This window comes from Setaria italica, chromosome IX (assembly GCF_000263155.2).
Source record: "Setaria italica strain Yugu1 chromosome IX, Setaria_italica_v2.0, whole genome shotgun sequence".
In the NCBI taxonomy this organism is placed as follows: Eukaryota; Viridiplantae; Streptophyta; class Magnoliopsida; order Poales; family Poaceae; genus Setaria; species Setaria italica.
In genome coordinates this window covers 46,510,977-46,581,119 of record NC_028458.1, presented here as the reverse complement: position 1 = coordinate 46,581,119, position 70,143 = coordinate 46,510,977, and the positions used below count along the sequence as shown (strand labels likewise).

General features: G+C 44.7%; 8 protein-coding genes across 8 annotated transcripts; 4 read left to right on the top strand and 4 right to left on the bottom strand.

The window, feature by feature from the left end:
- The first annotated feature begins 12,747 nt into the window (after positions 1-12,747).
- Positions 12,748-13,513, top strand: LOC101768929 (22 kDa alpha-zein 16). The gene has a single exon (XM_004984346.1). The coding sequence runs from the start codon at positions 12,792-12,794 to the stop codon at positions 13,428-13,430; it is 639 nt and encodes a 212-aa protein (XP_004984403.1). The 5' UTR covers positions 12,748-12,791; the 3' UTR covers positions 13,431-13,513.
- A 9,741-nt stretch (positions 13,514-23,254) lies between these two features.
- Positions 23,255-28,609, top strand: LOC101768530 (metal tolerance protein 2). The gene is made up of 12 exons (XM_004984345.3): positions 23,255-23,657; positions 23,740-23,809; positions 24,483-24,580; positions 25,052-25,200; positions 25,639-25,754; positions 26,110-26,206; positions 26,736-26,820; positions 26,919-26,981; positions 27,110-27,215; positions 27,517-27,656; positions 27,980-28,071; positions 28,147-28,609. The coding sequence occupies exons 1-12, from the start codon at positions 23,337-23,339 to the stop codon at positions 28,307-28,309; spliced, it is 1,500 nt and encodes a 499-aa protein (XP_004984402.1). The 5' UTR covers positions 23,255-23,336; the 3' UTR covers positions 28,310-28,609.
- Positions 28,610-28,923: 314 nt separating this feature from the next.
- On the bottom strand, positions 28,924-34,684 carry LOC101768126. Its single transcript, XM_004984344.3, has 3 exons — positions 34,373-34,684; positions 32,155-33,027; positions 28,924-31,387 (listed from the first exon to the last, which is right to left on the bottom strand). Exons 1-3 carry the CDS (start codon positions 34,382-34,384, stop codon positions 29,648-29,650), a joined length of 2,625 nt encoding a protein of 874 aa, XP_004984401.1. The 5' UTR covers positions 34,385-34,684; the 3' UTR covers positions 28,924-29,647.
- Positions 34,685-37,163: 2,479 nt separating this feature from the next.
- Positions 37,164-50,819, top strand: LOC101767718 (nuclear cap-binding protein subunit 1). The gene is given in 20 exon segments (XM_004984343.4): positions 37,164-37,342; positions 38,503-38,562; positions 39,489-39,545; positions 40,460-40,531; positions 40,723-40,785; positions 42,169-42,345; positions 43,109-43,234; positions 43,330-43,396; positions 43,789-43,985; positions 44,757-44,827; positions 45,838-45,922; positions 46,687-46,755; positions 47,413-47,531; positions 47,817-47,955; positions 48,119-48,619; positions 48,898-49,197; positions 49,350-49,531; positions 49,881-49,992; positions 50,226-50,300; positions 50,302-50,819. Coding segments are annotated over 20 exon segments (2,610 nt in total). The 5' UTR covers positions 37,164-37,255; the 3' UTR covers positions 50,353-50,819.
- On the top strand, positions 50,728-53,099 carry LOC106804538 (wiskott-Aldrich syndrome protein family member 2). Its single transcript, XM_014805834.2, has 6 exons — positions 50,728-50,749; positions 50,867-50,938; positions 51,043-51,265; positions 51,366-51,439; positions 52,196-52,260; positions 52,833-53,099. The coding sequence occupies exons 1-6, from the start codon at positions 50,728-50,730 to the stop codon at positions 52,836-52,838; spliced, it is 462 nt and encodes a 153-aa protein (XP_014661320.1). The 3' UTR covers positions 52,839-53,099.
- A 1,245-nt stretch (positions 53,100-54,344) lies between these two features.
- LOC101767045 lies at positions 54,345-56,370 on the bottom strand. The gene is made up of 3 exons (XM_004984342.3): positions 56,211-56,370; positions 54,820-54,918; positions 54,345-54,726 (listed from the first exon to the last, which is right to left on the bottom strand). Exons 2-3 carry the CDS (start codon positions 54,911-54,913, stop codon positions 54,584-54,586), a joined length of 237 nt encoding a protein of 78 aa, XP_004984399.1. The 5' UTR covers positions 54,914-54,918; positions 56,211-56,370; the 3' UTR covers positions 54,345-54,583.
- Positions 56,371-57,720: 1,350 nt separating this feature from the next.
- LOC101784597 (protein STRICTOSIDINE SYNTHASE-LIKE 10) lies at positions 57,721-58,837 on the bottom strand. The gene has a single exon (XM_004986934.2). The coding sequence runs from the start codon at positions 58,835-58,837 to the stop codon at positions 57,797-57,799; it is 1,041 nt and encodes a 346-aa protein (XP_004986991.1). The 3' UTR covers positions 57,721-57,796.
- Positions 58,838-64,798: 5,961 nt separating this feature from the next.
- LOC101766631 (bidirectional sugar transporter SWEET12) lies at positions 64,799-67,381 on the bottom strand. Its single transcript, XM_004984341.4, has 6 exons — positions 67,194-67,381; positions 67,011-67,047; positions 66,663-66,870; positions 66,272-66,433; positions 66,034-66,153; positions 64,799-65,455 (listed from the first exon to the last, which is right to left on the bottom strand). The coding sequence occupies exons 1-6, from the start codon at positions 67,237-67,239 to the stop codon at positions 65,117-65,119; spliced, it is 912 nt and encodes a 303-aa protein (XP_004984398.1). The 5' UTR covers positions 67,240-67,381; the 3' UTR covers positions 64,799-65,116.
- Between the last annotated feature and the right edge of the window lie 2,762 nt (positions 67,382-70,143).

Here is a 70,143-nt window from a genome sequence, read left to right as displayed (position 1 = left end):
AAAGGAAACCACTGTGAACTCAAACAATCCGTACCGAGTGGTGAAGGTGGTCTTGGATATGTCACTTTCTCGAATTTTTATTTGGTGGTATCCTGACCTCAATTCAATCTTGGAGAAGTACTTAGCTTTTTTGAGTCGGTCAAGCAGATCGTCAATCCGTGGCAACGGGTACTTGTTCTTGATGGTCATGGAATTGAGTGTTTGGTAATCCACACACATTCTCATCGAGCCATGCTTCTTTCTCATGAACAGAATGGGAGAACCCTAGGGCGAAGCAGTCGGTCAAATGAATCCTTGTTCTAGCAACTTCTTCAACTGCTTCTGTCCATCCAGCTCATCGACTGACATCCGGTACGGCCTCTATGCTATCGGTCCTGCAACGAGTATAAGCTCAATCGCAAACTCAAGACCCCGGTCTAGGGGTAGTTCTGTCATCTCTTTTGGAAACACGTACGAGAACCCACACGTCACGAGTACCTCTTCGATGGTCTTGGGGTTCAAGTTGCATAGCATAGGGGCGTTGTTGGGGTATAACGACTCAAACTGTACTTGAACTCTGCTTGGATGTTCCAACCTAACAAAACGGGGGTTACATGAGACCAGTCCTTTGTGCTTGGCCAACCAATCCATTCCCAAAATCACATCAATGCCTGAGGACTTCAATACTCTTAGATCTGCTAGGAACTGTTGCTTTTCAAGCACCAACGGAACTGCCTTGCACTCTAGGGTGCTCCTTACTTCTCCTAGGAGAGAACTGGTTATAATAAGCCTTGGTCGAGGCATAGTGGGGAGATACCGTTTTTCCACAAACTTGGTTGAAACATAAGGCACCAATATTGAACAAAACTATAGCTTTGACTGAATCAACAAGGAACTCACCGAGAGCAATATCTGGGGTTGTTGCAGCATCCTCGGCCGTTAGGTGGTTCAGTCATCCTCGGGTAGGTGGTGGTGCGGTCCTTGCCGGGATCCTCTGCTGGGGTCCTCCTAGTGCTGGTGTCTTGGCTGGTGTCTGGTACTGGTTGGTGCGGTTCTGTCCTCCTGCCTGAGCCTTCTGCGGACACTCGAACGACTTAGGCCCTGGCTGACGGCACGTGTAGCAGACAATCGTCTTAGCATCCTCCGGAGCGGTAGGCTACTGGGGCCTCAGCTTCCAAGTACCAGAACTTCCACTTCCTCCACTGATGTTTCTATGTTGCTGTAGCTGTGAGGGGTAGCTGCGAGGTTTCTGCTGCTGGAACTGTGGGGGTCCTGTCCTCGGCCTCTTAGACAGCCCTGAGCATCCAAACTGATCCTGATGCTTCCTCTTGTGCCCTCACATCTCCTCGTACTCCAGTCTCAACTTCTCCACTGGGAGTGCCGTGCCCACTAGAGCGTGCATAGTAGGTCAGTCGTGAGCAGACAAGTGCATCTCCATGCCCCGGTGAAGCCCTTTGCGAAACTAGTACATCTTCTTCTTCTCTATATTGGAGTTGTCCGGTGCATACCTCATTAATTCCTGAAACTTGTTGGCGTACTCCTGGACTTTCATGTTGCCCATCTTCAAGTTTTGAAACTCGTCTGCCTTCCGATCCAGGACTGCCTCAGGAATGTGTTGGTCGTGAAATGCTGCAGTGAACTTATCCCATGTGATGTGCGCTGGGTCAACGTGAGAGTCACAGAAGCTGTCCCACTAGGCACGTGCTCTCCCAGTCAGCTGGTGGGTGGCCAGCGCCACGCACTCTTCATCCGTACAATCTGTCAAGTCCAGCTTCTTCGCGATCTCCCTCATCCAGTCGTTTGCGTCTAGAGGGTTGTCTGAGTTGTCAAATGTGGATGGACGGAGCTTGGTGAATCCTTCAACCTTCCTCTATAACGACTCAACCGGAGGCTTCCTGCGGTGTCCTCCTTGCTGGTTGTACTGGAGCAAAGCGTTAGCCATGGTTTACATCAATTGTGTCCGGACTGCCATCACCTCCACTAGGTTAGGTGGTGGCGGTGCCTGCTGGTTTCCTGCACCTCCAGTGTTCATGTTTTGTTCCTGCTCCCCCTGACCCACCCGGTGGACTTCTCCTTCAGCGCCAGCTGGGTCTCCCTGTACCTCGATCTCTAGGACACAGCAGCCACGTCCTTCGCGACGACCTCCACAATGTCCGCCTTGGGGAGCGCAACCTCCGCGGTGACCACGACCTTTGCCGGGGTTAGGCCCATCTTCGTTGGCTGCCTCCTCGAAACGGTGTAGCAACCGTCCCGACCTCCTCAAACCTGACATCTGTTCCAAATGAGATCGTGATCAGTGGTTACTTCTTAAGAAATTATATAGGGGGTTACTGAATTATTAAAGAAATATAAAGCTAAAACACACAAACAATTTCACTCAAACAATAAAAAGCATAAGAACCATAAAATCCATGAAACTCTATATCACTCATGCAAAGGCACCATACAAAAGAGGTGTATATCTCGAGGTCTACAACAAAAACCTTCAAGATTACATGAGGATCATCATACTACTACATCGACAATAATGGGGTGGTAATCTCTAATGCTATTACATCATGGCGAGTCTAACTCGAACCTAACACTAGATCAGATCAAAAGCAATCCACTCAGTTGGAGTACTGGAAGTCGTCATTGTCCATGTCCCCAGGGTGGTACTCAGGAGTAGGGCCTCTCCACGGACCCGACTCATCGTCTGAGTACACTGGCAGCTCAAGCGAGTCTCCTCCGTATAGCTGGGAGAGCGTAGACAGAGCTCTGGTCATCTCCTCGGTAGCAACCCTGGCTGGTGGGTGCATCACTTGTGTGTATAGTCTGGACAGTGGTAACTCGAAGCTCTCCACACGGGCTTCCCTCCTATACTCGATCGGAACCCATGAGCTCAACTCCTCCGACTCCATCATCCTTCTGCAGTCTGAGCGCTCCCACGCAAGTTGTAGTCTCTGTGCCAAGTCCCTATCATGGTAGCAACGTGAACCAAGGTGGACCAAGTTGTAGTAGTTCCTATGTAGATGGTGGTGGAGCTGCTCAATGACTCTGTTCTTGGCAACCAGTGTGGCATCCAAGGTGTCAACCAGCTCTTCCTTCTCCTTGAGCAAGGTGTTCTTCTCATCTATCACCCTATCCCTGGCCTTCTGTGCCTCCTCCATCCGAACAACTCTCACCTCCAGCGTGGCAATCCTCAGCGAGTCCCTCTCGTCATAGGTGTTCGGTGCAGTGCCCACCTCATGCTGCAAACGACGATTCATTCAGTCCAGGTCAGTCAAGTAGCGCTCAAGTCCCAATATCTTGCCCTCAAGCATGGTGTTGGCACCAATGCAGTCGTCCCAACCCTTGCGAAGTACCTCCACTTCTCTGTCATTCCAGAACAGTACCAAGTCCTGGGCGTGGATGCAGCGGGAAGCCACGCGAAACTTCTCGTCGGCTTAGTGTAGGCGTCCTCGTAGTACTGATGGGCTGAACTCTTGAAGTCCCTCGGACCGTGAACGAGCGCCACTCTTCAGTTATCATCTGTAACATGTAGTTAAGGATGTTAGTAAGGCATATAAGTCAGAGAAAGCAAGATAATAATAATTGTTCAAGGAGTTGTATAACAATCAAGGAGTATATACTAATTTCAAAGATAGTTTAAGCTTCCTAAACTATCGTCCATTGCTAGGGATCGTCCTACGGTCAAGTATGGCTCTAATACCAGCTGAAACAGACTCGAATTCCTATTTCGAAGAATTCAAGCCTACGCGCCTCAGTGATAGTCCCAGGAAGGTTATCATGTGTGAATCCCTATCTCAAATGATACAAATCCATGCCAACACAGAAATGTAGAGTGACAAAAGAGTACAAATATCATAAGTAACGACTACATCTCTTCGGCACATGCAGGTACAAGTCCATCAAGACTGAATCAGGAAAGGTAAAATATCTACGCAGCGGAAACATAAGCTATGGTGAACTCCATCTCCAGAGGTGACTCAAGCGAAGAACCATCCCTAGACTTCCCATCCATCATTGTCGAAGTCGTAGTCGGGCTCCAACCCTAAAAAGTCACCATCTACCCGAGAAGCGGGTAGGCCATGTCAACTCCCAAAAGCAACAAGCCAAGGAAATGGAGGAATAATACTACATGCATGAGTAAAACCTATACATGGTTGTAGTGGTTTATGCAGCAATAGCAGCAACAATCAAGGAAGCAACAAAGCAACACCATCTCCGAGGTCATCACCTCATCAAGGAAGTCAACGCAAATCACCGGATCCTTCACCCAAGGGTCCAGGACCCAACACACTAGGCGATGTGAGAGCTCCCTCTCCTCACATCTCAACAGCAAATGCCGGCCTATCTCAAAAAGGGGAGGTAGAAGGTTAAGCAAAGTCTAGTGAGAAGTAGCGGTAGTCAACAGCCTCTGGAGGAGCATCTTTGCTCCACCACAGGCTCGGGGGCTACTGTTGGGGGGAAATATTAACGACCTCCTAATGCCGCTTAAAGCAACAGTCATGAAGGCCCAGGCCCATCTAAGGTAGCAAAATTGCCGTCAGCCCAACATTAAAGGGAGAGGCCACGTTCCGCCTCGCCTGACCCGGAGTCCCGGGGTCGGACGCTCCCGACCCCTTGAAGACTAAACTCCGCCTCGCCCAACCCGGAGTCCCGGGGTTGGACGCTCCCGACCCCTTGAAGAATAAACTCCGCCTTGCCCGACCCGGAGTCCCGGGGTCGGACGCTCCCGACCCCTTGAAGACTAAACTCCGCCTCGCCCGACCCAGGGGACCGGGGTCGGGAGCGCCCGACCCCCACCACAGAAACTCTGCCTCGCCCGACCCTGGGCGCGGGGGTCGGACTCGCTCGGGTCCACAAGATGAATATTCGCCTCGGGCGTGGACTGGAGGATTAGGATGGCGATCTCGTGGGTCCCCTATCGACCTCGCCATAAATGCGCCGCGGCCCTGTCAAGCCAAAAGAGAGCGGTGTCCCCAACGTAACCGGTCCCGAATACCGGTGCGCGGCCGTGTGGCGCAAGCTGCAGTGGCTGTGGCTCCTTCTGATTCACCACAGAGTACTCATGAGCTGCGCCGAACGACACAGGAGGGCGCATCGCTTGCTCTCGCGCCCCGTGCGCCCAATGATGGTTTCAGGGATGCGACGTCCGGGTCTTACGGTAATCGGCGGGGCAACAGAATCGGACCTCCTCCCTGGCGGGCACGGATGCCGAGGCTGAGGCTCATCATCACGCTCGACGGCGACGGCGACCAGGGAGATCATCGACAAGATCTGGGAGGAATTGCCCTCCCTCGCCGGACGCGCTGACAGGGACCGGAGGCCGGAGCAAGAGCGGCAGCCTTGGGACCTTCCCCTTGTATTATTTTTCTACTTAGCTTATCCTTTCTACCTCTCCTCCTGACGCCTGTCTCAACTGTAACCCCGACCTCCTTCTTGCGCTATAAAAGAAGGACCGGGGGTCCCGAGACAGGGGGACTCGGACTCTCTCTCTCAAGCAAACAGCACACACTCACACTCCCTTAGAGCACTAGCATACTCAAGAGACCTGGGATCAGTTCCCTCTCTCGCCCATTTGTAACCCCTACTACAGAACCCCACGTGGGCAACACGAGCTGCCTCGATACTGGATGTAGGGCCTCCTTTGCCTGAACCAGTCTAACCCCGTGTCTCCCACGCTACCATCCGAAGCCTTACGCGCATAAAAGAAATTTACTAGTCTAGAGTCTTGATCCGCAAATCTTGACAATGACAGGCTCCAACCCTAAAAAGTCACCATCTACTCGAGAAGTGGGTAGGCCATGTCAACTCCCAAAAGCAACAAGCCAAGGAAATGGAGGAATAATACTACATGCATGAGTAAAACCTATACATGGTTGTAGTGGTTTATGCAGCAATAGCAGCAACAATCAAGAAAGCAACACCATGTCCGAGGTCATCACCTCATCAAGGAAGTCAACGCAAATCACCGGATCCTTCACCCAAGGGTCCAAGACCCAACACACTAGGTGATGTGAGAGCTCCCTTCCCTCACATCTCAACGGCAAATGCCGGCCTATCTCAAAAAGGGGAGGTCGAAGGTTAAGCAAAGTCTAGTTAGAAGTAGCGGTAGTCAACAGCACTATCCATAACCAGTGGACACAGACTATAGCTATAGTTTTATACACTCTACAGAGGTTATACAACTGTACCTGCACAAATAGAACCGGAACAGTAGCGATCCGTATAACCCTACCTAACTGCCGGAGCCCTAGTAGATGGATAGCTCTCTCTAGTTTCCTCGAGTCTGGAACCATCCTCAGCAGCAGGGCACACCGTCACTAGTGAGGATCTCGAAGCTGTGAAACCTACCCTCGTCGGGGTGCAGTCTGGTCAGAAAAGGCCATCACCTCAAACTCCTTACACAATCCCCCAATCTGCGTACAGGCTGAGCACTATCCACCACTAGCCTGGAACTGAACCCCGCCCATAACGTAAGCGAGCGGTATGTACGAAAATAGCTACTGTTACTGGTGGTAAACTGACTCAATCTTTAAACGGCTAAGAGCGAGCACTCTACTCTACACGTATGTGCCGAAGCACCTGCAACTTACAAGTACGCCACCTGCTCCTCAGTAACAAACAAGGTACCCATCGTAGGTACGGGATATAGAGTGAGTCTAGAATGCTCTCTCCCGGCAAGGCACTCCTCAGTAACAACCATGCTTGCTCACGCCAAAACATCTCAAGGAGTCACACTCACCAAAAACACACGCGAGAGTGTTCAAGGAGTCTCAAAACCAAAACCATGGCATATGCCCATCCATAACTCAAAAGCATGTATATGGATATAAGTGCGGTGGACTAACTAGGGGTCTGTAGCTAGTCCACAAAAACAGGTAAACAAGCAAAATATGATAAACAATTATCAAGGCATGACTAAAAATATTGGCTATGCAATCCATCATCATCAAGCATCATAAATAAAGTGCTAGAAACTAAGCATGCATAGGATCTATATGATTGGGAGTGACATGACACCTTGTCCGTAGTCGTTTGGATCTTCCACAAGATACAACGTAAAGTAAATTAAACGGCATTACATCTAGAAAAAAAAACTCCAAGAAAGATAAGTTTAGAAGATCCAAATAACACCAAACTAGCTACAAATAGCATGGGCTCGATTTTACGAATTTAATGCAACTGGTTTCATATTTTTCGGAGATAAAATCAATTAGTTATGAATTTTGAAATATTAAAGAATTTATTTAATTATTTAAATAATTTTGGAAAACATTTATTAAAGGTGACATGTGTCAGTCCCTAGTTGTGCCACATGGCAGCACGAGAGTGCGCCACGTGTCTGCTGACCAAAACATTGACCGGTCAATGGTCGACTCGGTACCTCCGATCAGCGGTGGGCCCCACGGGTCAGTGGGCCCCGCTAGTGGGCCCACGCCTTGGACACGTTAGCGCCGCGTGGCTACCACCACGTGGCAGCATGAGAGAGCGCCGCGATCTACCCTACGTGGCCCCACCACGTGGCGCCTACGTGGCAACCACATGGCTCATGACGTCGCGGCTCGGCTTAGTGTGTGGCGATAGCGGGCGTAGGCGAGCACGGCGCGGCGAGAGTGCGCAGGCGCGGGCGACGCTGAAGTGGCGCGTGTGCCTGCACGCGGCGATCGGGCCAGCGCTCAACCCCGGCCTCGCGCCCGAAGGTGCGTGGAGTGGTGCAACGTGGCAGCTGTGCGTGCACGTGGGCACCAGTCCCCAACCATGGCACGGCCACGGCGGAGCATTGGGTCCCGGTGTCCCGGGCCCGTGGCGAGGGCGAGCGGCAGTGGCTCGAAGGCCGGACAAGGGCGCCAAAAAGGACAAGAGAGGGAGACGGTTGAGCTCACGGAGGACAAAGGCGAAGAAGAACGGTGTCGGCGGCGGACGGTGGCTCCGGCTTCCCTCAGGTGGCCTTCTGTTTCGTCCTTTCTCCACTTTCCCCATTCTCCTCCTCCTCCTCCTTTCTCCACTTTCCCCATTCTCCTCCCTCCCCCATTTTTCCTTCCTTCCTTTCCCTCTCCTCTCTCGGGTAGTGGTGATGGTGGCTAGGATGGCAAGGAAGGGCTCTGGGTGCAACTATTTATAGCGGCGAGGCGCGGGTTAGTGTTTTGGTGGGGTGCGGCAGCGTGCTACAGTTTGCGGGGTGGCACCGGCGGCGTGGACGGCCAGCATGCAGTGGTACGCGGCGCGAGTGGCATGGCGCGCATCCGAAGCCACCAGCGCAAAAGCTAAAGGCGCAGGCGAGGTCACGGGTGCGCGCGGGGGTGCGGGAGTGAGTGGCAGCACGAACAGCGAGGCACGCGGCCGTCCCATCGAGTGCGCACGTGCGGCGCGCATGAGGGGTACGACCGGAAGAAGAAGAAATAGGAACAGGAGTTCCTGACAAGCGGGTCCGGTGCGGCAGCAAGAGAGAAAGAGAGGAGGAGTGGGGCGCGAGCGGCGTGCGGGCTGGGCCGGTGACCCAGCTTGTTGGGCTAGCTTGTCAGGTCACTGGGCTGCACGGGTGAGGTGGTGAAGCAGGCCGGGCTGGCTGGGTGGCTGGGCCAGGGCGAGAGCGGGTGAGGGCAAAGCAGGTCAGGCTGGTGGGCTGCAGCTGGCCTGGTAGTTAGATAGGTTAGGTAGGTTTTATTTTTTTATTTAGATTTAGGTTTAGATTTATATTTAGTTTGAATTTTGGAGAAGTCCTTATGTGAAAAATGGAGCTGAGAAAACATTTGGGATAGGTAGCCATTAAAAGTTTACGACAACTAGTAGAAAGAGCATGTGTCCGGTGACTACTAGGCTTGCTGCTACCCCTTCTTTTCCCATGTGTCTTCAAACAAATCAGAAAGTTTCATGCCACTCTCGACTAGATACGGTAGCTATCTTTTCCTATGGCTAGATAAATCCATCCTTGACTTTGCAGCCGCTCTTTATCCCCATGTCTACCGCCACTCACTGCTAGCTAGGTTGATCTTTGCCCAATGTGCAGGGGGAGCTGTTTATTTTGCTCTCTTCTTCCCTTCTACTGTCCTCATAAGAAAAATGTTGGTTAGGATCCCTTACATGTAAACCTGAAGACGTAGCCTTTTACTAGGTGACTAAGTCTCCAAAACATAATGAGCATCCACATGGCAGACTCAACCTCTCCCTACTCTGCTACTCATGATTCCATCTATAAATGGAGTTAATTGGCTCTAATTATAGCAGTTGAATCAATAAAAAAACTAAACAAAGAAAATAACATCTACTAACATGAGATTTTTCTAGCACGCCACCCAAGTGCAACACTTCAGACATCCCGTAGGCCAATACAGCAGCGCAACCCCTAGTGTACCTACAGTCATGACACTCCCGTTGTACCATACCACTGTACCAGCCTATGACGTCAGCTTCGCCGCACAGCTTTAAATGTACCAGCAAAAATTATTACTACCACCCCAACCATTGCAACCTCTCCCAATGGGTCGAGGTCACATCATATCAAAGAAGATGCCTGACGCATCCACCTCCACATCCACACCATCTGTGGTGGTACAACTCTTGATCACGTGGTAACAATGCTTCATAGCGGGGGCTGGGGCCTTGACCAAGCGTGGCTACGATGCCTGAGCCACTGCATGGGTCAAAAGGCGGTGTGATATCCTTCACCATTTTTTATGCCTACAGGATCAATACTCCACATACCGATGCCTTAGTGATAACCGCTTTGGTTGCGACAACTCACATTAGCCTCTCTTGTTTGATAGAGGAAGCTCGACAAACATCGTCTTCGTGGGGGCATTATTCCTCCAACTAGGCATACCTGGAGAGTAGCTCTCCCCCTACCCAAGGGCCACTATATATTGGGCTTCAACCAGCAGCCTCAGCATGGGTAGCCTCTCTAGTCATTCTCTTGCATGTAGACTTTGGGGATTTGGACAATGCAATTAGGCAAGAAAAATATAATTCATGTGTACACACTTCATAGAGTCATAGTTGGTCGTAATAGACAAGCTTACTTGAGCTTCTCGATCTTGAGCTCGAAAAGCTCACGAGTTTATGATCAAGCTTAAGCTTGGCTCATTTAGAATTCCAGCGGTCCACAGAACAAGACAAAGATGAGCTGAACATGAGTAGCACATGAGTCTCAAGTTTTTCCCGCCGACCTCTTCACAGCAATGGTGTTATTAACTTTCATAAAAAAGGAACTCTATCGTACTAGCAAACTCTACGACCTCTAGGATGAAATAGAATATGTTAAATTTTTGTAAGAAAAGAGAGAAGCTAGACTCTAGATTAGCAGTTAGTATCAATTGTTGTGGACTGCCTAAATATACATTTGGATTTGCCACATGCACACCAGAGTCTTCAAGCAAACAAAAAGAACAAGGGTATGAAACGTCCGAGTGTTGTGACGTGTGGAACACAAGCTAAGTATGGACAAATCTGGTGAACAAAATTTTAGATCCACATCAACAAATTGTTGACTAAAAATCTGGGCTTCAGGCTTCTGTGTTGAACAACACGGAGGACCTTGAAGATCTGCTTAACTCCAGTGCAGGCTCCAAATCGGCTCGCGAAGGTGCAAGGCGTGACAACCAATTTGACCTGTAATTGTTAAGGGACTCATGAAATTCTTGAGTCAATAGGTAGCTAAGCCTTCGAGCTCATGGACAGGCGTTACTTTGAATAAACACCATTAAGATATGTTCAATGTAATCATGCGGTGTAAATAAACAGAAGCGTTAATGGCATGTGCCATCGGCTATATGAGCTGACGTGCTAAGATAAATACAACATCCATAAAAGGAGCCCTTGCTCACCATGCACAAGTCAAATGAACTAACAGATCTTAATTAATGTCATGATACGTGTATTGAACTTAGCAACACGGCTAAGAGGGCATTAACCTTAATCTGTTAATCTAAAAGATTAGAGCACTGCAGCAAAGACCTCTTGCCCACCACTTATGAGCCGATTACGTTAACAGATCTAACTAATGTCATGAGACGTGTATTGAACTTAGACAAGGCAACACGATTGAGAGGGCATTAACTTCGACCAACTAACTTAACATACTAATTCACGGCAGCAAGGCCTCGCACGCTTGGCTATCGGCTCAATGACATCATCCCACTACCAAGAGACATGGATAAGACCAAATCAAAGCATTGTCTCTCATAGATAATGTTGTGACGTTAAGGATCCGACAGCTAGCAATGCGAGGAGTAGAAGTAAAAGATCTATCGGACCTAACATATGTAAAGCAAGAAAAGCATGCGAGATCAAGCCAGCCGATACAATCAGATAACTGGTGAACGCTTAAATAGGATAAGGAGCCGATAGAGATGACCTGATCAGATCTAAGTTGTTCGATAACTGTGAGCACTTGATAAAACCAAGAGATTGACACGATACAACTTAATAAAACCAAATAACTCGATAACTGTTAGCAACATCGAAGACAAATAGAATATTGGATAAAGCCTAGAAAGTTCTAATTGCAATCTAAGTTAACTCGATAACTGGCCACACAATAAAAGATCAGAATATTAGACGATGGCTCGAAAGTTATGATACAGATAGCATAATGACCGGGTGATGGTACTTACAAGCTTGCCTAAGATCAAAGCCGATGCAGCCCTGTGCGCAAGAAGAAACTCGCCAATTTCTACTCTACTCATACTCCTAGGATTTTGGTTGCGTGGCGCTGAAAGGTTGTATTGATTGATTGATGATTATTCATTACAAGGTTCATGGGTTTATATTGCTACCAAACGTGTTCAACCAACTAGCTTTGGTGAGTTCTATCACCCACTTACAGCAGCAACAACTTGTGTCTAGTGTGTTCAACCAAGTGGTTTGGCGAACCCCTACTTGCAGCAGCCCTTCATCGGTGGTGCCATCTTCTAAATGATGTGTGAGGTTGTACTCAAAAAATAAAGTTTGACATGCCAATTTTCATGAATTATCCTAAATAATATCAAAGATGATTTATTGGCATCCTATTCTATGTTTATGGTGTCTTGTAATTTCTCTTTTTTATTTCTCCTTGCACAAGTTTTAGATGCAACCCAAAATTTTGCATCATGCTACATTTTCTCTATCTATCCACATTTTTGTTGCAATTTTTCATACGTCTTTGGTGCTGCATTTCAAAGTGGGAGTACGGGAGTACCTGAAGAGGTAAGGTGTACAAGAAATTTTCTCCATAAAAGAAGATAAAAGTTAGACTAAGAATTAAGAGGGATTTAATAGTTAGTACACTTTGGGCTATCAGCCATTGTTAATGACCTAAATATACATTTGATTTGCCGCATATACACTAGACCCTTCAAGAAAACAAAATGAAAAAAGGTATGAAACAATGAGTGTGTGACGTGTGGAACACATGACAAGTGGTGGACAAATCTAGTTGAGAAAATTATAAATCCATATCACCAGATCACAACATTACAAACTCAGTTCCACAAAGCATAAACAAATTTGACGTGCCATATTTAAAGTTAAAGTAAGTATACCTCCACTTTTCATTTATCAAGAAAAGACAACAAAAGAGACATGCCAATCAAGTATATATCGCTATCTTGCCAATACATACTAAATATACTTCCAAAAAAATGAGTCATGAAATGTTGTAATCGACTCGATGACATGTCATCTATGCTTACCTGGACTCCCAACACTTTGTTTACAAAATGCCAAAACCTTGCTTGATGTTCTTGATCTCCACATTCTATAAATAGGCCCCAAATCATATGTTAGCTCATCACCCATAGCAAGAGCAAACATAGACACTAAAAAAGCATAGCAAACTCTCAGCAAAGATGGCAGCCAAGATATTTGCCTTCTTTGCTCTCCTTGCTCTCTCAGCAAGCGCTGCTTCCGCGTACATTTCGCCAGTGAGTGCTCTTGCCGCAACCTCTATAGCAGTCACACACCCGTGCGTGCAGCTGCAAGCGCTGGCATCCGGTATCTTGGCCCCATCAGCCGTGCTCATTCAACAACCGCTTGCCATTCTTCAGCAGCAATGCCAAGCACATCTTGCAGTACAGAGCATTATGACTCTGCAGCAGCAACAACAACTTTTGGTGAACCCCATTGCTACCATGCTGCCAAATGTGTTCAACCAACTGGCTCTAGCAAACCCCATCACCGCTGCCTACTGGCAACAACAACAATTCCTGCCAAATGTGTTCAACCAACTAGCTCTGACGAGTCCTTTCGCCCAGTTGCAGCAACAACAACTAGTGTCTAGCGTGCTCAACCAAGTTGCTTTGGCGAACCCCATCACTGCTGCCTACTTGCAGCAACAACAATTGCTACCAAACGTGTTCAACCAACTAGCTCTGGTGAGTCCTGTCGCCCAATTGCAGCAACAACAGCTTGTGTCTAGCGTGTTCAACCAAGTGGCTTTGGCAAACCCCTACTTGCAGCAGCCCTTCATCGGTGGTGCCATCTTCTAAATGATGTATGAGGTTGTACTCCAATAATAAAGTTTGACATGCCAATTATCATGAATTATCATAAATAATAATCCTATTCTACATTTATGCGTGTCTCGTAATTGTCTTTGCCAAAGTTAGACCCCCTTTGGCAAGGCTTCGGCTGCGGCTTCTCCACCTGCAGAAGCTGAAGCTTGCCAATGGGCCATCTGCAAAATGGCTTCGAGGAAGAAGCCCCCCACAATCCGCTCTCTCGAGCCATTTAAGGGAGGGGGAGCCGAAAAAACTGGCTCCCCACAGCTCCCTCCCCAACCCGCATCCCCAGTAGACCAAAATACCCCTAAAGTTGGATGCAATTACAGGGAAATTGCCACTACCTCACTTGGATGGCTGGATGTCGCGGCCATTGGTGCGGCCCCGCCCAGCATCACAGGCAGCGTGAGGTCCCGCATGCTTGCCACAACATGGGCAGTCGACGGCGGGCGGTGCGGGGCAGGGCGACAGTGGAAGCTGCGGCGCGGGGTGGATGCGGCCGGCGCTACAACGCGAGGTGGAGGCGGCCAGCACTAGGAGCGAGGTGAAAGCGGCGCAGGGGAGGAGGTGCGGCTGGAAGGCATCGGCAGCATGGTGGAAGGAGGCGAAGCGGGGAATCGAGCAGAGGGCGACAGCAAGGTGAGGGATCGAACGAGAGCTGAGCGACAAGGAAAAGAAGGGTAGGAGGTGGCGGAGGAGTGGATAAGGGTAATGTGAACAAGGGTTTCTGATCTTCTGAAAGGTTCTGATAACTCTCGATTTAATGGAGTCGCGACACAAATCGATCCGGCTTCTGAACAACACGTTCCAAACCCCGCAATTGCAGCACCATATCTCCTCAGGTTATTGACCACCGATGCACGATCGACCTCGCCAAGAAAGCTAATCCTTGCCTGCGAATTGAAGAACACAAGCAAGAACAAGAAAGATTGCAACCGAATTTGTAGATGAATGAATAATCTCACAAGTTGGGGTCTCACAAACCGACGACACGATGAGACTGTTCTTGACAGAATAATCTAAGCAAAACCCAAACCCTAATGGCTGGACGGTGGCTGTTTATGAAGACCTTAGGGACGTGCAAGACCCCCTGGATGCACCCCTAATGGTTTCCAACATGATACAAGGCCCAAAGACCAAAATACGGCGTCGTAGCACCGAAACAGATTCTGGACGTCGAATTGTTGGGATGATTCCCGATGACTCCTGATGAATTTGGGCCTAAAACCAGTGCCATTGGAAAGGTCTTCTCGTTAGCTATACATATTAAGAACGTCCAAATCCAAGCCCGTATGCGACCTGGGCATCCGTTTTAGCGCAGACTGCTCCTGGACTCCGAGACGGACTCGAAGTCGACTTGATTTGAGCCTCCAACTTGACTTGCACACCCTTGCTGATCATCGCCACCTCTAAGTTCTTCTCCAAGTATCTCCTAGCCCTCTCCTTGGTTCCTAATCACAATATAATCATTAGGTAGCAATCTATTCTCGAAATCCTATAAAGAAGTGTTTAGGAACGAGCTCACCTCTAAATTCAATTGTCGCGTGCGAGCTCTAGTGATTGGACCTTGAAAGATCAGCAGAGGATCGTTGTATGTATCCAAAGGAGTGATGTCCTCATCAAAGGGAGAGAAGGGAAATTAAAGAGAGGAGAAAAAAATAAGGGAAGAAAAGAGAAAAATGAAAAATAAAAATAAAAAGCGGAAGGGCATTACAGATATTTTATCATTTTTATCCATGTTACACAGCAAGGAGAAGCCGTTTTGCCAAACATTTTTCCATCCAGACAAGCCAAAGCTAAAAAAAGCTGCTTCACCAAAGAAGCCACAGCCGCAGCTCTGCCAAATGAGCCCTTAAGAATCCAAAACTTTGAATCATAATGTAAAAGACATAAGGTTCATTGGAATAAGTGCTAAGTGTATGGTGTGGTGGTTGGCAGCTTAGAATAATTCAGGCTTGACTATACCCAAATTTGGGTAAGGTTCTATGCATGATTTCGTCTTAGTAATTACTTTTCTTGTTTTGCCATGAAACATTTGAAATCTTCCGAGGAAAGAATAATAATAATAATAATAATAATAATAATAATAATAATAATGATCATGATGATGATGATGATGATGATGATGATGATGATGATGATGATGATGATAGTTATTGACAAGCATATTTGCTAAACATCAAGATAAGCTATGTGCGATGCTATAGGATGACAAGTTGCATCCATCGGTTCTGCCTTCAACTAGATTTATTATTTTATTTCTTGCAGATATGCATACCCACATCAGCGCACAAACATTCACCTGCATTATTTCATCCTCCAAAGACAATAATTCTCCAGAAGTCTTTGACCCTGCCTAGGGATGTAAATTGGTTAGTGATTAGTTTCTTGGTATGCCATTTTAGTTCATGTCTCTTCCCTAAATTAGTTAAGTGCCATACCATTGTAATTTATTAAAGAAAATTTTGAGTCGGCCATCAACCCAATGGTCCAAAACAAGCAAAACTTGCTTCTTTAACCCCGCCCCACCTGTATTTCAAAAAGAGCCAAAGAGGTACCACAAACAATCAAGTATATTGGTTCTGGATCTCATTCTCTTTTATTTTAGATCCATAAGCTCTGAGACCCCGCGAAGAATGCCCTGACATTTGTTTGAAACAGGCCTACATGTCCTTTCTCTTGGATATGATCTAGTTCACGGGTCATTCCATATGTGAATGCTTTAGTCACTCCCTACTGAATGTATCATGCTATCTTAATCAACTATTAAAGTGTTCTATCAAGTAGTATATGATATGCCCAACCTGAGTGATATTCTTAGAAAGTCATGATCCGCCAAATAAAGTGCATTTACTAGACACAAAGCAATTGAGGATTGAGCAAAGATGTTGATACAACATTGCTTGATCGAAGATGTATGGGCATGCATGCTTCTGTATCTGTATAATGTACATGAGACGAAAGTGGTGCATCAAATTCTTTTGTTCCAAGGCACGAACTCTTACCATTTCTTTATAGAAAAAAGGTAAATGGTGCTATCAATATGAGTGAAACGGACCCGAATTCCCATTTCAGAGAATTCAAGCCTACGCACCTCGGTGATAGTCCAGGAAGGCTATCACGTGCGAATCCCTATCTCAGATGGTATAAATCCATACCAACACAGAAATATAGAGCGACAACAGAGTACAAATATCATAAGTAATGAGTACATCTCTTCGGCACATGCCAATACAAATCCATCAGGCCGAATCAAGAAAGGTAAAACATTTACTCAACGAAAACATAAGCTATGGCAAACTCCATGTCCAAAGGCGACTCGAGCGAAGAACCATCCCTAGTCTTCCCATCTGTCGTTGTCGAAGCCGTAGTCGGGCTAGGACCCTAAAAAGTCACCGTCTACCCGAGAAGTGGGTAGGCCATGTCAACTCCCAAAAGCAACAAGCTAAGGAAACGAGGGAATAATACTACATGCATGAGTAAAACCTATATATATAGCTATAGTGGTTTATGCAGCAACAACAGCAGCAATTAAGGAAGTAGCAAAGCAACACCATCTCCGAGGTCATCATCTCATCAAGGAAGTCGGCACAAATCACCGAATCCTTTACCTAAGGGTCCAGCACCCAACACACTATGCGATGTGAGAGCTCCCTCCCCTCACATCTCAACGGCAAACGCCGGCCTATCTCAAAAAGGGGAGGTAGAAGATTAAGCAAAGTCTAGTCAGAAGTAGCAGTAGTCAACAGCACTGTCCATAACCAGTGGACGCGAACCATAGCTATAGCTTTATACATTCTGTAGAGGTTGTACAACTGTACCCACACGAATGGAGCCTGAACGGTAGTGATCCATCCAAACCCCACCTAACAGCCCGAGCCCTAGTACGTGGATAGCTCTCTCCTGTTTCCTTGAGTCTGGAACCGTCCTCACCTGCAGGGCACGCCGTGACCAGTGAGGACCTCGAAGCTGTGAAACGTACCCACACCAGGGTGCAGTCTGGTTAGAGCAGGCCATCGCCTCGAACTCCTTACATGATCCTCCAATCTGCCTACAGGCTGAGCACTATCCACCACTAGCCTCGGACTGAACCCTACCCATAACGTAAGTGAGCAGTATGTACGAAAATAGCCGTTTAAACGGCCTAAACGCTAAACAAAGGGTGACCGACTGTTTACCGTTTAGCGTTTATGATAACAATGAGTATGCCACCTGATCCTCAGTAACAAATAAGGTACCCACCACAGGTACGGGGTATAGAGAGAGTCCAAAATACTCTCTCCCAGCAAGGCACTCCTCAGTACCAACCACGACATTACAACTAGGTAAAAACTCCAATAAAGTTAAATTTATAAGATCCAAATAACACCAAACTAGCTACAAACAGCACGGGCTTGATTTTACGAATTTAAGGCAACTGGTTTCATATTTTTCGGAGTTAAAATGAATTAGTTACAAATTTTTAAAGATTAAAGGATTTATTTAATTATTTCAATTATTTTGGAAAACATTTATTAAAGGTGACACGTGTCAGTCCCTGGTTATGCCACATGGCAGCACGAGAGTGTGCCACGTGTCTGCTGACATCAGCGTTGACGGTCAACGGTCAACGTTGACCAACTGGATCCCGCCAGTCAACGGTAGGCCCCACGGGTCAGTGGGCCCTACCAGTGGGCCCAAGCCTCAGACACGTTAGCACCACGTGGCGCGATCTACCCTACGTTGCCCCGCCACATGGCGCCTACGTGGCAACCACATGGCTCACGCCGGCGACGCAGCGCAGCGTGGCGTCGGCGGTGACCACGCCCACGACTTCGCGGTGAGGCGCGACATTGCGGTGTGGCTCGACTTAGCGCGTAGTGAGAGCGAGCGTAGGCGAGCGCGGCATGGTAGGTGCGGGCACGGCGCATGCGCATGCACGCAACGGCTGGGCTAGCGGTTGGCCCCAGCCTCGTGCTCGAAGGTGCGTGGCTGAAAGGACAATGTCGCCTAGAGGGGGTGAATAGGCGAGATGATCAATTTATAAAATTTCAAACCACTTAGCGGCACTGCCTAGGCTAAACCGGTCAGACCGGTCCAGGAAGGGTGACATACAAGTGTTGCTCGAGTCCCTCCATGACTTCTAGCACCAACCAAACTTGGAGAGTGGCTTCTGTAGATGATTTTCAATAGGGAAAAATAGTCCCTGCACACAAGACAAGCACACCCAAGTACATCGAAATGGAAGCACAAGTAAATTGCTAGAAATCAACAAGTGAAGCAAACCAAAATGAGGACACGAGGATTTGTTTATCCGAAGTTCAGATTCACCCCAATGAATCCTACGTCTCTGTTGAGGAGCCTATTGGAATACGAGTCTATTTCAACTCCCTTCCAACAAGCCGGGTCTCTTTCAACTACTTTCCTCGTCTCAAGTAGTTGATCTTTTTCCTTGCGGAGGCAAGATCGCAGCCCTCACAAACTTGCCGTTGCTCACCACACCTTGGGAGCTAGCCGGTGACACCTAGCCGTCTAGGAGGCATACCTCCAAGAGTAACAAATGCTTCAAATACTTTTTCGACACGAACCACAAGTGCTCAAGCTATGGATTGCTCTTTTCAACTCATTAATACTCACACAAGATCACTCTCTCAACCCAACTAAAAGATTTCTCAAGAATCACTCAAGTCTCACAAAGAGAGGTTGGGAAGAGCTGTTCTGGTCACTAGATGGTGTCCAAGTTGTGTGTAACCAGCAACCCACCAAGGAGGGGGCTAAGGGGTATGTATAACCCCACAAACTAGAAACTAGCCGTTGGAGTTGCTCAAACCGGTCAAACCGGTTGCTAGACCAGTCAGATCGGTCTAGTTTGCAAAACTAGCCGTTGCTCTCAGAGTGGTCAGACCAATCTGTCAAATTGGTCAGGCCGGTTTGGCTGAGTTAGTTGTTTGGTCACTGAACCCCAGACCGGTCTACCAAACTAGTTAGACCAGTTTGGCTGAGTTAGCCCCAAAACTCTCAAATACTCACTTACGGTTCACCTACTGGTTGAAATAACCATTATTAGTTGAGATGGGATAGTTAGTTCACTCAAGGGTTTTCTCAAGGCCAATCTCACATAGGTCAACTAGGAGCACTTTTGGTGTTGTCAATTAGCTAATGTTGCATCCCTCTTGATAGTACGGCATACCTATACTCAAGAATAAATATAAATACTCTATCATCCACTTGAGCTTGTAAGTCTTCATCCATGCCTTACTTCGATCAATAGTTATTTGAGGGCTCTCAACATAGCTATCATCTTGAGCACATCCATCTTGAGCTAGTGACTTAAAATTCTCCCTTGTTCATGATAAGATATACTTAAATCCATAAGTCACTCCATTTTACCAATCACACTAGATTGAATGCATTGCATTGCTTCCCTCGGTAAGGTTTAGATATGATACTTCGAAACCCTCGGATACTAGACACTTCACCTTATCAAAACGCACATGGTTCAAGCCGTCACTTGTCCAAAGCTTGCTTAGTCCCTCACTCTAGTATCTCGCTTGATTTCTTCACCTATTCTTACCACTTTGAGTTTATCTTTGCTTTGACATCAACAATGAAATCCCATTTGAAATCCTCTTCAAATGCTTGTTCTTGATTGATAAAGAATATCTCATGAATTGCAAGCTTCCAATAACAAGACCAATATGTAGCACATAAGCTCATGTCTTTTTATCATACACACATGAAGTCTTGCAACATCCATTTGTGAATATCACTCTTCTTTTCTTAATGATCCCTTTACTTGTTAATCAAGCTATCATATGATTTGGAGATTTATAGATCAACCATCAAGTATATCCCCAAGTTTAACTTCACCCTTGCTTGTCATTGATCATACAATTTCATCACGGGATCACACACTTGCTTGCTTTTCTTTCTTGTGAGCCATATAATACACATTTAACTTAAGAGATAATATCATATCATAAATATGAGAATAAAACGCTGCTCACAATCTTAAACAAACAAGTTAGTCCTTTCATCCGTTTGTCATTCAATTCACCAAAACCCACTTAGGGGCCTAGATGCATTTTCAGTGGCGTGGTGTGGCAGCTACGCGTGTGCGCGGGTATAGGGCAGTCCCTGGTCGTGGCACTGCCGTGACGGCACGTGGGGTTCTGGTGTCCCAAGCCCCCAGCGGCCGATGGCGAGGGCGAGCGGCGGTGGCTCGAAGGCCGGACAAGGGTGCCAAAAAGGACAAGAGAGGGAGGCGGTTGAGCTCATGGAGGGCGAAGATGAAGAAGAACGGCGTCGGCAGCGGACGGCGACGGCGCTCCCGCTGTCAGCGGTGGACGGCGGCTCTAGCTTCCCTCGGGCATCCTCCTCTTTCTTCCCTTCTTCTCTTCCTCCTCTCTTCCTTTCTCTCTTTCTCCCTTCTCCTCCTTCCCCCTTTTTCCCTTCCTTCCTTTCCCTCTCCTCTCTCGAGTGGCAGCGATGGGGAGGAGCCCCGGTGGCTAGCATGGCGAGGAAGGGCTTCGGGCGGCACTATTTATAGCGGCGAGGTGCGGGTTAGGGTTTCGAAGGGGTACGGCGGCGTGCTAGGGTTTGCGGGGCGGCGGCGTGGACAGCCGGGATGCAGCGGCGCGCGGCGCGGGTGGCGTGGCGCGCATCTGAAGCTGCCAGTGCAAAAGCTAAAGACGCGGGCAAGGTCGCGGGTGCGGGAGCTCACGGTCGTCCCATCTAGCGCGCACGCGCGACGCTCGTGAGGGGTACGGCCGGAGGAAGAAGAAAGAGGAACAGGGGTTCCTGACGGGCGGGTCTGGCGTGGCAGCGAGAGAGAAAGAGAGGGAGAGTGGGGCGTGAGCGGCGTGCGGGCTGGGCTAGCGACGCGGCCTGCTGGGCTGGCTGGTCGGGTCGCTGGGCTACGCGTGTGAGGTGGCAAAGCAGGCCAGGCCAGCTAGGCCGGGGCGAGAGCGGGTGAGGGCGAAGGTCTGCGGCTGGCCTGGTAGTTAGATAGGTTAGGTAGGTTTTGTTTTTATTTAGATTTAGGTTTAGATTTATATTTAGTTTGAATTTTGAATTAGATTCAAAATTCAAACACACACTCAAACATGAGATTCAAATAGAAATCCAAAAAGATCCAAATCAAACCACACAAGTTTTGAAATGGAATTTTGGATGAGAAGAGAATTTGACCATCATCTATAAACAAGCACACAATTCAAACAAAAAGTTTAAATTTTTAGAAATTTCACTCAAATAAATATTACAAATTTTTGGAATATTACAATGAGAGAGGCCCTGATTGCAATTAAATCTAGAAAGAAAAGGTAATAATTAATACATTGCCTTTAGAGATCTGATTATTTGAAAATGAATGATAATATAACAATTCCGGGGCTCATAACCTGTGAGAAATCAACAGGAAAGGGCTGGGTGTTACAGTAATAGGAAGTTAAGAGCCACTGAGGCTACATAGTCAAATACTTGTTCAGTAATATAGATCAGTAAGACAAAAACACTACCACGTGAAATATTTCATTTGTAAGTTATGACTCATGAAACGAATCCCTCTATACTTGTAGCTGAGTTCAGCTAGGGCTACACTCTGAACACCTTAAAAATCAGCAATATGTACTAGTTAGATAGTATTTAATACATTCATTGTTTGTCATACCCACCATTGGGTATGAACCAACAAAACCTGACCAATGCAAAGGTGCAAAAGATCAATATAAAATTAGGGCATGATTGGATTGCCTATCTAGAGCTATCCAGCTAATTTTAGCTCGATCCAGCAAATTTCCAACTAGCCAGCTAACAACTATTCAGCGAGCTGCCTCCTCCCAGCTAATCTTAGCTAACGATTATCTCTAATTGATCCAAATAGGACCTTAGACGTCCACCCCTTGGAACTCGCAAGTTTATATTGAATGGTATCGATGGATTAGCTATTATTCATTGAACTTGTGTTCATCACATACAAGAGATACTCTCGAAGTCATGAACATTCGTTGCGAAACTAAGAGTCTGTTTGTTTCAGCTAGCAAAAATTCTAGAAAGCGAACTGTAGATCTTGGATTGTGGAAAGCTAGATTTTTTAAAAGTGAAAGTTGAAAAGCCACTAAGCCAGTAATTATTTCGCAACATGATTGTGGATTGTGGCATCTTCCTTTCTTTCTCACTTACATATGATCATATTATCTTCTTCCTCCCATCTCCCTTTATTTCTTCCTACATTCACGTAAGTTGGCTATGGCTAGGCATCCATTGTCCCTTCTCTCCTTACGGTCTTAGCCCAATACACGTGCAAAAATAGATTATCCATGTTCTTTTATTTATTCCCCTTTATTTCTCCTCCTTTCAGTTGCACGTACGAGGAGTCCGACTTAGATGTGAGTGCTCTCGTCAACAATGGCGCGGTCTAAGTGCTTGATAAAGTGAAGTTACATGTGTTGTTGTGCACAATCTGGGAAGTGGATTGCTAATTGTGAGAATCTAAGAATATATCGTACTGCAAAACTTCAAGAGTCACAATCTATTACGATTCGAAATACCGTAACATTTCATCATAAATTTACAAATATTGGTCTTTCGGGACAAACGATATAGTTTTTGGGTTACGAATACCTGTTATTGCAAGCTGCTCAGATTAGCCAGCCCAGAGAAGAGAAACTGTGAAGTTCCCATCCTAGAAAGTACATTTACCAGTGATTTTCATATCGGCACCACAAAACCGGAATTCGCCAACGTGTCACCAGGAAGGCAGGAAACCACAGAGCGCGCCAAGTTGGCAACCGCCAGAGGTCAAGGACGTGCCGGACTGCGCCGAGGCGGCAGAACTTGCCTCGCAGTCGAAGGATCCGGAAGGGAAAAGCCAGAGCGAATCACAGCACGGCTTCCCCGCTTCCCGTGCCGCGAATGGGCTTCCGCTTCGCCCGCCTCGCCGCCCGCGCCGCGGCCTCCCGCCGGGGCCCGCCCCCCGCCGCTTCCTCCGCCCACCTCGCGCTCGCCTCGACGGCGGCGGAGCCACGCTGCTGGCCCCACTGGCTCGTCCCCGCCCGCGGCCACGTGGGCCACTCGCACCACCACGGCGGAGAGGGCGGGGGCGAGGCCTCCGAGCGGATCTTCCGGCTGGGCCTCGCCGCCGAGGTCGCCCTCACCGCGGGGAAGGCCGTCACGGGATACCTCTCCGGCAGCACCGCCATCGTGGCCGACGCCGCCCACTCCCTCTCCGACATCGTACGTGTGTGAAAATGGTTGTCCGCAATGCTGCTTGATTTGTGCGGTGGCGCTAATCGTGCGGGGTTTTGGGGGTGCGCAGGTGCTTAGCGGGGTGGCTCTACTGTCGTACAGGGCGGCCAAGGCTCCCAAGGACAAGGAGCATCCCTATGGTCAGTCTCGATCTCTCCCTGTTCCATTCCTCGATCCTCATACATATGCAGTCTCGATCTGGCTATATCAGGGTGGCAGTATTGATTAAGCTAAATGACACGGATTGTCGTGAGAAGCATTGCTTCGTATATAAACGAGGTCTCACGATCCATTGCTGACTGACAAGATTGTTGAACCATGGCATTTGGGCATTACCTCTTTGATTTCAATAGGGGCTCGGTTTTACATTGATTTCACATGAAGGTTCTGCTTCCTGTTTGTGCGTGTTAGGCTGTTAGCGTGTGCATTGCAATACATGTTCATGTCTATATGCTACCTACCATATGCTAGAAATATACGAAAGTGCAATCATGTACTAGTTCACATGTTTGGACTACCTTTCCGAAAGGTGCAGTGGTGCAGTGCAACTGGTTATCATAACCATCCTTAAGGCTTAGCAACATATCATGGGACTAAATCCTGGAAACTATGAAATAAAATCTTGTAACCTGTGCTTAGTGTGACTCCTGGTAGCTACATGATACTTGGGCAAGCTATTAGAATGTGCTGCCACTGTAATTGAAAACTAAACAAGCCAATATCCAAGGTTGATTATGTTGCTGTGTCTTATACTTCTAACCTCACATCCATAAGATGTTGAAAGTTGTATTTCTTACTTACCTTTTGTCTTAGGACATGGAAAGTTCGAGAGTTTAGGAGCTCTTGGGATTTCAAGTATGTTGTTGGTTACTTCAGGTGGGATTGCCTGGCATGCTTTTGAAGTTCTTCAGGTCTATTACTTCTCATTGACAAAATTTGTTAGAGTTGAATTGTATTTTTGTTCATGATGTGGCATAAGCTATGCGCTCTAAATGGTCCTGTAAAGCTTATTGCTTCATTAAAATTGTGAATGTAGACAAGACTCGGTTTTGATTCTTCAATAAGAAATCTTGTACACTCTGAAAATTAAAAAGAATGATATGGCATTTCTTACATAATCTGAGCCTTTTTGTACATGTCAGTCAATACTTCATACAATGACGTCTTAGTTTTCGGAGATTGAAAGGCCTTTCATTCAGTTTACCATGATACATCATTTTCTATTGGACTAATCCAGGCTTTGTATGTTCAACTAATACAATAATACTGTATCTATATAAATATTGTTTGTTTGGCTCAGTTTCTTGTTTTTGACAGTGATGAATTTATGTTATTAGTACATGATTATGTGTGTAATTCATGTGTTATGTATGTTTATTCAGGGTGTAATGTCCTCTTCTCCTGATATTATTGGCAACACGTTGCATGCCCATCACGACCATGGCAACGGTGGGCATCATCATGGAATAGATCTGGAACACCCAGTGCTTGCATTGAGCGTGACAACTTTGGCAATAGCTGTCAAAGAAGGGTAAGTGGGAGCTTTGCTTAACATAATAGTTTTATTGATCTTGTTTCTTTATCAAATTCCATGTTGCAGTCAGAATTGTCGTAACTAACTTCCTCGCATACAAAATAATTATATTATAAGAATTGAGGAATTGTTAGATTATCATATGGTTTTGTTTTTTTAGTTGTATTGGAAACGTCATGTAGCATATTTCCTGTAGTTTCTGATAAGAAGCATTGTTAACTTCATTAGTTCATTGATAGCAGATGTGTAACTTGAAACTTTTTGTATGTGTGAATACATAGCATCTTAAAGGGAACAGGTATTTTTACTCTCAGCAGCGTTTTCTTTTGATCATTCTAGCTGCATTAATTTATTTGTATGGTTAATTATCATGTGATATCTTGCATAATAAGATCCTCAAGTGGGAATGTGTGTTTGACTTCATTGGAATTACAGGCTCTATTGGATCGCAAAAAGAGCTGGGGACAAGGAAGGGAGTGGGCTGATGAAAGCTAATGCATGGCACCATCGTGCAGATGCTATTTCATCTGTTGTTGCCCTAGTTGGGGTAGGTAAGAGCTTCAACAAATTCTTGTCCTTCCATTTTACAAGAAGGCAAGTTAGAGTCATGCTTCTAGAATATAAATGGTAGGCTCTCTGTTGTCATGAGTCTTAAGCAAAAAAATGGTGTCTGTGTATGGTGCAATCATTGAAATAAGCTGTTCCTATATTTTAATTACATTTTTCAGGTGCACTGTTGTGTTAGTGCATTCTTTTTGTTAGTAGTTACGACAAAGTTTGTTCTGTGAATTTCACTTCAGCACAATATGGGCTTATTACTTTCTTCTGCTGGTGAGAAACTGAAGGGAGAAAGATGTCTATTTTTATTTCTACTAAGCTTTATCATTTTCTGTTGAACTTCTACAGGTGGCTCTATTCTTGGATTGCCTCTTCTTGATCCACTAGCTGGACTTATTGTCTCAGGCATGATTCTTAAAGCTGGTATTCAGACTGGATATGAGAGGTAACTGTATTGCTATGATGTCAAACTGGATCTTTGTTCAATTTAAGCGAATTATAATGAGACTGTAGTCCCCAGTCAAACATGATATTATTCTCTTGTCATGGAATCACTTCCTTATTGTGAAAATCTGCCTGCTTCCTAATCAGGGCACTTTTCAGATGTTTCACTGCAATTCGTACTCAAGAAGAGTTGTTTATACTACATCTGTTTTGCATTTATAAGTGCGATATCTTTTGTACCTCCATGAAATATCAGTACCAAGGTTTAGATTTCTGATGTACTATGGCAGGAAACATTTATGAATTTGAAGATGCAACATGCTCATCTGTCTGCAATGCGAGGATCATTGCTGTCCTAGTGTCCTGTCTCATTCAGCTGATATCATTTTTGTCACATTTAATCAACTAAGCATATTTTTTAAAAATTTAAACAGATTATATCCATTTATAGTTTAGTATACATGATGTTCCACCTTTATAGTTTGCATGCTGTTGCTTGATGGTGATGATTCTGCTGATTTCACTTGCAGTGTACTGGAATTAGTTGACGCTGCTGTTGATCCTTCACTCCTACAACCAATCAGGGAAACTATTTTGAAGGTTGATGGCGTGAAGGTAGTGTCAGTTACTCCCTGAAATTCAATTTTTTAGTCAGTTTTGTATCTTTTGAACCTGCAGTGCCATGATTATCGAAGTTTTTGACATATTTCTAGGGATGCCATCGGTTGAGGGGAAGAAAAGCTGGGACCTCATTATATCTCGATGTGCATATTGAGGTATGCAGCAATGTGGTTTAATTTGTTGGCTTGTTGCTGTAGAACCATGGTGGTTTGCGAGGGAATCACAATAGAAGTAGACAACTTTCTCAGTCTTATATAAATTCTTATATTTTACTTAATTGTAGGTATATCCTTTCTTGAGTGTCAGTGCAGCACATGATATCGGGGAAACTGTCCGCCATCTGATTCAAAAGGAGCACAATCAAGTTGCTGAAGTTTTCATACACATAGGTAGTCTACAGCAACTAAACCTGCTCTCTACACTGCTTCTACCATCCTTTCATTGCATGCATCATAGTCAGCATCTTCTACAATTTTTGAATTATTTAGAAATTTATGTGTTAACAATTATGTATTTGACTGGAAGTCTGGAATTGATTTCAGTGCATTTTAATGAACTGTAGGGAAGCTAGCGGCTAGCGCTGTGCCATATTCCCTGATCTTGTTATCTAATTATCTAATATCCCTTGCTGTTATTGTACAGCTGCATTAAATCTGCAGCTGGAATGCTTCTAAAGTGCATGAATTGCAGATCCCTCATACTCGATGGGCCCCAACATGAACCTGAACAGGACTCTAAACAACTTCAATCTAAGAAATTCAGAAGCTATTCCACGGCAACAGAGTGCTGAAGCAATCGTGTCTGATATTATTTCCTCACATTTTTCAGAGGTAAGCCAACGAGTTCTAGATAATCTTGACTGTTTTCAACTCCAGTATTAGGGATTAATTGCTGTGGAAGTTAATAGGGATGTAGAGCGTGGAACTTGTTCTTTTGACTTGTGTGAGATTCTGGATTCTGCAAATTGATTTGTCAATAGAATCTAGGTGCACAAGAATATTACATGGAATCTATATAAGGGGAATTGCTATCAGCAATTAGTAATGTGTGCTGAACCAATCTCTTAATCCAAGCAGGCCCTTCAGAGTTTATTTTAGCCCCCAGGATGGGAATTCATGTGTACAACTACAACTCAAACCATTATTTGATGCAGAAAATGTCGCTCGAACATCTAATGCTGCATTACGTGCAAGGGAGAGTGTTGCTCCAGGTCCAAGTTTCGATGTCTCCAGAAATTTTGATTTGGTAATTGACCCTTCTCATCCAAATACAAGCTGCAACTTTTAGGTTTTAACCTGGTCTGTGCCTCCACTTTGGAAGGGATGCAATGGAAATCGCAAAGCAAGCTGAAGAGGAGATAATGAGAGCTGATGCCAGCATAAGCCAAGTGAGTCTGCAGCTAAGATTGGGCCAACATATCAAGCAACTTCAGCTTGCATCAAGCAAGAACATCGCTAGCGACCTACATGGTGGAGCACAGTAACGTGCCAGTCAGCTAGGGTTATCTTTTTGCTAATTTTTCTAACATACAGTCATACATGAGCTTCATTTTACTACTGAGGCAGTATAGGCTAGGACGGCCTGTGTACATTGTAATCATATAGACAGTGTTGAGAGATCCGGTGAATTTGTAATAATGCACAGAAGCAGCCTTGATCAACAGAGATGGCTACTGGGAAATATTTGTTGTTGGCTGTGTGCCACCACCTGCATTGTAAATAAACCGCATGATACAATACAAGTGTTTTACCTTCAAAAAAAAAAACAATACAAGTGCCTCGCTCATTGAGGTGTGATTTCCTTGGCTACTCGCGCCAAATGGAAAACAAATAAGTCTTGTCTTGTGAGTATCTGGAGCTTTTTCTTTCATTCAGCGTCTCGGGTGTCTCGGTGAACATAAGAAATGTCAGTTCAGGGTCTTGAAGATGGGCAGTTTGTAATGCTAAATTGGTAAGAACCAATTGGCCTAATGACGCAAAGCGCTTACACTTGATCTTGATGAAGTTGCAGGTTAGTGGCTACAGATGAATGTGGTGAACCCTACTCATCGGTCCACCTCACCATAGCTCCCAAGTCAATCTGGTAGCTCGGACAGTATAAAATCATCAGCCTCTGATCCCCAAGGGCCGAGGGCTGTGCCTACTCTCAGCCATGAGTTCCTGGCTCCACCCCTGCTCTCAGCATCGATATGCAAAGAAAACAAAGGCTTAAGGACGAATCATGATATGCGTTGTCTAACCATGCAACTACAAAACCTCTACTCTCTACGCTCAAGGCATAGTACTCTAGTAGCTAGAGGCTCTCTCTATCTCTTTCCCTTCAGGAGAAATTTGAAGGGATCGTGGAACGAGCCCTGCCAGACAATGCACGACCATTTTCTTATGCATGCAACGACCTGTCTTGTACTGGTATTACTTATGAAGCCGCCGAAGCACTCGTCCTGCAAAAAGAAAGAAGTTCACAGATGAATGCGCCCAACAGAACGTCGATAGACAGATGTACCAAAAGATTAATCCCGGTAAAGCGCATAACCGAATTCGCCAATTTGGCATCTCCCCCTCCGTCTCTCCAGTACAAGTTGGACAGTTGGTTTTGCAAGCCTTGACGGGCACCACGACTCTATCAACGAAACAAAAAACTATGGGTCTCAGCACGAAAGGTGACCAATGCACTCTTCTTCAGGGCCCCTCCTGCATGGTAAACATCAGACGATGGTATGGTGCACCAGCAGCCAGCAACTGAAGACAGCTTTACTTGAAGTCCTTGTCTGGTTGCTCGAACATCATTGCTTCCACATGGCAATGAACGCGCACGAATCAGCTCACGGATGCGCTTCCGCATCCACACTGGACTCTGTGTCACCACCGGAAGCTGTAGGGACTGGATCTTTGGTGGCTTTGCGAGCTCGCTGAGAAGGCCGGCTCCTTGCCATGTTCTTTGGGTCACCCTTCCGCTTCCCGCTTCCAAGTAGTCCAAAAGCAACAGCTTCTAAAGCTCTCGCGGTGGGAGGCCTGTTTCTGGTTCCGTGCCTCCGGGGATTTGCCTCCAAAGCAGGCTCAGGTTGCTGGGCAACAGGTCCTCCAGTTGCCTCAGAAAGATCACGAGTCATGTTGCTGTTTGAAATGGAGGGAGCTTCATCAGCCTTCATGCCACTCTGATCTTCTGATGATGTGGTGCCAATACTTACGCTTTCCTTATCAACATGTGGTGTCTCCAGCTTATTCAAGTTAATTGGACCACTAACATGAGCTCTTTCTTTGGCATACTTTGTCTCATCAGCGGTGATCTTTGAGTGAATTTCAGCGACTGGGTCAGCCTTATGCTCAAATGACCTGTCCTCAATTAAGTTCTCCGTAACCATTCTCTCATTTTGCCCATCACTGGTAACAGAATTCGATACATCTGTTTTCTGCTTAGATGGCTTCTCCTTTGTAGAACAGCGTGCGATTGTTTTGGTCTGGAAAGCGTCACCAGCATCAACAGCAGCTGGTTTTGAAGTTGATAGTGGCTTGCTTTTCTCTTTCTCCAAACCACCACCTTTCGAGAATGAAAAGCTGCGCCGGCTGCTCTGTTCATTACTACAGGTACTTAATCTTCTCCGCTTTGACACTGGAGACAAATACTTGCGCTTTTCAGGTTTTGATTTGATGCCATAGATGCCTGTCAAATCAATTTTATCGCCACTGCCATTAGAAGAATGTCCATTAGCAGTCACCATGTTTCGCAATGAACCCACTGAAACCATTTCAATTTCCTTGACCTCAGTTGTAACTCGTCCATGATCTTCCTGGTCATCTGATAATCTATCACTGGCATCTTCCTCCTCGGAGGAACTGTAGCTCACCATATTAGATGCATGGTGTGAAAGGACAAAACTAATATTTGCATCTGCAGGTAAGTTCCTCAGCTCCCGCACATTGAAGGGTTCTTCCCCTTCGACTAAGCTAGTATCAATTATTGTGAACTTAGGAAGCTCCTGATATCCATCTAAAGGACTATCTTGGTTCAGTTTCATATCTGTGATACTGCCATTTTTCTCAGCAGTTAAACCATGGCCTACCCCATCAGCCTCCAACTCAAGAAGAACAGGATCTGCTGCCACCTTTTTCAGTACATCACTCACAGAATCAAAATAATGAGTGCCTTTAGTGAGTTTACTCCTCGAGAACTTCTTTATACCCGGCACGAGAAATACAAGGCAATTTTTAGTTGTGCTGACATCCTTTGGCTGCTCTGAGTGCCAGCCTTTTGCAAGCAAACGGGGCCAAACAGCTTCCCAGAAAATATCATTCGATCTTGTCTTACTTCTTCTGAAATCACCAGTTAAGAACTTAATTATATCTTCTGAAGCGAGTGACGAACAATCTTTGCCTGTCGGCAAATCACTATGAACAGAGAGAGCTTGATTGGGTTTAGATTGGTCCATAACAAATCCAGTCAAATCATGCTTCCCTTTACCAACCCCGACCGCCTCCACAAAAACTTCTGTCCCAACAATGGATTTCAGAGCGAAGACAAATTCCTTCAAAGATGTTTGACTGTCACTGAAAGATTTGAAAACCTGCACCATGTGGGAGCAATAGAAATCAAATGACAATGCATAATAGCGGAATGTCGACAAATATCTGAAGCATGAAGGTTAGTGATAATTCTGAGGAATTAAACTAGGAAAATAAATTGTGCTTGGGTAGTATAAAGTTGTAACTTTTAATTGAAAAAAGACAGTTGTATGCTTATCCTGGACTTTCACAAAAATGAGAGCGAAACAGAGGAATTACAATGGTCAAATACACGCCTGCAATGGCTTCATCTTTCACCGTCTGTTGTTATAGTCATAAGCATGTAAGTCCTTGGAAGTATAGTGAAGATATGAAGGCATTAAAATTTGCTATTGAGGACTAGACCAATCAAATATGCTTGGAAAACCTTCCGTATATTGATCACTATGAGATTAAGGGTGACTCTTGATTCTCAGCTCCGCTCGCCTCATCAGGCAAGGAGAGGTAAAGAAAGGGAGGAACCAGAAATCGAAAAATATAAAATGGTGCAAATCAAATGTGAAAGTGTTACTGGGAGAAATGGAAAATGCAAATATTTGCATTTTATAGAACAACAGGAATATTTAGGGTGTCATATACAACAAGAAAAACTACAGAGAAAAAAAAATTGATACCGAAGGTCAGACTGACAAGATCGAGAGAATATTTTTAATCTTGAAATATCATGAGATAATTTCATATTCAACCATTTTACTGTCAAATTAATCAGTGAACAACAAAGAAAGGACAAAAGAATCAAACTTTTTTTACCCATACCAATGCAACATACCTCAATCAATGAATTGTGATCTTCTTTAGGGATTTTAGATTTCAGACGTGATATTAGCTCCTGCTGTCGCCATCCTTGAAAAATGCGTTCTCCAAGAATGCATTTTCTAGTTTTTGCCTTTCTACAGTCCGACCATCTTTTATACGCATCCCTTTTGTAGAACTTCCCATAGTAAAATGAAAGCACATCGCCAAGGGTCTTAGTACCCAGAAACCTGCTCAGCAGGTTGAGATTTTTGCCAAAAATGTAGAGCCCAAGAAGAAACAGCTCTGCCTCAAGATCAGTCCAAAGGGCAATGGGTGAATAAGGCAGCGGGTTTAATTGTTCGGTTCCTATCTGCTTCATCGTTGGATAATTGGTGACGCTCAAGCCTTCTTGAGTGGGGCAAGGAGCCATTTGATCATCATGAGCTTGATTAGCGTCACATTCAGTTTGAACTGCAGGCACCACTATATGTTGATCCTGGAATGTTGGATCACATTTGCTTGTGTTATTGTTGATTGGACAAGCTGAGGTCACCTGACTTTGCACATCTCCGCTGCTGCTGCCTCTTGTTGTGGATTCTGGAAAATTTTGCATTGGTAATTCCTCTTCCTTCTTATTGACTTCGCTTGGTGATGCCCACATAATTGGTAGAGCTAACCCAACCACAATAGGGTAACCATAGCCATGTAATGTGGAGCCGTTGAGTGAACCAGCCATGAGCTCGTGGCGCTCATCCTCTGTAAGCAGATTGGGGATTTCTGCCTGGTGCGCACTTCCGATGCATGGAGGTACTGGAGAGTCATCATATATCACATCCGAAGCAAGGGAAGCTTCTGAAGAAGGTTGGTGGTCGCCAGTGTCTTCAAGATTGGGGGACTCCGACTCCATCTATCATGATTGGAACCAAAAAAAAAAAAGCAATTGTGAAGAGTCATTAAAACAATACAAGAACATGTGTATCATCAGTATAATAACGAAGTTGGTCATGTATTTCGGATAAACCAGAAGCGTGCACATGAGAAATTTCTTCCTTTTTACAGAATTCTTATTAGCTTACATGCATCCCTATGGTGCATAATCACTGTAGAATTGAAATGTGTTATACGCAACAAGAAAGTAACCGATAGTGATAGGTTACTTACCTTTTTGCAGTGACAATGAGCAGACGAAGTAGAGATATAACAGTACCAGCATCACAACATGGGATGACTGATGCAACTCTGCCTAACTAATCCTATTCAAGCATCTGTGATGACTAGAACCTCCCAGAATATCTCGAATACAAGATTAAGAGGGGGGATGTTAATGTTTTGAGGCTAGGAAATTGACTTTCTTGTCTAAAACGAATTAGTTGAAACCTTGCTGTGGCACAAACAGCACAATGCTATAAGATTTCCAGCCATGCAAGAGATGCTAGTAAAGGAACAAATACCACGGTAACTAGCATCATCGAAACGATCAGGTTCCTACAGAAAAATTGCATCACACACAAATACAGGCAACACTTGCACTTGCAGGCAGGAAATGAAGTCAATGCCTATCATGTATAAGCTTCATCAAAGAGGGGCCATCGGTGGACATAACTCGCGAGCATAAAATGCCTCGCGAAAGAACAAATAACTTGTCTTGATGGATTGAATCCACTCACAATCAGTGCAAACTATTTACCAGCATCAAGCACTGCACCATCATAACCAGAACCTATCAACCAACACGCTGCCCAACTCTCGCTGGCCATGTCTCCACAAGACTACATGACACCATACAGGCACAAACAGAGCCACCAGACCAAGCAAGTCAAGTAATTCCGCAGGCTCCGACCTCCGAGCCACAAATTGCATCCTGCGAATCTATCTCAGGTCAGGCACCACCCAATCCAACCCGCGACCACGCATCCCGTAGGCACCGTGGAAAAAAAGCAACCGACGACCAAACCCCGAACGGAGCAGGCAAGCAAAGGCTCGTGGCCGCGCCGACCAAATCCACGCCCGAGCCAGCAGCCAAGAACGCCCGCCCACGGGTACGAAGCACGGATACGAGCCTATCGAAACACCCCGGGGGCGCGTGATCACGGACGAAATCCCCATAGCCGGACCCAGGAGCACGTCCTCCGCAACCACCCCATCGCAAACAAGGAACCGCGCGACGCGCCACCAAACGAGAGCAGCGCGGTCCCCCCGAGCGAGAGCACGAACGAATGCGAGATTAGAGGGAGCAGGGCAGCCGGACAAACCTTCGGCTCCATGCAGACCGAGACGGTGGCGCCTCCCCCAGGCTCCGGCCACGCGGAGCCCTCCGGCCTCTTGGACGAGAAACGGACGCGCCCCCGGCCGGGAGCTAGAGAATCTAAACCAGACGGGAAGAGCGGCGAGATTCAGAGACGGTTTGCGGCAGGGAGGAACACGAAGCAGCGCGCGGCGGTGGAGGGTGAGGGGAGAGTACGGCGAGGGCGAGACCCGGCCGCAGGGCGGTGGTGGGTTGGAGTGTAGAGAGGGAGAGAGGAGGCGGAGACGGAGGTGGAGAGAGAGGGGGGGCTCGGGCTTTAAAGACAAGAGAAGAGAAGAAGAGAGAACGGGGTGACACCGGGGAGAGCGAGACAGAGAAATTGGTGGTGTGGTCTCACGGTAGACCGGCAGAAAAATGGGCCGGGCCGGTGTTGGGCCGGTAGGCACAAGGAACGTGCTCTTCTCAACAGAAACGGAAATGGAGAAATGCTAACGTCCTCTCGTTGGTCACACAATATTTTAATCCGAGCCCGATCCAACGCATGATCAGATCGGGTCGGGTCGGGTCAAATCCAACTTCTTCTCCGTATTTTTGGTTGGGTTTAGCATGTGCCATTTTTACAATTTTTAGTCTAATCCCAACCAGCACATTGATCGGTGTGTGATAGATCCTCTCATATCCGTAAGGAATGAGAAAGATAGGCTCCTACTAGCATGAAGGTTAAGCTCGTTAGACTTTTGAATCAATTATTCTAATCATTTCAAAGTTTGGGACCCATAAGCTGCACTTGTCGGTGCTCACCATCGATTATTTTAAGATAAAAGGAAGAAGATTCAATACTATTTTAGATCCTCGAGCTGATTATGTTGATCGACACAAGGCTCGGGGGCTAAGCATGTATGCTTTACCTTCAGTGAGCATATCCAAGATACTGATGAGTTCTCTACGATCTCTCAGCAACCAGAAACTAAAGATGATAACTGAGGAGATAAATTCATTGTACTTGATCGTAAAGAAATCCAATCAGGGCTAGTCGTTGTTCAGCAATGAAGCAATGAAGCGCTGAGAAAATGTAAAGAAAAGGGATCTTAATCTTGCAACTGAATCACAAGAAATACAGTCAGCACTTCAAGGCTGGTCGTTGTTCGGCAATGAAGCGATGAGAAAATGTAAAGAAAAAAGATCTTAATCTTGCAACTGTATCACGAACGAAGGAAACAACTTACAATTGACTGAAGACACCATTCCGATCAATAAAAAAACAAAAGAAAAGAAACGCACGAGGAATTAAACTCCTGGCGGAGGAGTTCTTGGCTTCTTGCTTCTTGGTGCTTTACCCACCGATTAGCATGAATTCCACGAGTGGGGGGCGCCCTTGACCTTGCCGGCAACGTCCAAGCCTCAGCCATGGCCGCCCATGCATCCTCTAAGATCGAATTCCTAGTGCAACGAGCAGGCAACGGAGAGGGTAGGGAGGATTTCTGGGCGATTTTCTACATGCTACGAACCTACGACAGCATAAGGCAGCACAAGGAAGGCTTGAAGGGAATGGGATGGGCGGGCGAAAGATCTCATGCCGCCTGGAGAAGTGAATGGATGGAGCGCTGCTCAAGAAGGGGGCCGGCGGCGCAGCGACTTAGGCGTGGCCACGCACTCGGGGACGACTAGGTAGGATAGATTCTTGGGTCGCTTACTCTCGGACCGTCAGTCCGGTGGTTGCCGCTTGGCTCGCTAAGCTCGCGAGCCAGCTCGTTTACATAACGAGCAGAAATGCCAGCTCGGCTCGTCAGGAAAATGCATGAGCCGAGCTGAGCCAGTCACGAGTCGAGCGAGCTAACGAGCTTTTCGTCCAGCCCTATTCACGACAGGTCGTAGTTTTGTGCTATTCATCGTATGGGTTATGCTCATGCTAGTCGCGTAACCAGAGCCGGACATGTGCATAGAATTGCTATAGTAAAGTGGTGTAACTTCGTTGCACTAGCATATCAGGTTACTTTTGAGTTATTATGATTTTTCCATATATTAATTATGTTTGCACAGAAAATTTACAAAATAAGATCACACATGTGTTGATGATACTTTATGTATAATACTTTCTTCGTCCTTTAATATTTAACATTAGCTAGCTCAATTTAGCAGTATTGAATATTAGAGAACATAGGTAATAATAAGTTGTCGTTATGATATAAGCAAGATATAAACTTCAGAATACATGTTCCGTATAAGTTTCTACTAATTTAATGGATCTTATTTGCTAGCAAAATACTTCATTGAATATTGTTCATGAAAATTACTACATACTCCGTAACATTTAGGCCCCGTTTGGGTCCAAGGAATTGGAATCTATTTAATGGAGTAGGCTAATTTATGTTGGAATGTGGCATTCCACAACTTTCCAAAGTTTAGATATAAGCCTATCTTAAATTCATGGGGTGGGAGATGGAAATTGATTCTATAGATTATGGTTATTAGAATGGAATTCAATTCTTATAGCACGCTCTTAGACTAGCTTCTCTATAGTAGAAGTGCAGCATACAAGTATCTCTCCCATATCACCAACTATAATATACAACTATATTTCACATACAATTATATTAGCTTAATTAATTTGTGTCTAAATTATGATTATTAGGATGGAATTCAATTCCATCGAAACAAACGGGGTCTTATTGAAATTATTTTTGATCCAAACCATGGGACGCTCAAAATCAACGGCCTGGTCCACGCAACAAAACACGTGCCAGAATCAAACGGGCCCCAAACCAAAGGAGGGAGGCGGCAGCGTCCGAAACCAAAAAACCCGCGACCCCAAACCAAAACCCCTCTCGAGCCGCCTCTGCCCCACGCACCCGACACCTCTCGCCACTCCCACTTCGCCGCCGCGGACGCCATGAGCGCGGGCTGGAGGACCCTGCTGCTGCGCATCGGCGACAGGTGCCCCGAGTACGGGGGATCCGCAGACCACAAGGAGCACATCGTGAGCGCCCCTCTCTCCTCTCACCCTCTGTCCCCCCCCCCCCCCCCCCCCCCCCCCCTACTCGCTGTTGGTCTCAAAACCCTAGATCATCGGAGCGCCGATTTGGTTGTGAATGTGCTGGTTTAGCTTGGGGCGAGCTGTGTTTGGTTGCCAGTGCTGTTGGTCGGAGCGGGTGGGGAGCTCAAAACCCTAGCCTCCGGTTCCATTTACTCGTAGGAGCTCCTGGGACCTAGGTTTTAGGGTCTATTGGACCTCTGCAGCTAGAGCTGGTTAAAAATGCTAGTATGAATGTACTGAATGGTGATTAGTCAAAACAAAAGTAAGCAGGTTACTTGCCCTTTAGAAAAACGATAGAAATTAGACTGTGGAGTTGCAATGCAATCATTTACCTGAATGTTTGTGCGTTCGTAGTTCCAGACCTTACCTTGGGCTATGCTAATTTTTTTCTAAGTATCGGAACCTCAGAATTTTGGTTCTCCCTGTTGGATATGGTGTGGTATGTAATATTGTAATTTGTTCTGTTTAGATCCTATCCTGTAGACAGAGTAGCACATTTTAATGAGGACATTATGAGTGGAGAATAAAAATTGCATGCAAACTAGTGTGTTTTGAGCTTTCCCAGCTGAAAGTTTTGCACATAACGCAATGCATATGTAAAAATTGGTAATGCAGCTGTCTGTTCTAGAATTGCAAATCTGCATTTTGATTGTTTGTGGAAGTCACAGGTTGTATCTGTGGAATGACATTACAGCTTCATGGTTCGATGTGCTTCTGTTATACACTATTTTTGTTAGTGAATCTGTGACAGTAGTTGATGACAATATGGTAAAGTTAACGGCAAGGTATCCGTCCATGTGGTCCATCATGTTACTTTTAACAGTGCAACAACTGGAGTTTCTGATATCATCGTTGTTTACATAATTCTGTTTAAATTAAATTATTTCACCAGGAAAGAATTAACATGATGCAACTAGAGTGCAAAGTAAAGGGGTATAGCAAATTTCTGCACAGCACATATTTAGATCATTGCTTGCCCCCTGTCTGTTTTCGTTTCATATTCACCCCATCATATGGTTGTTGCAACTTGTGTACAATGGTCAGAAAAGAATGATGATTTCATGTGTAATTTTTCTTAAACACTTCTTCTGATGGTTTCATAGGAAACTTGCTATGGCGTGCTAAGTCGAGAATATGAACACTCCAGAGACGCTATATTTGAGGTCAGTATGCAGCAATCCTGTTTGCTCCTGTATTGCTTGTATTTTCGAATTTGGGAATTTCTGTAGTAGTACTATAATGTGTAATGCTATGAGTAAATTGAGTATCAAATGTTGTGCCTGAGATGTAGTCCATTAGCTAAGTCGACTTAGGAATTCTTAGTGCAACTAAAATCCAGGTTGTCAGGATCAAGATCCAAGGTTGGAGATTTTCTGTTTAATGGATCATATCAGAGCATCAAGAATTTTGCCACACCCCAATTTGCCACATCCAAGATTTTAGTGTGCTTAGATTTCCCCCCACATCCATGGACACAGAACAATCCTTTTTGCCACATTTGTAAGCCATACCATCGCTCTTTGCACCAATGGTCCACAACAGCAATGCAGCATGTTGCCTGTTTGTTGGTCTGTTGTGCCCGCAAAGTGCAAACCATTTTGTTGTGAGCTCCTAATCATGGTGCGAAATCAAATTAAATTACAAGAGACCAATGTGAATGCAATAAATACATTTCTTAAACTTCATGTTTTGTGCAAATGATACCAACATACTGTATTGGGTACCTTGTGCAACTTATTTAGTAATTTTAAATTTGAAAGTACTTCTTTAAAAATATTCAATTTAACCAACCACATATACTTATCTTAGTTCAACTTGGGTGCGAAAAACTCAATAGAATGGGCCCATTTATGCCAGATTTGTGTGATTGTAAGACCAATCTGCATCTTAATACTGGTAACATCGCAAGTGAGTTCAGATTACTCTGTTCTGCCTGTGAGTGCATAAAGAAAAAAAAATGAAGTGCGACATGTTATATCATATATGCTGCAATGCTTGCTTTACTTTTGCTATTTGCCGGGATACATTTCATTATATAAAGCTGAAGTACCTTGAGGTGCTAACTGAAACATTCTTTTTGCCCAAGCAGTTCCTCCTTCAGTGTGCAGAACAACTGCCTCACAAGATCCCTTTCTTTGGAGTTTTGGTATGTAAATATTTACTCTAAACCTCATAGCATATTGTTTTCTTACGTTCTATTGCCTTTTTACTAAAATTATGTATGGAACATCATTCTCAGTATAATTGTGGCTTGTAATTGTGATCTTAATTCTGCTGTTATGTCCTGAAATAAAGGATAACAGACTTACACTGGTATTATAAAATAATTCCAGATGAAGATTTTGTTCCTTTTGATTTCTTAAGCATTAGGTAGTTAATATCTTTATGGAGCTATTCTTACATTGTGTTTAGGTCACTAACCACGGTGACACCAGTGTAAATCAGATCAAGATCCTCTGTATGATTATTTGTTAATTATATCCTAGCTTCTCTGGGGTTTGCAACGCCAATGCCAGACATATATTTTTTGGGGGAAAGTAACAGCAAACGTATTCTCTTCCCATTCTCTCCACATGTATTCTGGAACTAGAAAATGTTCCGGGTCGTGTGTTTGCATTTACATGCAAAGATGTTAATCTCTGCAAGATAATATTCATCTGTTTCATTACACAAGACAGCATTTATAGTGTGTTCTACTCTATCTTACGTTGCACAGTTATAGTGCTATTTTGCTTGCATGTTTCCACGAGGGACTGATTTCCTTTTGTTTACTTGGATCGAATATTGGCAGGAAAATTTGATTCCTTCATTTTCCGTCTAAGCGAAATTGATTCTTTCATCTTAGCTTCTGTTCCCTAACCAAACTGGTCCATGTTCATAGTTATGGTTATGTTTTCGCAACACTATTGGACATGGTACTATCTACATGTCCTACACCAGTAACATCAGAGTTTTTTTTTTTCTGATGCATGGTGATTTGTTGTAAGGACAGGATCTAACCACATGATTCATATTTAATCAAGGTAACTCTATTTCTGATTGTACCTTGTTTAATGTCAGATTGGTCTGTTAAACTTGGAGAATGAAGACTTTGCCAAGGATATTGTAGATACCACACAGGCCAAGCTACAGGTATGTACCCTTATTTGCGCATTACATGATAGAGAACAGTATTTTTAAGCTGCCCCACCCCTTTCTCCTTCCTTCCTGTTCCACCAGATGCAGTTTTAACCTGGATACTTGTCAGTTAATGTGGAAAAAACACTCTTTGCTTCTTCCTTTTAAGATCATAGCTTTAAGAGTGACTGATGTCTTAATTGCAGGATGCCTTGCACACTGAAAATCGTGATAGAATTAGGATATTGCTGCGTTTTCTCAGTGGCCTGGTAAGTAACATAGCTGGTTTTGTTTGGTTTTATTTCATTTTGTTGTCTTAATATCCTTATTAATATTGCTTTTCTCTATCCTTGCTTGCAATGCTTGTATTGTTTTGAATTGACAATGAGTCTGCATGAATAATTGAATCCATATACCTTTGAATTTTGTTAGTTGCTGCTAGTCTTCTTGATACTCAACTAACTTGGGAATCAAATGAGCTGGAAAATCTTTGCAGTTGCACAATGTGACTATAAACCATGCCCGCCCATCCCCTCCTGATCGTCGTCTTCTGCTCCTCCCAGCCTAGCTCCAGCCCTCCCCTTCTCAGAGGCTGACTCTCACAACCAGAGTCCGAACAGCCCCACCCCTCTTGCCTTCCCCATCCCAGGTGGTGTCGCCCCTGGCGGCCTTGTAGCTGGCCCAAACTGGTCTTTGCCATTCCTAGGTGTTCTCATGTGCAGATCTTGTTGTCCCCAACCTTCCTGTGTGGCTAATGTGTTAACCTTGACAATAGACTGGAACTTGTTTTGAAGGATGGCAGATTGGAAGAACACATTGCAACTGGTGGTTTCTTTTCTTGATTTAAAAAATGCAATGATTTGGTCATGGTTTTGACATATTCCTGTTGAAAAGAAGAACAAGCTAGTTGCTTTTCAGAAAAAGTTCAGAACAAATTTTGTTTTTTTCATACCTTGCAGTTGCTTAATGTTCAAATGCATATGTTTATTTTCATTATTTATTAGATATATGTTTGCAGCTCTTTGTTAACACTATATGATGCCTTATTACCATGCTATGCATGATTGGTTATTGTTTAATTTACGGGCCTGAACATTTGATGAGCTGATTGCTTAGGATAAATGTCGTCTTCACATTGGATTTTGAATTTGCATGTCCTATTGCTTCTCTTGTTCAGTTGATATCTAGTAATATGGAAAACAATAATGCTTTGACACCCTGGAGGGGATTTCTTTCTGATTTTTTACTGCATGGTAGAAATTGCTATTTATATTGAACACCAGATGTATATATTGTGCAGTATGCACTTTATGAATTGACCTGTCTGTGATTGTACATTGTTTATTTTACAATCATAAAATATCAGTTTGGTCAGCCAGTTTTTAGGAATTAGGATAGTGCTATTTTAAATTAGATTTTGAATAATACTATCTCTTGTTCCTACTTTTGATTTGAGTTTATATGAAATTTTTGTGAAATATGTTTTGATATCACCCTCTCTCCAAAAGAATGGAGTGTCTTCCTGACCCTTCTATTACATGTAGAAATGCGTTCTTATTGAACACCTTGTGAATATATTATGCTCAAAATATAGCATTTTTCTTGTTTGTTTACTCTATTAACTTACTGTTGATCTTATATTTGCCATGTAGATGTGCAGCAAAGTTGTAGTTCCAAATTCAATCATTGAGACATTTGAGACTCTATTATCATCTGCTGCAACAATATTAGACGAGGAGACTGGAAATCCTTCGTGGCAACCACGTGCTGACTTTTATGTTTATTGTATTTTGGCTTCCCTTCCATGGGGTGGTCCAGAATTGTTTGAGGTAAGCTTGATCGACTGCTACCATTAACTGCTTTCCTTACAGTAATATCCTTCACTTGTGATGCCTAATATGAGTAATTTAGCCACTGCCATCTTTTGCCCTGTGTTTACCTCACACACACAATGGAGAATATTGTTCTTTTGTGTGGCACTGTATGGACATGCGCAAGATTTCGACAACATGGCGAGATTGATCTTGAAGTTTGACTATATCTAGCATTACATGCAATTTATGTCGTTAACAGACGCCACCTCCACTCCACCCCCTGCATTTTGGAACTTTTAGAGCTGTTTATCAATTATCATGCACTTTTGGAACTCTTGACTGGTTACGAAGTAGCCTCAGTGTTTGCTATTTTTTTAAGAATAAACCCTATTAGTATTACCAAGTTGTGCGATAAGTCGACAAGTTGGTGCTGGAGCATGACTGGAGCACCTTGAATTGACTAGTTAGGTTAATCAAGACTTGCTGTGGTTAGCTTGCTCTAGTTGCTGCTAGCACACAGTCTGTAGAGCGATTGTTCTAGGGAAAGGCTGATAGCCAAGTAGAGCAATATACATGGGAGGCGGGGTTGCGGGGAGAAGAGAATGGTTCTCCCCAAAATGTGTTGAGGCGCAGCAGTTGACTGACATCTATGGGTAAAACACTGTTTCGGTGCGGGCTGTGTGAGTGGTACCAAAGGAACTTGTTTGTAATTATTTACAAGAAGATTTAGGAGCTAGAAAGTCATAGATAACATGTGCTAATGAACTGTTCCATGCAGCAAGTTCCGGATGAGTTCGAGAGAGTTTTGGTTGGTATACAGTCTTACATAAGTATCAGAAGGCATTTTGATGATATTGCTTTCTCTGTCTTTGAGACAGATGAAGGCCACTCTCCCAACAAAAAGGTACTGCTGATCTTGAATGAATGAACTCGAAGCTTGCTTATTTCTTGATTCACTTAAACTTTTATGCGATACTTAGTTCAGTACTGTCCTTGTAGGATTTCATTGAAGATCTATGGGAGCGCATTCAAATTCTTTCCCGCAGCGGATGGAAAGTTAAAAGTGGTATGAAAAAGATAAGCTTTGCCCTGAATCTGTTTCAGTGGCATTTTATATTTCAGCTGCAAACTACTCCCTCCGTCCCAAATTGTAGGTCGTTTTGGCATTTCTAGATTCATATATTTTGCTATGCACCTAGATATACACTTATGTCTAGATCCATAGTAAAACTTATGAATCTAGAAATGCCAAAACGACCTACAATTTGGGACGGAGGGAGTAATATTTAGTCATTATTTCATAATCCATTTCATCTATGAATAAACCCCTTAAGCACACAATTATTGAATTTGAAATATTTTTCTTTGCATTCTATCCAAAATCTTAAACATGCTTGTGCCCACTTTGTGTTTTCCTGTTATGACTACTGAATGGAAATATAATTACTTCCCTGGCAGTTCCGAAGCCCCACTTGTCGTTTGAAGCTCAGCTGGTGGCTGGAAAATCACATCGTCTTTCCCCGATTAGTTGCCCTCCGCCTAATCTCTCTCCGACTTCTTCTGAAATATTAAAAGGACAGGAAAAACATGAAGCTGATCTGAAGTATCCTCAAAGGCTTCGTAGACTCCATATCTTTCCGACAAATAAAGCTGAGGTAGTTTGCAAATTTATATTTAACAGTTTGCATGCTTTGATCGCTATGTTGTTCTGTGCAATATAAACCAATGTTGAATTTGCTATTCGTTATTTGTTTGCATTGCAAATCTCAGTTATATAAACACTCCAAAGAGCATTTGTAGTGATATTTTGCCCTGAGTGCTGTTTCTATTGCTTGCCAGATGGCTCGCTATGGCTTCAAGCTAATCTCGTACTTTGGTACTAGCTGCCATCCATTTGATACTGAGTTATAAATTGAATATATATTTTAATTCAAGTGACATACATGCGGAAATGAATTGATAATCTAGGATATTTCCCGTCTCTTCCTTTGGAACCTGAAACTATTGCCATCTTGTTAATTTGTTAACGCATTAGCTCTTGGCCTGATAAAACGTTTTATTCTCTCTCGATACATAACATCTTAATATTGTATAAGGTAACCAGATCTGATTTTTAATCCCAGGCAATTCAATCAGATACTCTGGTCTTTGGACATCGTATGTTTGCAATTGTACATTTGTGCTTTTGTTTCTGTACACCAGTATTGTTGCCTGTACACTATGTGCTGGGTGTTTCACTGGGAACCAATCTATTCATATTGGCTTCTGCTGTACATCAATAAAACCGGAACTTCTTCCGCTATCCATCGTACTATTCATTGTTATAGCTATATATATTCTACCAATGAGATATTGTAACTATACAACTGCATATGGAAACTGTTCGTTGTGTTTTGCATATCTAATCAGCTATTGTTGGTTCACAGAACATGCAGCCTGTAGATCGTTTTGTTGTTGAAGAATGCATATTGGATGTGCTACTTTTCTTCAATGGCTGGTCAGTTGGTACAACTTGTATTTTCCAAATTTGAACTTACTTTATTATATCAGTGTTGTTAATACCTTCATACCTATTAGGCTATTAGTAAAAAACATGTGATTTCGGAGGATATGCTGTATCTGCTGTTAAGGTGTGTCCTTGGAAGATATGTCTGATATCAACTAGTTGTTAGATTTTATTTGTCAGACTCTGTGTAAATATGCCTTAGTGGTTTCAATACTGGGTACGCTGTTCCCTTCTTCAATTGAAGATGGTTACATTACCCCTTCCTTCTACCCATCATTGGAGTTATTTTTTTTCTTGAACAACGCAGGAGAGCTGTGTATCTTTGTATTAAGGTAGGAGAAAAGCCAGTCCGAACAAAGCCTCAAGGGCTAATATAACAAATACACTCATAAACAACACTAGATAACGGCATAACGCACCACAGATGAAGTAACACAGGGACAAGAAAATGTGACAGCTCTGGTCTACTTCATTGCTGTCTGAACTGCTGAACTGTCGCTGCTGGGGGTTGGTTAGGTGAGGAAGAAGAGAGGGAAAGCTGCTCTGATCTACTTCATTGCTGTCTGAAGTGTTGCTGGTTGAGATGAGAGGGAGAAAATGTGACAGCTGCCAAAGTGCCAATGGCGTTTTCTAAAGGAGACTGGAGGGTGGGAGTAATACTAATATTTTCATGTGATTTAGTCTATATCATTTTCAATATACTAATATTCATTGTTCAGAAGTGACCCAGAGGATCTCAGGATGTCCATATACGTTATCATACATTTCCAGTGCGCTATACTATCTATTTGTTTTCTGAGCAGTTTGTTATAACCTGGCTTATGGTTGAAGCTAAAGATAATAATGGTATTCTTTAATGTGAAAGTAATCTGATTAACCTGTATTTAGTATGAGAGTCCAGGAACATTCATTGAACTTTATGTTTATGCTCCTCTGTTGAATTAAAGAGCTTCAGCTTGGTTACTGATTCCATCTTGGTTATGTTTTTCTTTGAAGGATAGTCGGAAAGAATGTGCGTTTTATCTGGTCAGCCTACCTGTGTCTTTTCGATATGAGTACCTGATGGCTGAAACCATATTTTCACAGGTATTACTTTCTCATTTTAATGTCGAGGGGGGTTCAAATTAAGTATCATTTCTTTGTACCTTCCTTATTTTGACACAAACTGTATTGTTTAATTTTTACTATTTGGTCTGAATTACTTGTTTTTATTTGCGTGCGCATAGAACAGTAAAATAGTTCATCCTTAGTCCTTATAATTGTTTGATCTAGTTACTATCTGTACCACATTTCCAATAACACATTTACTAGAATATTTGACAGGATTTGTTCCATTGACAACCTAGTTCGACATATAGTTGCATGTACCACCCCCCTGAAACAGCATCTATTTTAGATTGGAGCTGCTAGTTGGTACAGAATAAATATCTTACCTTCTTGCAATCGGTGCAAAGATCATTTTGGTTAAACCGCAGGGAATTGGTTGCCAAGCACTAACATTTTCTCGAACGATGCAGGAGAGCTGCGTGTCATTTCATTAAGGTAGAAAAGAGAGTACAACGAGGCCCATTAAGGACCAAAACCCGAGTGTGAAAGTCACACCCGCACAACCCCAACAAACCTGAGTGTGCCAAGCACTAACATTGCTTCCCTGTGATGTAGTTTGTGCTTTGTACAGAGAAATCCTTAATAAAAGATATCACTGTGAAGTAGTTTGTGCTTTGTTTTTGAAACCTTAGTTGCCACAAAGTGAATGGTTCTATAAGCTAAGCACTTATCAAATTATGTCTTAAGTGGTGTATGTTCAATTTGTCTTATGATATATTGTTTCCTATTGATACCTTTTGCAGCTACTGCTGTTGCCCAATCCACCTTTCAGGCCAATTTATTATACATTGGTTATCATTGATCTTTGCAAGGTAGTCCTTTGATGCTTCAATACTCTTTTACAAATGCAGTTCATCTGTTTGTATGTTAGAGCTGGAATTAATTTGCAGCCAAGTCTGGCTTTTTGAAACATGAGTTGGATCAAAGTTTGACAGTGCAATTAATTATTTAATTTTACTGCCTTGTTACATTATGGTAATAGGGTCTGACTGAGTAAAACTAAAGCATTTTTATGAATGAGTATCACACTACCTTTCTTTGTAAACACTTTTTTTGACAGGACCTTTCTTTGTAAACACTTGCTTGCCCTCTTCTAATATTATCGACATATAAGATTCCCATTGCATGATTGCTTACACTTACACATCTTGAGAGGCATTTTATAATTCCAGTAAATAAACTTCACCTTTTATATGTCATGAAAAGGTTTGAAAGTCAATGTGCTCTATGTCTAAAGTGTCTGGGTCAAATATGAATGTGAATATGGGACCTGTGAAGAGTAAAATTGATCTACAAGTAAATCTCATTAGATGCCTCTATGCTTTTAGCAAACTATTGGTTAAGTCCCTAACATGAAATTAACTTGGCACCCGACTTATGTCCACCAATGCTTTCTTATCCTAGTGGCAGTTTCCCATCTTTAAAAGATCGTTTTGGAATGAACCTCATTATCTAATGATTTCTTTCAGGCTTTGCCAGGTGCATTCCCTTCAGTTGTAGTAGGAGCTGTGCATGCTCTTTTTGACAGAATTAGTAAGATGGACATGGAGTGCCGCACCAGGCTTATCCTATGGTTTTCGCACCACTTGTATGTCAATTGCCAGCTTGATTTGTTTTCTTATTTAGGATGTCGTCTTTGCATTTTGTATTATTATTTTGCTATTTAGACTAATATATTGCCACATACACTTCATGTATTCTTTTGTTTAGTATACATCCTTCTTGAACATGTTCAAAACCTGAATCCACCGCTATTACCTCTACAGTTTCATGTAATCATTACATTGTTGATATAATTCCTAGAGGACAAGTGTTTTCTATCAAACAATTGGTTATGTTGTAATAGAACTCTAATGATATTTCTCTACTACAGGTCAAATTTTCAATTCATTTGGCCTTGGCAGGAGTGGTCTTATGTCAAGGACCTCCCAAAGTGGGCTCCACAGCGTGTTTTTGTCCAAGAAGTGTTGGAAAGGGAAATCCGCTTGTCCTACTTTGAAAAAATCAAACAGGTTAGTCTTTGCTCGTTCTTTGTTGAGGATTTTCTTTTAACGCTATGGTTACATTTCATACTTCTTTTTTGTTTTCTTGAACGTGCATGAGTAAATACATTTCATAGTTTTAGCTTTTTTATTTTTCTGATTTTAATTTGCATCTTGCATCACTCCTTTACAGAGTATCGAGGATGCTGCTGAGTTAGAAGAACTGTTACCCCCAAAAGCAGGCCCTAATTTCAAATTCCTTAGTGATGAAAGCAATGAAAAAACCGATGGCCATAAGTTATCAAAGGAACTTGTTGGCATGGTTAGAGGAAAGAAGAACACACGTGATATTATTTTATGGGTGGAGGAACAGATAATTCCGACAAATGGTGCTGAATTTGCCCTTGATGTTGTTATCCAGACACTTCTTGACATCGGTTCAAAAAGTTTCACCCATCTAATCACTGTTTTGGAGAGATATGGTCAAATAATCTCCAAGCTATGTCCAAATGAGGAAATGCAGTTACTGTTGATGGATGAAGTCAGTGCTTATTGGAAGAACAGTACCCAGATGACTGCTATAGCTATTGATAGAATGATGGGTTATCGCATGATATCAAATTTGGCTATTGTCAAATGGGTTTTTTCTCCTGCCAATGTTGAGCAATTCCATGTTTCTGATCGCCCATGGGAGGTGAAACCTCTGTCTTTGCATCTGCGTGTCCAAAAAGTAGAATATACACCAACCAAATGAAAAAAAAATGTTTACAGAGGTCAATATTTTGACTCAAATACAGAGGTCAACAAATTATGATAGTGACTGTACACTCACTGGGATTTCTGTTTTGTGTGGATGCATATTTATCGTAATTTTGAGTGCATTCGTTTTGTCAAATTTACCCCAGAATTTGTTTTAAATTGTCCATGTTTTGTTTGAATACAATATATGTCTCATTGAGGTTTCCTCCACAGATTCTCAGAAATGCTGTTAGTAAAACGTACAATCGGATCAGTGACCTCCGGAAGGAAATTCAGTCACTCAAGAAGGGCCTTCAAGTTGCTAAAGAGGCCAGTGCAAATGCCATAAGGGAGCTGGAGGAGGCAAAATCAGTACTGGAGATTGTAGAGGGGCAACCTGCACCAGCTGAAAGACCAGGTAGGCTAAGGCGGCTCCAAGCATATGCTGACAAGGCAAAGCAAGAGGAAGTAAGTATGGAAGAATCTTTAGAAGCAAAGGGAGCTCTCCTTGCTCGGGCTCTTGAAGAAAGCAAGGTGCATTACGCTTTTATTGTTATCTTAACTGTTTCATTTCTCTCTCTTTGCATCCACCCATGTGCATTTTTCTATTGATATTTTGCGGTGTTTACAGTCCTGGAGTTGACTATTTCACTAACTTACTGTTGTCTGACCATTTGGTTTGACAGGAATTGCTTAAGTTACTATTTAAGAGTTTTGTTGATGTGCTCACTGAACGTTTGCCAACTGTCTCTGCTGATGGAGAGATTCCTAATCTTCGCGCTGGAGATCAAAATGTAAATTTTGCAGCCCGAGATCTTGAAACAGCAACAATGGAGATAGACAATGAAAATGGAGCAGATAAAAATAGGTCAGTTTCATATTAAGCCTGCACCACTGTTATCAGCTTAACTGCTTGTCTGCTTTAACTGCCTCGGTACTGTCATGTTGCCTATGTTGCTTTGCTATCTTGCTCATAGACGCAGTTTTCAGTTAACATTCTCTCAGATAATGGGGCAAAATTTGGACGTTGAGCAGAGTTATTTGCCTGTCATTTTGATCGCATGGAATGATTGCCACGGACTTTTCTTAGTAACCCAGCGATATAGCGCCACTTATAAGAATATAACAACCCAAAGACATTATACAGACTCGACATTCTAGGAGCTAATGTTTGCAATTATATCGTTCTGCACTAGTAACTTTTTTTCTCTCCACAGTGAACCAAATGGGCAAAACACAAAAGATGGCTACAATGTTGGAGAGCTCGAGCAATGGTGCCTTTGTACACTGGGTTATCTCAAGTCATTTTCCCGCCAATATGCAACTGAGGTTAGTATTGCTATGCCTTTGCTGAAGTTCTCATACTTTTGTATGGATATCAAGTTGTACCAAATTGTTGTAAAAAATGTTGGACCAACTGTTGTCCAGTTTCTTACCTCAAATGTCCAGGATAAGGAGCCAAATATAAAAATTGCACATTACAAAAGGATTGCTTGACCAAATTATTTCATTGGCTTGACAAACGTTCAATGGTAGCACTGATCATTTGATATCCTGCACAGATTTGGTCTCACATAGCAATGTTGGACGAGGAGGTCTTCATTGGGGACATTCACCCTCTTATCCGGAAAGCTGCTTTCTCTGGTTTGTGCAGATTTACCAACGAAGGGTCTCAGCTTTGATTTTTGACCCCTCCTTCCAAAAATGGAGTGTAGTTAACCTGTATGACACATCAGACAAGTTTTAACCGTGTTTAACTAATCAGTCCACCCCCAAAAGCACTTGAACTCCAAAATTATGAGAAAACCATGGAGGGAATTTTACTTCAAAAGCACTTTAACCTCTATGCTTTCTCTGGTTTTGTTCCGTCATGTATTTTTCCCTCTCCCTTTTCAATTTACTTGTCGAGGAAAATTACGAGTAAACTCCACGACTAGAATGCTTCTTAGGTAATTAAATTATTGCTAGCTTTACAATAGCTGCGTCTGAGTATGCAGGTGGTTTGATGTTAGTTTTTTTTTTGGCGAAAATGATGTTAGTTTTATGTGAGTGGCCGATACATTAATGACTGTCATTAGTGTGCCTGGTATGTGGACCTTGATAGCTATGCGTGGAATGGTCATCATCCAAGATGAAATACGAGAGTAACTGTTGTACTTCAGGTGCTATTTATGATCCGTGGAATTCTCGTTTGTGCTGACAGCTATGGTTTTGAATCTGCTGGTGTGGGAATGGTTCTTCCTGATTGGTGGTTCCATCGGACGGTCGAGCACACGTTCTAATTTGGATTGAGCATTAGGCTTCGTTTGGCAACCCCGGGTTCAGCGTGGATTGGGGCCGCAACCACCCCACCCAGGGGAGCAGACTCGCCGGGGTGAGCTCCCCCTCCTAATCCAAAAAGGTCTTTGGCTGCGGCGGGGTTGGATTCAACCCAACCCGATCCCCACCAATCCACGTGTGTATCCAGCCTCCCCACCGCACACCGGGAACGAGACGACTCGCTCGCGTCGCGCGCTGCTTCGGCAAAGGCGCCGCCGCCGCCGCCGCCGCCGGGGCGGCCACCTCTCCCTCGCGGCACTGACGGCGTGCCCGACGGCAGCGGGCAAGTGCGCCTCCTCCTGCTCCTCTCCCTCCATCTCCTCCTCCGCTTCATCCCCTTCCCGTTCCCCGGCCCTTCTCCTCATTCCCTTTTTTCTTGTTAGGGTTCGTCAAGCAGCGGCGTTGACTGCTGCTACTCCCGCACCGGCCTTGATTCGGACGGCGGCAGCTCCTCCAGGTGCCTATCCCCCCACCCCTCCCTCTCCTCTTGGTAGGTAAATCCCATGTTCCTGTGCGGTGCTAGATCCGCGAGGAGACATGAGAGGGTTCTTTCTAATTTCTATTCGTGTAGGTTTTTATTCGTGTGCTGCATAGTTGTGTAGTTATTTCAATGCTCAAGCAAGCAAAACAAAATTTGAGAAGTCCTGATAGGTACTGAGATCAACTACCTTGAGCAAACATATTGAAACACACTCATTTCATAGAAAAATCCCTTGTGTGGTTGTTTTTTTAATATTCTACAGCTTAATCGCATCAGCTTAATCTCATTTGTCCCCTTTGAATCGGCATGTGTATCTTTAATGCACCATGTATGATTTATTGGAACATGATTTCTATGATACTTCTGTTCTTTAACTACGAAATTTGTGTTGGATGCTGGTAACAGGAAGTGATTTGTGCCTAAATCTAATGAGGATCTCGTCTTGAAAGTTTATCTGTACTAGCTAATTCAAGACCCATTCAAGATGGCATTAACATATTAACTATAGTTACGTAAGCACAAACACAATGGAGAGTCGGACCAATGATGCCTATCCCTTTTGCTAACATTTGCTTGTGTCCTTTTCCACCTTATTTCTTGTGGTTTCTTAGTAATACTTCTAAATAGGTGCTTCTAGCACCTCCACTTGATCACACGTTCTCTTCTAATTCCAGCATTTTAGGTAGATTAGCAACTTAAGTTTATTTTTAACTGAATACTGCTCTATTCCAGGGCAGCGGGTGCACCAGAGGTCCTCATCACCATGCTGTCCAGAAGCATTACCTGCAGATTATAGTGTAAGAGCTTTATTTATTGCTAGTTGTGCTTGTGCATCCTGTAGTTTTTCTTGTCATGGCTTCTACTTCTAGCATTAAAATCACAAGCACCCAATGTTACCAGAAATTACAGTTATGTGGCTGTCCATGTTGTTTTCAAAATTAATTTCTGAGCTATTAGTGGCAAGGTACCATTCTCTATGAGCTTTTCTATTCTATTCTATATATTCCTGCTTTTGGTTTTCTTCACAAACTTATGTGAAATGTGCATGCTTTTAGTTATAAAATACATACTATTTATTTTGTAGAAAAATGGATTCAACAGTGGAGGATCTAGTTAGGAAAAGGAGGAAGGATGATGATGAAATAATGCTCATTATCTTATTACCTGCCATGTACCTTTTAAGTTATCAATGGAGGGAGGGAAAAGGGTGCTAGGCACTGTAATCCGCTGATCCTACAGATTATGTGCAGTTTTGTGGAGTTACAGTGGGTCCCTAACTAGCATAGTGTAAATGGTCTAAAAAAACTAGCATAGTGTAAATTCGACGGTCCTACTGATGCATGTTTAATTTCTGTTACTATGTACTCAGCTTTAAATCTGTGAAAGGTATACGTTGGAGTTTAAAACCTGTGGAAGATGATTGTGAAAGCTATCATACTCTAGAGAAGAAAGTGGGTTGCAAGATGTACTGATTTCAAGACCGACAGCTACGATATTTTTCAATATATGATCTAGCTTGCAACTTTATGTAAGCTGTACTGTTACGTCTGAACATTCTGCTATGAGAAGGTTGTCCTATTCTGCTATCATGTTTGGATCAAGTCGAGTTTTCCTCTGTTTGAAACAGAGTCATACACATAGCATTTTGACGTGTGGTTTTCAAGTTTTCTGATTATCTATGATTTTTATTAAAAAAATTTGATATGTTTTTGAATTTTTGTTCTCATTAGTTTTAACCTTTTTTCTTTCATGTTTCTTGTGGTTGCAACATGGAAAAGATGCGAAAAAATGGTTCAATGTAAATATAATATTTGTGAGAAAATTCCCATCGTAACATCGAACACATGTTCCATACCACATTCTCAAACAAATCATCATATGTTGGGAACAAATCATCATATGTTGGGTTGAGATTGAGCTCGTACGGGATTGCAACATGAAAAATCGACATCGACAGATGAAACATCAAAAATCAACTATTGCAACGTCAATGCATCATAGAAAATCAGATGCATTTATCTTCAACATCCGCGCACATCTATCACTTGCAACATCAAAAAAAATTCTACTGCAACCTATTGCACCATGACCGTCGGTTATCTTCATATCTAAAAAAAAATCTTCAGAATGCTCTGGCTCTCGCCGCACCTCCATCTCCACCACGACCTCCGCCCGCACGACACGCCGCCACCGCCACCTCCACCTCATCCAGGACCCCGCGGGGCCTCGGCATGGCGCTATGCCTCCGGACGCCGACGATGCCGGAGGACCAGCGGCATAGGTGCCGGGTCACCAGGCTCCAGGACGCCTCATCCGCCCGGATCGCGCCGCCGGAGACCGCGCCGGCCCCGGCGCCCGTGCCGGCGACGCCCGCAGCGGAGCGGCGCGGGCAGCTGCGGGAGATGCGGCGGGTGTGGTGGATAAGGAGAGGAAGAACCGGAAAGAAACAGCGGCTGGAAAAATGACGCGAGAAGCTATACTAGGCGGCAGGTTGAGTGGTGGCGTCCGATTTATTTACCAAGCACCGGACGCCCTGAGCTTAACATTACCTTTTTAAAAAAAATTGACAGCCTAAAGTATAGATTCATAGCATATAACTGAGTAAAAAGATACAAAGAAATCTTTCAAGTATAAATTTGTCAAAGTTATCCATAGAGCAAAGAAGAAATATTTCACAGCAATAGTTGAATGGCTAGACTATGTTTTGTATTTTTTCTTTTTTTCCCTTGTTGCACATATATAACTTTCCCTTTTGTATATGATATATAACAAGAGGCCGGCCGCGCACTCCTGTTCCATCAAAAAAGAAAAAAAAGGAAAACAATACAATTCAGCAGCAGATAGTTCATACAAAAAGCACTTAAGCTGCATAGCAAAAATAGGTGACAGGTAATTGATGCAATACTTTACTGCCTGGTGGGGAATTTCACCAACGAACGGAACCCATAGAATGACAAGTAAGCTGCAAGCCCCAGTGTTAGCTCTCAGTTGCTCACAGATTAAGTGAAAATCACCAAAAATCCTGAGTGTAGTTTGTTTTATTACAATTAGGAGTTTAGGACCTAGAAAAGAAAATTTGGCTTCATGGTGGGAATAAGTCGCTGAACCAGCTTCTCCTGCCTACTCGGTGGACTTGACGATGAAGTTCTGGCGGCTGATGGGGTTCATGACAACCGGTGGGCCGGCAGTGCGAGGCCAAGCCTGGAATTTGGTGTCTGTTGCTTTAAACCACTCCTTGTCAGAAACAGTCTTGGGGATGGTACCTGTGTCCACAAAGAATGAAGCAGCTTTAGATCCATACTTACAAGGAGTCGTGCACAGGATTCCCACAAGAATCTATGTAAGATTTCACTCACCTCCAAATGCCTTCTTGTCCGAAACAAACGAGTCACACAGGTACGCAACGGCAAAGGATCCGACCAGTGAGCCAACAATGTAGCCAGCCGTCATTTTTGCTGCAGAAGCATGAAATTGAGTACGAATCATCAGGTCTGGTAAACAATGAATTGCACATAAATCATTTGCAAAGTGTAAAAGCTTTATAAAAGAGGCAGGCTTATAAATAGTTACTTACAAACTCTGCTGGGCATTGCCCTACCAAAATATAAGAACAGAAGATATCTCATGCACAATGAAAGACACCAACAGACACACAAAAGAGAACAAAATCTAGGAAGGCACAGATTTCACCAACACAAAAGACACGCTTCTTTTGCAACAAGCGCTAGCCGTGCAAAACTGCAGATAAATCATGTTACGATTTTCTGCCAAAAAATGACTTAGCTATCAGCTACTTAGCTGCTAAGTGCATTGCTACATCCAGCATTTGTCCTTTCATGAAGCAAGTGATGCCACAAATGTTCTTACAGACCTAGGGTGAATAAAAGAAAAGCACGGTAAAATTCAAGCCACAATGAACTGGCCATTTCCCAATCAAACTTGAAGATCAGATGCCTTCTAATAAACTCGTATGCCATGAGACAGACAAAATGAACAAAAACAAAGCAGGAAACAGATGTTGAACAGCCCAACAGGGTAAGAAACACATAGTTTTCATGCATCAAGCGCATCTGTGCACATGGATCATCTATGTTTGTAGCAGCAAATGACTAAACCACCATCTAAACATTAATGAAAAAGTGATATTACTCACATTAATGCTACATACATTATTTGCCTTCATGAAAAAGTGATATTACTCATCTCGCCAGAGTGCCAGACTTAGGGTCACAGACTACATGTACATGGAAAAATTGAGACCACAGCGATCCTACAGCATAAAAGTAGCAAATCAGCCCACTACCAAATGATATGCCAACTCCTTTACGCTCTGGAAATAATCATTCTGCAGTACACCATCCAAATGAACAAGGACTTTACTAACGCCTGCTGCACAGTGCACATGCAGGATTTTGGGGCGACGGCATGCACAATCCAGGTTCATTAACGCGGACTTCGCGTCTGCGCCTGCCACCGCCACCCCCAGCCGCCGGCAATGGAGCCGCCAGCCGCGCCAGCCACAAGGGCCACAAGCCGCCCTCCACCCAGCCATTCGCTAACTGAGGAAGCCGCTCGCCCCCGCTGTCAGCCCTTCCCGCCGGTTGTCCACCCTCGATCCGCCACCTCCAGACGCTACTCTAAGCCCGCCGGCCATGGAGCCCTCCCACGACAACCCCGAACCCGAAACCCTAACCCTAACCCAGCCACCACCATGCTTCAATCCGAGAGAGAGAGGAGGAGAACCTACCTCGTCGCCGATCGAATACCACTACCCACCGGAGCTGGACGAGCACGAATCGGAGGAGAGGAAGGGAGAGCGGCTGGCTGATCTCGGACGGAGAAGAAGGCGGCGGCTGTGGAGGAAGAGTCCGGTATGGGAGGGGACAAGGTTGACTGGACGGTTGAAAGGTTGGATTTGGCTCTTCGCGGCCTATGGCCACGCCCTTGGGCCTGGAGGCACGGCAAGCCCGTGGGCCTGCTGCCGCATATCGCGGAGATAAGCTTCGTGGAGTGGCCCAAACATCAGCCCGCGTCCGTTTTGCGGGTCCACCACAGTACACCCAGAAGCGAATACTCTTGAGTCTCAGACCTCAGCCTTTATACATGCTTATTTTCTTAAGTACGTATTCCTTATAACTTGAAACAAATACATCAAAAGAGCCGCTCAAAAAACATGCACACGAATGTGCTAGTTTGCGCGTAGATCGGGAGATCACCTCATCGATGCACCTAGCCGGTCAGACCAGTCAGGGGTCCGATCAGGCCGGTCCTTGCAGGGGTATCGCGAAAACCTACGTCCACTGCCTCAGGAGGGACCCCGTCGGAGATAGCGAACCTAGGGTTGCTCTGAGATCAGCAGGCCACTCAGAACATCCTCAACCGCCATCGAGATGAAGGAGAAAAGCAAAGGGGTTGGAAAAGCTAGGATTTGGAGATAAAAAAAAGTGTAAAAGAAGATATGTTTGTCGATTGGGTGATCGGCCAGAGCCCTTTATATTTGTAGGGTGGGAGGTATTTTCCTATAAGGAAGTCCAGTTTCAACTCCAATTCGACTAAGACTCCAAGATTCGTCTCGAACTAGGGGTGACCGGTCTGACCGCACCAGCGACTGTCCCGACCGCGCCAGCGATCGCTCCGACTCCTTCAACCCCTCGAGACCGGTCAGACCGCCCATAGAGACCGGTTTGACTGGCTGGTCCAACCTGGTCGGCATTGCTGCCACTTTTAGACTCCAACACATACAGGAAAGTGTTGCCACGTCGACACTTATTCCGAATATATAAATCCTTGATATAATTGTAATGAAAAAGTCATTCTAATTTTGACAAAAGTCAAACAACCTCAAGTTTTACCATATTTATATGTAGTAAAAGTATGAATATTTATGATACCAAATAAAAGTATGAATATTTATGATACCAAATAAGTATAATTAAATTTATCATCAAATATAGTGTCTTGGTATTCATATTTGATGATCTATTTTACAAATATAGTCAAATTTAAGATAGTTTGATTTAGGATAAAACCATAATGATTCATTTCTAGCAACGAATGAGTATAAACAAATGGTGTATATCCCCGGTAACCAAACAGTGCAACTAGTACTAGTGTCACGAAAACAGTTGGCATCACCTTGCGAATTAAATAGAAAAAGAACAAATAACAGACAGTGGTTAAACAGAAACAATAGTCAATAGTTTCATAAAAAAAAACTATAAGCAGCTTTGTTCAGTAACATAATGGGGTTTCCTCAGCCATAAATAAAAAATCATATATGAAGCTAGTCCTATCTACCTACGGAGTACCTACTATATGCAACTCAAGCCTTATCTAACGAACTAGTCCAACGTAGTCGAGCTCCACCGACCCTAGCCACAGCTGACCATCCTTCTCTGCGACGTCACTGAGCGTGACACCCTTGGCCGCCGTGAGCTCCTCCACCTCCACGCCGTCCACGCTGAGCCGGACGCCCACCAGGTGCTTCACAGGAGCCGCCGATGCCGCTACGTCGAGCCGCGCCTTCTCCTGGTTGAGCGCCACCCAGTAGCCTCCCTTCGCGTCGCGCCTCACGTTGTCCGGGTACCCCGGCAGGTCCGCCATGAGCTCGTACTGCCCTGCCTTGGGGCCCTTGAGCCAGTACCGGAACGTCTGGCACGGCACCGTGTGCGCCACCACCACGTGCGTCCTGTCGTTGCTCACCGCCACGCCGTTCGGGTACGGCAGGCCGGCCTTAAGCACGGTGACCTGCTTCGTCCGCGCGTCGTACTTGAGCAGCCGCCCCGTCGCGTCGGCGTTCATCATGATCTCTGTGTTGAACCGGCGCGGGTAGGTGGTGCTGCTGTCGGTGAAGTAGACGTCGCCGGTGGCCTGATCGACGTCCAACCCGTTGACGAAGTGGAACGTTACGCCGTCGTCGGCCTGGGTGGCCAGCACCTCCGCCTCGCCGCCGTCGGGCCCGACCTTCATCAGCCCGTGGTACGCGTCGGCGATGTAGAGATCGCCGGTCTTGGCGAAGAACTGGAGCCCCAGCGGGCGGCCGCAGATGCTCTCCGTCTCCTCCGACGGCACCACGGACGCCGTGCACAGCGGGATCTTCCGGTAGTTGGGGCTGTAAGCGAACGTGGTCCAGCCGAGGGCGCTGCCGCCCCACTTGAGGACGCGGCCGTCGGAGACGCCGGCGTAGGGCCCCTGGCCCCGGCGGTCGAAGGCGAGGCTCTCGGCGCCGGTGACGCCGTTGGGCAGTGGAAGATGGAAGCTCCAGAGCGTGGGCGTGGTCTTGATCGGCTGGGCGGCGCAGAACGACGACGTGAGCAGGAGCGCGAGGGCGACGGCACGCAGGAGCGACGCCACCAGGTTCTTAATGTGCGCCATGTCGATCTCGAATCTCGATTACGCTGAGAGCAGCTTCGGTTTGATGGGACGGCGTGGTGGGCAGGTAGGTGCCATTTATTGGCCAGGTCGAGTATGCCGGCGACGGACTCGGACGCGGCCTTGCGTCGCCGTGAGTGTTGAGGAGTCGAGTTCTTCGTCTTTCCTGTGTCCGATGCGTAGTCCAGCTCGGGTCCTTTAGGGTCGGTGTCCGATCGACTCGCGTCTGCTTGGCGCCGGAAAGCGGGAGGAGACCGTCGCGCGTTTTTCTCTTCAGGTGTTTGTTTGCTGAGGCCTCCTCCAAGGAAAAAAAAAAATGCATGCAGGAGTCCTGCAAACGGACGCTGCTGCAGGACGCCCGCGGATGAAAGACGTGTGACATTTTTTCCAAATCCAACGCGCGAGCACTGACCCAGCGGAGCTCGCGCGCGCGAGCCGCTGGTGGAGATAGCGGCTCCACTCGATTTCCAGCGCACGCGAGCGACAGCTCCTCTCGGCTATCACATATCGTAGCAGCGGCAATCACCTCGTTCAGTTAGCATATTCTCACAATCACATTAACATTCAGCTCACACTTACATACGTAGTATTCCAGAAGGCGAAATGAGTTACACGGTACCAACGACATAATACAAATGAAAATAAAATTCTGTGTAACACAGTAAGGTTACATGTTTCCTTGATTTGGCATTCCACCAAAATTTAATTTCTTAACAATCGGCTGTACTGTGGCAGCTCGATCAACTCCAAGTAAGAGATTTTTGTATCCTCCTTGGATATAAAGAGCGCCCACAGTAGAAGAATCTCTGTACATATTAAATTGTGGTATTATGGTATTAGCATTTCCACCTTGGATCAATGGAGCAACCATGTATGAAGATTGTCCATACACATAATTTGCAGAGTTTGACATCGTACTGTTAACATCGATGCTACCATCGTTAAGATGGCTAACCTAGGGTTGCTCTGAGATTGGCAGGCCACTCAGAACGTCCTCAACCGCCGTCGAGACGAAGGAGAAAAGCTAAGGGGTTGGAAAAGCTTGGGTTTAGAGATAAAAAAATGTAAAAGATATATTTATGGATTGGGTGATGATCCTCAATCGGGTAGGACCCTTTATATTTATAGGGAGAATTATCTGCTTCCAAGTCCACCTTATCTATAGCATTCTCCAAATCAAGAAGAAGTTCTTTGGAAAGTAAACACTTCAATGCAATGGATGTCGCCTTTCGTGCAATACGTGCAGCATGCGTTTTCAAGCTTTCCTTCTCAGATCCTTTTTTCTCAATATAGAATTCTCTCTTTGCATATTTTGTCCGTCTGTTCAATATGTATTGAGATGGCAACAAGAAAACATCATCTGCATTGAAGACTTTGAGGGCATGCTTGCACAATAGATCCATATGTGGATATCATATTTCATTAATTTGTATTATTATACTATTGCAATAAAACTTTTTATACATACCTATGTACTCGTATTTTCTGCAAACACATGTAATGGTAATATCTACTTTGTTGAACACAACCATTGCTCCATAATCAGAGTATATATGTGTAATCATATATGTCAAAATCGACCCCTCAGTGTGTAACAATTTGTAAGAGAATAAAAATTGTTCATTAAATTCTTCCTGAAACTCTTTATACATCCTGCTTGTATATGACTCGGCCGCGGTCTTCAAAAGTGGTATGTGTGCAACTGGGCTCTTTCGACATGATTGGAAATCTTCATCTAACTCATTGTTACGAAGACTAGCAGAAACCTTGTCACATTCTTCAAGTAGTTCCGAAATACCCAGTTTCCAACGAAATCTTTTCTTGAATACGTTATTCATACATTCACTTCTTTGAGTGGAGTTCATATCAGCTGTAAATGAGTCACGGTACACAGCAGCCCACTTTGTCCTCAAATCATATAGGTTTAACATCCATTCATTGTCCTTAAGGTTGTACTCACACAACAATTCATCCCACTTCTTGTTGAAGTAAAACTCATATCTATCTTCATAGACACATCCCTCAAAATCAGGAAGAAACTTCTCTGGATGCTGCTGGATTACATGACCAAGATGTTTAGCAGCATTTAGATAAATATACCACAAACAAAGACGATGGCTTGTGTTTGGGAATACATAAGCAATTGCACCTGCCATGGCCGCATCTTGATCAGTGAAAATTGTGCTGGGATGCTTGCCTAACATTGCTATTAAAAAGGTTTCAAATAGCCAAACAAATGATTCAATAGTCTCATTAAACAATAATACAGCCCAAAAATTATAGTCTGCTTGTGATGGTTGGTTCCCAGAAGCGGAGCAAAAGGCATTTCAAACTTATTAGTCTGAAACATGGTATCAAAAGACACAGCATCACCAAAACATGTGTAATCCATGATAGATTGACCATCTGCCCAAAATAAGTTAGCCATCCTGCCATCTTCTTCATCTATTTGAATGGTATAAAAAAATATTGGATCCTCTATCTGCTTATTTTTTAAATATTCCAACAATGTTTGTGCATCATTGGATTCTAAGTATTTTTTGCGCTATCGACCAATCTCATTGTTACAATCAATCCGTGAGAATGGCACTTTGTTGGCTCCATAAAATTGCACCATAAACTCAAACATCTGGGCTGGCTTCCCTCCCTCATCTGACCAATTAGCTTCTTGTCCGCTTCTTGAACACGTCGTTGGGACCTAAGTTTCTATCTTTCATTTGGACTTGCAAGGTAATGGTTGTGATCAAGCACAACCTTCTGCATTGCCCAAACCCCCTCCTTGCTGACACTAAATTGAACACGAGCATTGCAACCGGTCCTTGTAGTGTCCTTTGATGACTCAATTTGTCGATGACCTTGACTACTGCAAACTATATATTTGAGATAGATACTGCCATCTCTTCGAAGATTTGTGTCGCTCTTTCTGATACTGAACCTAACCTTGCCTGCATAGGTGTTGTACATTTCATAAGCTTCCTCCTCTAATTCAAAAGACATTCCAACTTCAGGAACGATGAAATTTTTTTCCGCAACTTCATCAACCACCTGTTGTACAATGAGTCGAGAATTAAAGGTGGTTTACAACAATACAGACTATTATAGTATCACTTGAATTTGTTATTCACGTTGCTTCACTTACCTCGTCTTGCCCCTGATCACCGCTACTGAAGCCATGAAGCACGGGCGCGAATGCACCCCTGACGACGCCTTGTCCCGCTGACTGGTTAGTCGATGGCGTCTGCTTGATCGCCTCCAGACCCGATGGCGCCTCACCTCCGATTGCTCCGTCGCTGCTCGGCAGGGCATATTCCATGCCAATCGCCTCCAGACTCGATGACGCCTCGCCTCCAATCACTCTATCGCCGCCCGGCAGGGCATGCTCCATGCCAATCATCTCCGGACCCGACGGCGCCTCGCTTCCACGGCTTAGCATGTCGCCACCAGCATTCCTTCCCCCGGCCAGCCCAAGAAACCTGCACGCCTCGCATCAGCAAATCAGATTCTGTCACGACCCAATTGAGAAAAAGAAGGCGAAACAAAGCTAGATCGCAGTCGCCGGCGAAATCGCTTGCCTGAACATGTGAGATCAGAATTCAGGGATGAGGACGAATCGAAACCCCCGGCACGAGGTCGGCCCCTCGGTCCCTCCCTCTCCTTAGTCCTCACGCCGTTCCTATGATCTGGGGTGCGAGATCGCGGCAAGTCGCGGCGAACCCTAGGCTAAGATATGTGAGCCGGGCGGCTCGCGTGCGCTATCCGGCTCACGCGCGTTTCCTCCCAGGCTGGCTCGTCGGTTTGCATGTAGGACTCCTATCCGGCTCGCGCGTTTCCTCCCAGGCTGGCTTGTCGGTCTACATGCAGGACTCCTCCTGGTCAGTGCTCGCGTGTTGGATTTGGAAAAAATGTCACACGTCTTTCATCCGCGGGCGTCCTGCAGCAACGTCCGTTTGCAGGACTCCTGCATGCAATTTTTTTCCTCCTCCAATGGTTACTGTTTAGATACCTCATAGAATATTTTCTCATATTTTAATATGAGAGAGAGAAAAGCTATCTCTTGATCAAGAGATAGTACACGCACTTCAAAATTACGTGGGGATGACGTGTGGGGTCATTCATATTATGAACTATGTGTTAAAAGCTAGATCATTGGAAGGTTTGTCTCTTCGAGTGGTTAGAGGTAGATACTGGTTGGTACTATTGGAGGAGCCCTGACGGAGTCGGCGGGGGAGTTTTGGCTCCGCTCCCTGCTGACTGTGTTACTGCAGGACGTAGCCGTACGCGTCATGCCACGTTGTGCACTCACGTGGGCCCTTAGATGAAGGCACGTCCTGCGAACAGCCCAACGCGCGGACGTATGGCCCAGAACGCTAACGGCCCAGTGCGTGGGAGGTGGGAGGCCCACGAGCATAGTAAGCTTAGTAGTTACCCTTTTCCTTTGGATCGTTTTTTCCTTTAATTTAACACTTTATACGTTTGTTATTACAAGTATATAATTATGCACCTTTATATGCATTCAAAAAATACAGAAACTTTCATAGGCGCGGTTTGATATTTTCAACGTATAGTTTCTAATACACCTTGCAACTCGACGAAGTGGGGTGAACGGCATACAACGTATGCATACGCAACATGTCTTGGTGGAAATGCTTGTGTCGTTCCCTTTTAATTCCTTCAAGATTCCTTGCCAAGGGGCATAGGACATGGGGGAAATTCTCATAATCTCATGTCTTCGCCGTCACATATCCGTACGCACACACAAGAAGCATTGATACCCGGTGGTCTCTCTTAACTTGCTAAGTTGAGTTGGTAGTGACCTAAGCAAATTGGGATATTTAAAGTCACCAATGCGCCGCTTGCTTTATCGTCATCCTACTGTTACTTGCTACTGCCAGTTCAAGTAAAGCATGGTTATCAGGAGCTTGTTGAACATGCGTTATCAAAGATGTACGTCCGAGTTTGATCCCACTTCGGGCATGCAGGGTGCTGGCATTTTCTGAGACACTCCGGCGCACTCCTGTATAAGAACATTAAGATAAAACTTCAAAACCATAACCAAAAATCATAGTGGCGCAGCGGAACGTGGTGGGCCCATAACCCACAGGTCCCAAGATCGAAACTTGGCTCTGATAAAGCCTTTTTTGTGTCTACAGAATTCTCTGTGTTTTTCCCCCTGCGTGTTTAGAGAACTTCTGATCTGTCTGTTTATTTTTTCTGTTATACATGCTCTATATACCAACCATACCACGCATGCTAAGAGATCCATTGATTAGTTGATACTTAGATGCATGATGATGGAATGTGCTTTTTCACATCGATGTAGTGAGCTCTTTTTTAATCAAGAGTGCTAAGTGATCTTCTCTAGCAAATATGCATATAGTACTCAACCTTACTAATTAAGGAGTCGTATGCTAACTTTAATTTGCCTTCCATGACTGGGAGCGAGCTAGCCATGGACGCTTCCGGACGCACGCGCCAGCATTGGGTTGCGGCAACAAAGCGCAAAATCACGCAGCAGAGGTCCATCAGTCCATGGATATCAACACTGATCCAATCACGGGAGTAATTTAATTTACCACTCCCTCCATTTCAAATTATAAATCATTCTTTTTTTAGAGTGAAATCATTTTATATCTGACCATAGCACCGAACAAATATACTATAAAAATATATTTAATAAAAAAACTTGAAATGCTTTGACTCTTTAGAAAAGTTAAAATAACTTATAATATGGAACGGAAGGACACGGAGGGAGTACTCCAATCAGTGCGCAATCATCTCATCCCCAACAAAAGCAGCCTGCTGATCGATCGACACACATCGATCAAGATGACGACGGCGGAAACAATTAATAAATGGGCTATACCTTTATCGAGCGATCGGATCGGAGAGAGGCTAAACAAATGGTGTACCAGTACACGCGTGCATCCGATCTCCAGTCATGGACCGTCCGTCAGGTAGCCCAGCACACAAGGCCAAATAATCCTACGGCTACTGATGATCATCACATACACAGTACACGGATTTAAACGAACTTAACAACACGTATACGTACGTGCACGTGCACCACAGGAGACATTCATTCGTTACATACATATACGTATACTCCTATGCATAGCTTTATAGGCGTCTACTTGTACCGTGGTGCCACGCGATACATACACATAAATAGGCCGCACACAAAGTAAATAATCCAACGAGCAGCAAGCAATAATAGTTAGGTCAGTCGTGCACGTGTGCGCTCCAGATCGATACACGTCGATCTCCACCCATCACCGTGGTCGATCAGACCACCTCCACGGCCCTCGGCTGCGGGATGATCATCGCCGGCGGAGGCGGCAGCGGCGGCGCCCTCTCCGCTGGTAGCGGCGGCAGTGGTGGCATGATGTCGACGACGACGTCGTCCTTGGCGCCGTCGTCGGCGCGCACCGCCTCCTCCCCGTCGGCGTCGAGGGTGGCCGCCGCGACGTGGGCCTGTTGCTGCTGCTCCTTCTCGGCGGCGTCGGCGGCCTGCGCGACGACCTGCTGCATCTCCGACACGGCGCCGTTCTTCTTGGGGTTGCGGTACACGAAGTAGAGCGCCATCTGGGCCAGGCCGAACAGTAGGCCCAGCACGTTGGGCATCTGCACACGCACAGGCACCCCGGCAATTAATACGTTTGTTTCATCAGTCAACTAATCACAAATTTTCCCTGATGAGATCAGTTATATAAATGCATATTCATTTGGACTACCTGCGACGATGTTTCATAAAAACCAAGAAAAAAAATGGACTAGCTGTTAGTGCTATATATCTACGGAGTAGCTGCCTTGGGCGTTTGTTTAATTGCATGCTGACTTTTCAAGAACACGGGAGTCACTATAGCTGGCCTTTTGCCCTTGCAAATACGTTTTCCTTTGCTTTAATTTTGCAAAAAGATGGTGTCACTAGCTAATTGGTATGTGGAGTGTGTGTGATCTTTTTGTTAGGTTCTGTAGTAGACAGAAAACAGCTGGCTCGTGAGTCGTGACACAAGCGCAAACACCTGTACTTCACTATGCGTGATTTTACATAAAAGTACGTGTATTAAACCATTTAATGGCACCTTAAGCTGGGGCTATCTACGACCTTTGGAAGCCTGCTTGAAAAAAGTTAGGAAAGCTAGGACGAGATGATTAAAAGTGAAAAGAAAAAAAATGAACGGAAGAGGGGTATGCTTTACCGCGACGAAGAAATCTTTCATGAGGAGGCCGTAAAAGAACCAGACGACGGCGCTGATGGTCAGGAAGAAGGAGAGCCAGACGGGCATGAACTCCACGCTCTTGGTCCGGATCACCTGCCGCTGTTGTTGCAAAATTCAACAGCTCGTTTGGTTACTTGATCCAAGTAACTACTAGTAATATAATCAGTATAGTTACGTTGTTAGTGGCTTAGTGCTGGTATAAGACAAGATAGCTTACGATGATGGCGAGAGGAGCGACGAAGACGGCGAGTGCGAAGGCGGCGCCGACGCCGCCGGCGATGGAGACGCGGCGGCGGCCCTCGACAAAGAACTGCAGGAAGGCGACCATGGCCCCGAAGAGCCCCATGTTCATGATGCACAGCAGCTTCGCGGTGAAAACCTGTGCACGCATGCCGACGATATCAGAGATATATACGATTGCTATATACCTCCTCCGTTCCAAACTGTACTAGGTTATTCTGATTTTTCTAGATTTATAAATATTTGTATGCATCTAGACATACACGATATCTAGGTATATACAAATATCTATGCACTGAAAAAAAATAAAACGACTTATAATTACCTAGACGATGAACCAGCAAATTAATGAAAAGTACCATGCATACCATTGCGTTCCTGGGCGCGTAGACGAGGTAGATGGCGAGGTAGACAGACTCGACGACGCAGGCGATGGCGTTGATGGAGAGGAGGAGGACGTCCATGCTCAGCAGCGCGTAGTAGAGCCACAGCATTGCGCTCAGCAGCGCCACCACGTACGGCACCGACTGGAACGACTCCGTCGACTTCTTCTTGTACACGCGGTAAAACGTCGGCCTGCATGCAGTACATAGTGAGGTAATTATGAGGGGGAGAAGATTAATTACCAATTAATGGTAATTTGGCAGCCATCTATAGCGTCCATGTGAGAGGAGAGGAGATGAGAGAAGCAGTTTTCAACACTATATCATACTCACACTGGTGCAAGGGTGACCAGGAACGACAAGATGTTGCCTGCAAAACAGACATGAAAATGTTAGCTCACGTGTCTCCAATCTGCGTATATGGTTATGCACTTTGCTAGTGATTAGTATATCGTTCCTAAAATTGTGATATTGTTAACAACATGCATGTACTGCATGGGATGGTGCAGCATGTACCTAGGATCCCCACAGCAAAGACCAACGGGTGCCCAACGGTAATCATCTTGAAGGATGCTCAACAACACTAATCTCCCTGCTTCTCTATAGACAAATAAAGGCTAGCTTATACAACAGCGCTGCCAAAGAGGAGATCCCTCTTGGGAAGCTGCTGCCGGCTAGGTTGTGTGTGCTGCTCCTTCTGGTCTCTCTACCACATGACACAATGCAAGTTTCCTTCGCAACCCCTTGGTATTTATAGGGCCGGGAAAGGAGCCTCCCGCCACTTAAAAACTCCGATAAATCCGAGGAGAACGGAGAGTCTCGATGCATGGCCACCACCACCACCACTGAATTATCAGGTTGAGCTTTAGCTAGTTTGCCTTCCGGCCGGCGCATACGTGTGGCCGGGCGCACTTGACACCCCAATCCTAATCACATCCTTGGGCACGCTTATGTGTCGGTAATCCGCGACATGTCGCGCTAAGGATGCGTCTCGGTTGACACATGGGTATTTGCTTGGGTTTGTCACATGGCTGCGTAGACTACATGTGTCGATCTCTTCGACGACGCCCCCTCGTTCATGATAACAAGAGCGCAGTGCATGTTGATCGGTCTATAGCTTCTTCTTGATCGATATGCATGATCAGCAGGTTTTTGCGCTTACAGAAAATAAACAACTCTCCACGGGGATTAATTCATTCCAAATTTCTGTAATTTGGTAACACGGGGATGATCAAAGTTTAGTTTTAAAGACTGCACCAAGCTAGTGGGCAAGTTAGATCAACGACCATACCTTATGTTTTCAAACTAGGGTAGTAAGGAGAGGTAGGCTTTGATGCCAAATGGGCAAATAAGATTTAGTTGGTATTTCAGACAACAAAAATCAAGCTAAAACATCTAGCTTTTCCTGTCCGAACGTGTCAAGTATAACTGACTGGAGGGAGTAAAATACTCCAAGAGTTTTTAAAGAGAAAAATACACTAAGCACATACTTTATGATGAGGGAGCTGGAATTCCAACTCCATCGTTTTATTTGATGGGTACAGAAAAGAGCACACTTTTATTTCCTTTAACCATCAAGCACTATAGTGTCTGGCAGGCAGGCATATGCATGGATCCCATCATATATCTGAACTTTGAAGTTCTCATTGGCGATTAATCGTTTTAGAAAGCGGGTGAAAGTTCTAGACAATAGTTGCTTGGGCCTTGGGGGCATGCAGAATCATATCCGGCAAAGTTGCAATCATGCCAGTGAAATAATAAATCCCCCCTTTTTACCAAGTTAACAAAGTGCTGGTGAAAAATCCGTACCAGCAACTACCCCTAGTGGCACGGTTACTTTGGACCACCACAACCACAACCATGCATGCATGCATGGATAGATGAGATGCTACGCGGGAGGGCGAGTCAAAAGCTAGCGCGGTAAGCAACCGAGCACCCAGGGGTTACTACACACACGTCGTTAGGCCGCGGTGCGATCAGAGCCGTCCACTTGCGCAGCCTACGCTAGGCTTGGGTCGATCACCGCCGCAGACGTGCATGCGTGCCCGGCGAGCTGGCTGGCCAGCTCTAACCCCCGCTTTTCCAGGGTAATTATGTTGCCATGCATCGTGCCCGTGCAGTAACATTCCGAGTGAGTAGTAGCTGCCAAACCAAGTTTATCTTGGACAAAAAAAAGCAAGTGATGACCGATGGACATTATGCGTGTGTTCCGGTTTGACCAGCAATTTCGGACATGTTTGGTTGGTTGCCAACGATTTGTCACACTTTAGGTAGAAATTTGAACAAGTCTTAGTAGCATAAGGGTTTGGTTATTTGCCATCTTTTTTTTTTCCTGTCATGCTTTTTTCTTCAACATTATTACCCATTTATCAGTGGCTCATTTGGTTGTCAAATTTTGCAGCAGTAGTGAAAGGCATTGTCGTCACAGTTGTGGCAGGCTATAGCCACCAGCTAGGCCTGCATCCGTCTTTGAAAAACTAAAGTATATGTTCTATATGTATATTAGTATATGAGATATTTGTGAACATGCTAAGACTAGCTAAGGTGGCCGTTTAGTGACCTCTCGGACGCTTTGCATGAGAAGGGCCGGGCATTGGCTGGTCAAATTAATAACCCGTGTTATCGTCATAGGCAACTAAGGTAGCATCACCATCAATGGAATGGAATAAGATGGAAACCCCAGCTCGTCCTGGCCGTAGCTTTCTAGCTCGGCGATCGGCATCAATCTCTTCTCTCTGCCCATCCAGATGTCAGCAGATCACTCGGGATACAAGAGATAGCTAGAGAGCCTATCCGATCACTCCATCAGCCGTTAAAAATTACTCCAATCACAAATGCAAGTTCATCGTGACATCGACACGGTTTCCAATATACTCCCTCCTTCAAAATACACGACGTTTAGGATAAACTATTTAGTTCAAAAATAAACTAATTTGCTTCACCAAACTGGAATTACCTTGGTAGCCGAATTGAAGCCACCAAGGTATACAGTACTTTCCTTGGCGGCGCACGTTAACAGCCAATAAAATGTCATTCCATGGCGGTCTTTAAAAGCAGCTAAGGAAATGCACACTTTTCTGAACGGTAAATCGTATATGCCTTGGTGGTTTTTATCCGCCAAGGTAATTCACGATTCTGGTAGTATTGTTCTAAACGGGCTTATATAATCGTGAACGGAGGAAGTAGCGTGCATACAGATCATACATTGATCTCTACTAGCACTGCAAACAAAGTTAATTGTCAGGCTGGAGAGCACTAGCATCTTAATTATATTAACCATGTACAGGTGAAAGTATGAGGGCATGAGGCACATTGCATATGCATGTACGGAAGCTGGCCGCTAACAAACATGCATGAACAACGGAGATCGAGTAATATCAGGCTATGCTGCACTGTTTGCACCCGTCGATTGCATCATCGATGTGCACTAGCTAGGGCTCTCAGTGCATGCGAGCAGCCCTTGTAT

Coding starts and splice junctions, on each gene's coding strand:
- LOC101768929 (XM_004984346.1), top strand. CDS start 12,792: ATGGCAGCCAAGATATTTGCCTTCTTTGCTCTCCTTGCTCTCTCAGCA.
- LOC101768530 (XM_004984345.3), top strand. CDS start 23,337: ATGGGCTTCCGCTTCGCCCGCCTCGCCGCCCGCGCCGCGGCCTCCCGC. Junction 25,201..25,638: donor GCAATAGCTGTCAAAGAAGG/GTAAGTGGGAGC, acceptor TTGGAATTACAG/GCTCTATTGGATCGCAAAAA. Junction 26,207..26,735: donor ATTCAGACTGGATATGAGAG/GTAACTGTATTG, acceptor TTTCACTTGCAG/TGTACTGGAATTAGTTGACG.
- LOC101768126 (XM_004984344.3), bottom strand. Junction 31,388..32,154: donor ATCACAATTCATTGATTGAG/GTATGTTGCATT, acceptor CACATGGTGCAG/GTTTTCAAATCTTTCAGTGA.
- LOC106804538 (XM_014805834.2), top strand. CDS start 50,728: ATGACTGTCATTAGTGTGCCTG. Junction 51,266..51,365: donor GGCGTGCCCGACGGCAGCGG/GCAAGTGCGCCT, acceptor TTTTCTTGTTAG/GGTTCGTCAAGCAGCGGCGT. Junction 51,440..52,195: donor GACGGCGGCAGCTCCTCCAG/GTGCCTATCCCC, acceptor GCTCTATTCCAG/GGCAGCGGGTGCACCAGAGG.
- LOC101767045 (XM_004984342.3), bottom strand. CDS start 54,913: ATGACGGCTGGCTACATTGTTGGCTCACTGGTCGGATCCTTTGCCGTT. Junction 54,727..54,819: donor GGACAAGAAGGCATTTGGAG/GTGAGTGAAATC, acceptor TTGTGGACACAG/GTACCATCCCCAAGACTGTT.
- LOC101784597 (XM_004986934.2), bottom strand. CDS start 58,837: ATGGCGCACATTAAGAACCTGGTGGCGTCGCTCCTGCGTGCCGTCGCC.
- LOC101766631 (XM_004984341.4), bottom strand. CDS start 67,239: ATGATTACCGTTGGGCACCCGTTGGTCTTTGCTGTGGGGATCCTAG. Junction 67,048..67,193: donor CTTTGCTGTGGGGATCCTAG/GTACATGCTGCA, acceptor TCTGTTTTGCAG/GCAACATCTTGTCGTTCCTG. Junction 66,154..66,271: donor TCGCTCCTCTCGCCATCATC/GTAAGCTATCTT, acceptor TTGCAACAACAG/CGGCAGGTGATCCGGACCAA.